Raw genomic sequence first — 72,089 nt, forward strand, 5'->3', positions numbered from 1 at the left:
GTTCTTACCATCTAGATATTTCAACAGGTTATCTGTCTTTTGTTTGTTTCAACAGATCATTATGTCTATTATTCGCATAACCTATTCAGGTGCGTTTATGAAAAGTTTACGACTTTCCTTTGTACAGGTTAAAAAAACGTACAGTTAAAGACATCGTGATGGCTGGTTATATAAATTGAAAAGAATGAACATTATCCAGATGTCGATTCCTGAACTGCTAACATCTAACTGGAGATCACTCAATATATATCGTCAAGATCGTCCAAGAAATAAGAAACAGAAACATGTTGAAATACTTTGTGCTGAGAATTCGATATTGTACCAAAAATATAATATTGAATAAAGTTAATAATGATAATAATAAGTAAATAAATGTTTATTTCTTATTCATTTCACTGTGATTATGCACCAAACATCAACTTGTTGTGCAAATTACTTTAAAATTTCCTAATATGTGTTCAATAACATAATTTGAAAATGTTCCAAATAAAGTAAAAGCAACCTAACAATCTTTGCTATACATTTAAACATGGTCTACATATAAACTTTAATGATCCATCTATTCTAAAATGGACATGAATGTATGTTTTCACTATAATCTGGAGTAAGATAAGTAACAGTAAAGATAATAAATATTGAATAAGTAATACTATATGTTGAATAAAATTAGAAATGTGGATTAATTCATGTCAAGTAAGTGAATCCGGAAGATAATGAATTCAACTATAAGTAAACCAATTAGTTTACACAATTGAGAAGTCTCAAACTAGACAAGAAAAAAACTATACAACCATCCAATACATTCTGATCTATAATATTTGTCCAAATGTAAGTAATTTGTTAATCAAACTAGAAAATAATCAATCTCTAGGATCCTTCTCTTTATATTTTTACGTTTATAATTTGGATAGAAATTACTCATACTTCAAACAAAACAAAACAAATTCCTCAATAATGAATAAGTTTGAAATATTTCTGTAATTTTAAACAAACTGTGGTGTTTGAATGAACTAATAGTTCATTTGTACTTGTTGAATGCTTGATTTCGAATTCTAAATACAGTACATTCGTTTGTGGTTATCTAGTACTTCTTGATCCGATTACGTTATTTCTGGAATTCTTAGTTCATACTATAATTCAAATACTACCGATTATCACATTGTCGTCGCGATGGACACTGTGATGGAATTGTTGGATATACATTCAGATCATGGTGCGTTTGAAGATTACTTTGAAAGGTTCGAAATTCGTGCTGTGATCAAGGAAGATGATGAGGATGTTAATATTTTAGCACATTTCCTCACATTCATCGGAAAAGAAGCATAAAGCTTACTAAAAACTCTGACTTTACCAGAAAAGCCCGTTTCGCTTTCTTATACAACTCTCAAGGATTTACTGCTAGACTCTGTTCAGTATACAAATTCCGAATGTCCCAAAGGAGGAGAAGTTCGTAAAACGATTCATGAGGATATCAAAAATTCCACTACATTACGTCACCCCAACCCAGTGCATACTCAAGTTTATGCAGATAATTTATTGAGGAGTTGCGATGCAATTCACGAAGATGGGCACAAGTTTGCTCAATGTTTGCCCTGTGGCAGGTTCCGCTCTTTTAATTCATGTAAATTTCGTAATTATGAGTGCTTTAAATATGGTGATATTTGACATATTCAGTCAGTTTGTAATACTACTGTTCATCTTGCTGCAAGTAATATTAAGTTTTGTAATTCTGATTCTATTAAGCTGAGCATTTATAGTGATCATTTATCTTTATCAACCTTTTCAAAAGACAGTATAGAGTCATACATCAGTTCAGGGTTAAATGAAACTCAGAATCTTTGCGAGACAACAGTTTCTAATCAATCAACTTATCAAATTTCTTATGTTATTGTACCAGATATGGTTTTTCCTAATGATTCACTTAATTCTGAAGAAATTCCTTGCAAATCTGAGGAACATATGTTGAATGAACCTAGTCATGATCGAAAACCTGATGTAGTTTTGATAGATGCTGATTTTTCTAATGATCCTTTACTCTGCAATGACATTCTTAATCAATTCAAGGAAACTTATTCAGAAGAGTCAAATCTTGATGGCATATCAAATATTATTTGTCTTCATAATGCATTTTTTTCTTGTGGGAAACTTGTTCATATATATATATATATATATATGTAGCGAGGAAAACAGATCATTGGTTACTTTTTAACCTCATTTTTTATCCTTGATCATTCATTTGTCAATCGACAAGTAGCTTAGACATATTAATTTATTTAAATATTTTTATATGTAAATAATAGTCTCCAATATTCTAATGTACCTATATATAAAGACATTTACCTAGTGATTCAGTCTTCAAGAGTTTGCTTTTTTTTAAAAAAAATCTAAACAAAATCATTCATTTCAATAACTTTACAAGTGAATTTAAATAATTCAAATCAAATTCTATTTTAAAACAACCAAACAAACAAAAAACGATAAAACACTTAAGCCTTATTAACATTGAAGGATTTGTAATGGTGATGATTCTAACATTCAATTATCATAGTTGTAATCTGTATTCATTAATTAGTGAACTTAATAATTATGATTGTGATGATTAGATATTTATGAATTTTTAACATAATGAAATCAAAGAGGAATTATGAATATTGAATAATGAACAATTTAATTTTTGTTTCGTTTTTGTTTTTGTTTTTTTTTTGTTAAAAAAATTGGTATATTTAACTTGTACAAAAACAATAATAATAATCAAACTCGTAAATTTTAACCAAAAAAAAAGAAGAAAGTAAGTTTCATACTTTATTTTTAAGTCATTACATCGTTTTGTTTCTTTCTTTTTATTGTTGTTCTTGTTGTTGAAGTATTTCTTTGACTGTTTATGTAACTAAAATACTATTCAGTAATTACAATAATAATTTCATGGAATGGAATGAAGTTAGACATTAATATTGTTGAATACCGTTTTAATGGTTTAGAGATTAAGTGTTCGTGCATAAGATCGAAGATTCTGAGTTTGAATCCTGTGAACAAGATTGTGCATGTGTACTTCTAAGGAGTTTCGTATTAGGATAAGACAATTGTTCAATACTTCTAGGTTTTACATAGTGATCTAGTTTTAATTGACTCATGAATTCAACTATTATATAATAATAATAATAATTATTATTATTATTATTATTATCATAAACACAGGATGCCATAAAAGTGGTTAAGTTTTACACTGAAGTAACTTTTACATTCGTAAATGTTTTATGTATTTTGTGATTTTCCAGTTTTGAAATTTAGTTCTATTGATTATGAGATTAGTTTCTATAGAATTTGTTTTATTGAAGTGTTACAAGCTGTTGTACACTATGGTTACAAACGTTTGATAAGTTCCTTATTCAATAACAAAATTATGTTATACTTTCAATGTTCATATAGTAGGCATAGACTAAATTAATCAGCAATTTAGCTGAAACTGTATGGAACAGTTCAATTGGTATTGATTATTTGAATCATTCTATTGATGTTTAGGACTGCAATTGATCAGTCTCTTATTATCATATGTGCATACTTTGCGTATTACCTTAAATCGAAAACATTATAATCAAAGATAGATAGTGGCTATCAGTGGAATTTAGCACGCGCGTTACGTCCTATTTGGGACTCGTCAACTGGAAGTAATACCCGTTTCTTTTATGTCCATTCTATTTCATTAAATCAAATTGTTAATTGAAAATATATCTTTATTTAAGATTTAGTTTTACTAAATAGTGACTAATTAGTGAATTCCTTAACATTTTGATTTAAATCTATTAGTTTTGTAGCTAATCAAGTTATCAGTAAGTCAACTATCTACTAGTAACATTCAATAAAGATAGTGGTAATGCCTTAAATTTGTGCTGATGATAACGTTCAGAAGAACGACGAAAGCTCCACAGTTAAACCATCCAGTCCAGAGAACAAAATTCCATCATATTAATACCATAGATTAATCAAAGTTGAAGAGAAATATGAATTATGATATTTAGACAAAGTGATTTGTACATAGTGTACCAAACTTCAACGTTCATGTATTCATCTTAGAGTAAATGTTTCAAGTATATTTAACAAAGAATATTCAATATTAAATAACCATCAATAATATGTGTGAACAGGTTTATTTTAAAAAAATACATTTAAACTTAATCAGACCAATTGTAATAGATTAGGAAACTATTTTAGCCGGGCCTATTTAGCTTTCTAAACTCCATTTCAATACTTAACATCAAATAATTTCATCTTTTAATGTCTAATACAAACTAACTAGGTCAATGGTTAAGAACTTCTTCTTTTCTTTTTATCAATTTTCAAACTGTTTCCGGTTTTGTCGTATAAAAGTAAAAAACATTATGAAAGACAATTACACAGTTCGTTTATTTATAAACTTAATTGTGAAGTCTTCTAAATTATCGATGAATTTACAATTAGAATATATGAATTTTAATAGTTGAGATCATGAGTCGATTGAATACAGGCCAGCATGGGGGAACCTGGAAGCACTGGAAGACTGTTTCGTTCTATTGTAGGACTCCTCAGCAGTGCGCATCCACGGATCCCACCTCGTAAGATTTGAACACAGGACCTATCAGTCTCGCGCGCGAACCCTTAACCACTAGGTCACTGAGCCGGCCGGCATCCAACGATGTTAATGTCTAAGTTCAACTAATCCATGAAATTGAGCGACCCTTTTGATAAGGATATATGAATTTGGTCAACAAATTATTGAACGATAAGAAGATGTAAACTGACTTCATTTTAAAACTAGACTGATTTTATTCAGTTTGAAAACGGTATTTCTTAGAAAGTAAAATCACATAACATAACATTAAAAATCTTAGATAAGGGCTCTTCAAGAGTACAGATGCATCATTCTACATGGTATCAAACATATGACTTTCAAACTAAAGTTAAAAATATGTATGGTTAGATTGCAGCTCAAAGGTTTCCTCTAAGTGTTTTATCATTATGAATAGTCTAAATAAATATAATCAAACTGTTTAGAGGTTAAGCGATCGAGCACGAGACTGAAAATCCCGGGTTTGATTCCTATGTGCGGGATTGTGGATGCATACAGCTGAGGATTCCCGTACCAGAACGAAACGGTCATCTAGTACTTCCATGTTTTCATGAATTCAACTGTAAAAATACTACAGTCTCCAAAAATCCTCATAGTGATGATAATGTTTACTTTAATAATATGAATGCAGACTTGAAAGTTTAAAGTTAAGTCATAATGAAAACACTTTAAATATTTATGGTTAATCTAAAATGTCAATTTCACTTAGAAAAAAATGAACCATACTTTATGAACATTCACTTGCTACGTTACAGACGTACAATTTAAATAAAGTATGCGCTTACACCATCCTTCAGATCGCATCATATACGCGTGAAACACAAGGTTTACAACAGTTATTATTATTATTATTATTATTATTATTATTATTATTATTATTATTATTAGCTTTATTCAGTATTATATTTTCGTTGCAATATAGAATTCTCAGCACAAAGTATTTCAACAAGTTTCATTTCTTATTTTTTGATCGATTCTGACGATATATATTGAGTGATCGCCAGTTAGATATTAGCAGTCTAGTCAATTCACAACTGATCTAATGTACATTCTTTTTGCTGCATACTGCCATCAATCACTATATCTCCGATAGAACCTTTTGCAACTTGTACAACGAAAGGTTGTACACTTTTCAGAAAGGCAACTGAATAGATTATGCGATTAATAGACATATTGATCTGTTGAAACAAACAAAAGACAGATAACTTGTTGAAATATCTAGATCGCAGGTACAGGTAGCCCAGATATTCAAGCAGGCCGCCAACTTTATTGACAAATTGTTTAATATATATTGAAATAATTTATAATAAGTAATCTTCCGATTGACGATGTTGTCATGTTTTAGATTTTTTACTTACTCCGTCTGGAATCACTCTTGGGGATACTGCCGGTCTCAAGCCCGGATAAAGGAGGAGGGTCGGGCATAGGGTTAGGCGCCCCATACCATGGAAAAATAACTCGCTATAAAACGCTGAACAGAAAAATAATTCAAACCTTTTAAACTCTTCCCTGGGATTTAGAAGGTCTTCATTTAGAGGAGTTGTGACTTATCATGGTGAAAGCCGAGTTACTTCGGAAGTCACGAGGCTGATGAGAGCGGGAGAGTCATTCGAGTTGCTGCAGAAATGAAGAGATACAACCTGGAGGTGCTTGGAATCTTTAACAATTGCTTTCACTTTTAGTTCAACTACAAAATTGACAAAAAAACTATTGTTTTGCTGCTCGAAATGTTCACTTAAGACATTTTTTCTCTATGTACTTCGAGCGGTCTACCATTTTATATCATAAAAAACTATGAATTAAGTTGACAGGATCTGAATAAAACTAGACAGATTGATTTCCAAACTAACGAACAGGAGTATTTCCTCATTAATTGTATAATACTACTTATTTCATAACAGTATCTTGCAGACTGATTTCTTTTTTCATTGATAAACGTTTTCTTTTCATGTTATTACTGACGTCTAGACTACTGAAAATAACTAAAACACTGATTCGAAACCCAATATAACACACACATTTTAAAATTTATTCTGTTTTTCATAAAGCCTTTATATTTACTACTAGTTTATCATTAAGTAGTCACCAATTAACTATAAAATATCTCAGTCCTGAAACAAACCAGTCGCTGCTTGATTAGCTCAGCAGTAACGTTTAAGACTGAGAATTTGGATGATGATGATGTATTGAATCCATCAAAGAGTATCAGTTCCTTTAACATAATAAATACACCTTTCTGACGAGTTTCTGACAGCATGAATGATGACATCTCTTTTTGACTGGTTTATTAGGAAGATACATAATTATTTGTATTTAGATGTTAAATGTGATGAATAAATAGTCACAATATCGTATGGATAATAATAACTAATGATTTTAATAATGAGTTACATAACTCAAATGATAACAATGCAAATTCCATATCTGATGAATGTATTTGTAATTGATTAAATTAACTACATATGATATTGTAAATAAAGTAAGCTATTCAAAAAAAGATTTCTGTTTAGTTACTTAAATATTGAAGTAACACTTGAATTAAGCTAAAGCTACCGGAAATTATTAAGAGTAGACAAATAGAATAGTATGAAACAAAAACAATTCAAAGAAGGGTAGGTTTTAGTGGGGGTACTAAAGTAAAAGATATGCAAATGATAATAGTTTTAGGACTTGGATAAACAATTAGATAAAACATACTCATTTTTCTACAAAGTTTTTGCTTCTTTAAGAAGTTAGTAATAAAAAAAAACACGAAAAGATTTAAATGAATCATAATAAATATTCTTAAACTTGGAATATAAGTCTATTTGATGAAACAATTTGGTTAAATATCCAAGAATCAAACTGTTACCCATAAACCTTTAACATTAAAAACTGTTGTGGAACGCGGTCATTTATAAATGTTTTATATAAGAACCAAAACACCTTTCACAGAAATAGGTAAATTGATAAATGCTAATAGGTATAATCAGATGGTAAAGCTGATATCAAGTTTATGAATATTTGTAGGATGCTAGAAATAGAAAAAAAACATTCTCATCACCTCAGATTAGTGATTTTTAGATAAATCCGTTGCTTTATCAACTCAAAATTAATCACTTTCAGCATTCATGTGATAGTTCTTAATTGCATAACTGTTTGATTCTTAGTTACCCATCAATGAAGCAACTAAAATGGACGTTTTGAGATTGAATTTTCGGATAAATTTGAGTCCTTCATCACTATAATCTTTACTACGGGTATAATACATTAAATATTGTTGAGTATACATAAGATTATTTTTCCTAACCATACTGTGCTTCATCATAAAACGTTTAACTAACCATTCCATATTTTTCTTCTGTAGATGGATCTTTTCAAAATTTTTACCATCTCACAAAACCAATAAACAAAACGTCTAGAAATAAAATGAATAATTTTCATTTATCAAACTATTCAATTTGTAAGATAAAAATGTGACAGAAAGCAATAATTTTATAGTTGAATTCATGAGTCAATTGAAGCTAGACCACCACCGAAAACTTTGTAACACTGGACGGCCGTTTCATTCTAGTATAGAATTCCTCAACAGTGAACATTCACGATAGCGCCCCCCCCACGAGATTCAAACCTAAGAACTATCAGTCTCGCGCGCGAACGCTTAACCACTAAATCACTGAGCCGGCCGGCATCCAACGGTTTTAATTTTTAGCTTCAACGAATCCACGAAATTGCGTCACCGTACACTATTGTCATCAGTGAGTTACTATCTCACAACAGACCTGGTTGAACTCCACTGATCAATGCTTCTCACTAGAACCCCAAAAAATACCTCTAGAATCCAATCACTAGTGAGCATATATCTCATGAATTCAACTATTAAATTACTATAATATCCACAAAACCCCCCCCTCTAATTATATAGTGTAATCAGAATGGGTTTTGTGGAGATTTTAGAAATTTCACTGGTTGAAATCATGAGTCATTCGAAGCTAGACCAACATGGAAAACCTGGAAGCACTGGATGGCCATTTCGTCCTAGTATGAGACTCCTCAGCAGTGCGCATCCACGATCCTGCCCTCCGTGAGATTCGAACACAAGACCTATCAGTCTCACACGTGAGCGCTTAACCATTAAACCACTAAGCCGGCATCCAACGGCGTTAATGTCTAACTTCAACCACTGCTGAGGAGTCCCATACTTGGATGAAACGGCTGTCCAGTGCTTCGAGGTTTTCCATGGTGGTCTAGCTTCAATTGACTCATGATTTCAATCAGTAAAATTTCTCAAATCTCCACAAAACCCCTTCTGATAATAATCATCTGCTCACTGGTGACTAACTTCAAGAGATACTCCCGGAGTTCTAGTGAGAAGTTGTTACCAGTGGAGTTCAACCAGGTCTGTTGTGAGATATCAACCCACTGAAGACAATGGTATACGGTGGCGCAACTTCATGGATTGGTTGAAGTTAGACATTAACACTGTTGGATACCGGCCGGCTCACTGGTCTAGTTGGTTAAGCACCTGGCGCCCGAGATTGATAGGTCCTGGGTTCGAATCTCGCGGGGTGCGAGATCGTGGATGCGCACTGATGAGTCCCATACTAGGACGAAACGGCAGTCCAGTGTTCCGAGGTTTCCCATGGTGGTCTAGCTTCAATTAACCCATGATTCAACCAGTGGAATTTATAAAGTGCAATTTTCATCTTTTTTTCATTATATAATCATAGGATTCATATTACCACATTATATATATACTACATCATGTTAATGTTTTCTCTAATTTATCCTTTGCTTTAATTTTAGATCATAAATTGATATTAGGAATAAACAAATTTGTGAATAAATAAATAAAAAGAAACAAAAACCATAAGAAACAAAAACAAAATAAACAAATATGCAATTTCAATTCATAGTTTATTTTTATATCGTACTTTATATGAAACAAACTTATTCCAATATTCAATGGATTCATTCAATATATAATAATAAATCATTAATTAAAAATGATTCAAATTTAACCAATCATTATTCAAGATCCTATCATCATTTATCATTAATCAATAACAATAATTCATTCAATACAATTCAATCATTAGATACAAATTTAAATTTTAATTGGGAATCTAATTTAAATCGTATTACAACAGATTGGGCTGAAAAACGTTTAATTAAAGATTTATTATATGATTATGAAAAACAATCTAGACCAGTTGTAGATGGTTTAACACCAAGAGTTTATGTAACACCAATACAAATTACACAACAAATTACTGTAGAATTTGGTTTAGAATTGTTACAAATATTAGATTTAGATGAAATGGATCAAATTTTAACAACAAGTGTTCGTTCATTATATGTAAGTAACATATTGATTTATCTTTTTTTTTTCTTTATTGATGGATAAATAGATTAATTAATACCCTCCATCTATCATGTAAATAAGGACAATACATGTTATCAAATAATCTTGTTACCAATTTAATATTTACTTACTTATACCTGTTACTCCCTATGGAACATAGGCCACCGACAAACATTCTTCAACCCACTCTTGCCTGGGCCTTCCTTCCTAGTTCTATCCAATTGTTGTTCATTTTTCTCATATCTGTCTCCATTTCTCGGTGTAATGTGTTCTTTGATAGTCCTCTCCTCTTTTGGCCTTGAGGATTCCATGTGAGGGCTTAACTTGTGATGCAGTTGTGCGCTTTCCTCAATGTGTGTCCTATCCACTTCCAGTGCTTTTTTCTGATTTCTTCCTCCTCTGGGAACTGGTTTGGCAAACGGATCCGAAGTATTTTGCGTAGACAGCTGTTAATAGACACTTGTATCTTCTGGATGATGGCTTTCGTAGTTCTCCAAGTTTCAGCCCCATACAGTATAACTGTCTTGACATTTGTGTTGAAAATTATAACCTTGATGTTGGTTGACAGTTGTTTTGAGTTCCAGATGTTCTTCATTTGTAAATACGCTGCTCTTGCTTTGCTGATCTGCGTCTTCACATCTGCATCAGATCCATCATGTTTATCGATGATGCTGCCCGGGTATGTAAATGTCTTGACATCTTCCAATGCTTCTCCGTCAAATGTGATTCTATTGGTGCAAGTTGTATTGTATCAGAGAATCTTGCTTTTTTCTGTGTGTATGTTGAGACCTACTGCTGTGGAGGCTGCTGCTACACTGGTCGTCTTCTCCTGTATTTACTGTTGCGTGTGCGATAGTAGAACCAGATCATCTGCGAAGTCTAGATCGTCCAACTGAATCCTAGCTATCCACTGTATCCCATGCTTTCCCTCAGATGTTGATGTCTTCATGACCCAGTCGATCACCAGGAGAAAGAGAAAGGGTGAGAGTAAGCAACCTTTCCTGACACCGGTCTTTACTTTGAACGTGTCTGTCAGCTATCCTCCTCCATGCACGATTTTGCAGTTTAGTCCATCATAGGAATTCCATATGATATTGATTATCTTCTCAGGTACTCTTTAATGTCGAAGAAGCCTCCACAGTTTTGTCCTGCCCACGCTGTCAAATGATTTCTCGTAGTCAATGAAGTTGATGTAGAGTGACGAATTCTATTCAATGAATTGTTCCACAATAATCCATAGCGTTGTGATTTGGTCTGTACACGATTGGTCCTTACGGAATTCAGTCTGTTGGTCGTCTACGGAAACCTTCATTCTATTTAATAATACCCTGTTGAAGAGTTTTCCTGATATTGGGAGAAGATTGATGCCTCTGTAGTTATCACACTTGCTGAGATCGCTTTTCTTTGGTGTCTTGATCAGGAATCTGGTTAGCGTTTTGTTAGCAAGTTAGTTTTCTACGGGATGGGGTCGCTAACCCCATGCCCAACCCTCCTCCTTCACCCGGGCTTGAGACCGGCAGTAGCACAAGAAGGGCTCCAGGCGGATTTAATTTAATATTTACCTAAATATAAACTGATAAGTATATGCATGGCCAAAGGAGTACCGAACACTTCTCTTCATGGTTGGAAAACGGTTTCATAAAATCAATATACAGTTCCGTTCTTTCACACCTCGACAATGGCTATTATATAGTAGATAGAACTAAAGCGTTCGAAATGGTTTATTATTGTATACTTTAAAACGTTTCTTAATAAGGGACGATCTCATCTGCTATACATAAAAGAAGCTATAGAAATTCGAGTTAATTACCCCAGTTTCTGTGTTCTTTAGAAAATTTAAATACCTGCTGTCTTTTATTTATCCGGATATGACTTACCAAACGTTTCAACCAGTTTTTCACACTCTGTTTATTCTTCTTTGTTAGTTATATTTTTTAAACTAGTCAGTCACATGTTTCTTATTGTGTAGATTTTAATGATTATTATTTTAATAAGCTTGTTCATCAAGCTATAACCTATTTCCTATGTTATTATATTAATTCATTTCGCTTATTATTCCTACATTTATTAATATCTAAGCCACTTTATTATCGAATCACGCTGTTTACTTAAGACCATTAGCCATGTAATCATTTCTCATTGTTATCATGGACTAATAAACTGTCTTGATTGCGATGAGATGGTGATTAAAGGTAGTCAACAGGAAACCCTGGACCTGGGTTTCGTGCTACTTGGCACTTGTCAGAAAGGTGTAGCTGTAATCTTGAGGGAACTGATACTCCCTGACAGATTCCATCCCGTATCACCCAGCTTCACAATTAGAGACGATACCACTGAGCTATTTATTATTATTATTGTTATTATTATTATTATATTTCTATCTGTTCAGGGTTGTTCTCATTTCTAAAACAGCTTTAACCCATACAGAAAATATAATTGTACGGAAGTGATTTGAGAGCTATACAGTTGACATAATGATAAAATTAAAATATTAGCGTGACTGTTATATCCGAGTGGAGATTAAGTTACAGGTAACTTCCGAGGACTATTCATGGACTGATATTCTTATTGTATAACTACTCAACAATTACACTTATTTGTGTACAAATATTATTTCCTATTTTATGGTACGTTGCGGTCTGTGTGATTGATATATAAACTAAGTATGCCTGAAATAAACGATCTGCTCTGATTCTGGTCTGATCTGCTCTGATTCGGAAGGTTTTGATTTTGTACTCCGACTTCTGTTTTCTTTTTATACTTAATTACTTGTTATTTTATCCTCTTTGCTTTTTTTGTTATTTTTATTGTTTTCGTTCTTGTTTGTTCTTTCTCTCTTCTTCGCCCTTTTTGGGTTTTTGTGTATTTTTTCCTTTTTTGTCGTTGGTCTGTGTGTTGATATATAACGTTGCTATATCTGCTTCTGGTTGTCTTTGTGTTTTGTTCTCTCGGCTGTGCTGGCTACCTAGCCCCCCGTACGTTGTTGGCTTTTGTCTCTGGTGACTACGACTTAACATTTTATCATTATATTCTCCAGACATTTTCCGGTCAATCAGTGATTATCTCAATGAAATCTTTATGGTTTAAATGAAGGTTAAATTAAAGTAATCAAAAAAATAGTATTCTAGAAGAAACGAATGGTTGGGAAAACAATATTGGGTGATAGCTTAAAATTAAATAAATATTTCTTTCAGGAACAAAATATGAATTCATTCACACTGTTCAATAGAAAATTTTATTTATTTATTCAACACAAAACAAATGAGATGTCTGTTTGGTTATTAGATAAGAATCCTCGGAAGTGCTCTTCCGCGATCCCACGGCGTTTGATGTTCAGATCATTTAGTCTGTCTGCGGTAAATAAATATCCCACACTCGACATGACTGAACTCCACTAGCTTCAGCTTTTTACTAGAATTCCAAGAATTATATACACAAGTTAGCCAATGATGAGTGTATGATTATTATTGGTGAGACCTGGGCTCAACTCCCTGTGGGATCAAGGATCCGAACCGCTTCAGAGTCCTACACAAGGACGAAACATATGTTCATTGGTTTCTGATATTTTAATAATTGTTAAGCTAGTAGCACTCCTTGACGTAAACTATGAAAATTCAATGGTCTCCATAACTCACTTATACTTATCAAAAAATAAGGTGAAGGTACTACAAAGCCCTACAGTTCCTTCCTTTGTATTCCATATTTTCATGAATAGATTTGCGATTCTAGTTCAATTATTGATTTTAAGGATAAGTGATTCAATGTGGTCTGTGGTTTGATATTGTTTTTGTTATCATAACAATTGCTTAATTCAACATAGTATATTTGCAGCTAAACTTCCCAGTGATTTAGTTGCGTTTGATACTAATTCTCAAAAAGATGAATATTTTTCGATTATAGCACAACCTATTTCTTCCGTTCTTATTTGAACACAAAATCTGTGTTTTGTTCTGAGAAACAGCGCTGGTTTGGTATGTCTAGAGATATTAGTCGATATTACGTACTGTAGTGAACGAAAACTCAGGAGCAGTAAATTTATTTATTGTTTAATGCAAAATCGCACCTTGCATTTGCACATCTTTCTTCAGTTGTCCTTTATGTACTTCATCATTGTTCTAATTTTGTTTTAATTCCGATTGATCTTCTTATTTTTCTTCTTGTTCTCTCTATTTCAATCTTCTGTTGGTAAGCGTTCTAATTCCTATTCCCGCTACATACTACTCATATCTGTACACAGAAAAGTATTATATTACCAAACGAACTGATTTAGTCCACGAATGTACACAATGTTCACTGAACAACCAAAGTTTTATTGCTTATTGGTTGGTGAGCCCGAGTAGCTAATCAAAAGATTCAGACAGGAAGTGGATCAATTCTTTATTGTACTCGATTTGATCACATAATAATATACTTGAAGTGCTTGACCACATAATACACCAAATAAGGAATCAGCCTTTCAACACAATTATATTGTAAAACGAAAAGGTCGGTGGAAATAGTACTTTACTTATGAGCAATAATTAGGGAACAGTAAGACGTATGACAACAGCCATTAGTTCCACTAAAACGTTACAATTAGGGTAATATAGAAATGCACTCATTTAGTTATACGCTAATTATATTTACTAATTATGTCCATCTGGCGGCCTACTAGAATAACTGTGCTACCTGTTCTTACCATCTAGATATTCCAACAAGTTACCTGTTTTTTGCTTGTTCTAAAACATCATTATGTTCATTAATCACATAATCTATTCAGGCGCCTTTATGAAAAGTTTACGAACATTCACTTTACAACTAAATATAAAGTACAACCAGAGACATCGTGGTTGCTGGTAATATGCATTGAAAAGAATGAACATTATCCAGATGTCGATTCCTGAACTGCTAACATCTAACTGGTGATCACTCAATATTCATCATCAGAATCGATTAACGAATTAGAAACGGAAACTTGTTTAAATACTTTGTGCCGAAAATTCCAAAAATATAATATTGAATAAAGCCATTTATAATAATAATAATAATCCGAAAAATACCATCAAAGGTTTCAATTTACCCTATATCCATTTTACTATATAAACTAGTAGATTTTGTGGGCAACTATTATCTCACAAAAACTATTCAACTGCATTTAATTCCTTTTTAATCTACTCTTCTTAACAAATGACATCTACCAATTGGCCAAATAGGAAAATCTATTTATCCAAGACACTAAGAATTGATTTTATTTTCATTTTGGTAATTTCTATACGATAATTTTTAAAAGAAGCTTTGGTTAAGACATTATTCAATCATCTATTGAAATTACATTCAGAGGAGTAAATTGAAGAGGAATTCATTGTATCTGAAAATGGTCTGACAGATTATTATTGAACATAAAAGTTTGTTAGTAAAATTATGAGGTACAAGAACAAAAGAAATGAAATATACTACGATCAAGAAAAAGCTGAACTTTCAACGATAAGTAGCTGGGACTAATACTTTTGAATTAAGTTCATCATCAAAACAATATGTATAGGCTATCAGTGGAATATTGAATGTTCGTTTGGTTTTACTTAGTGACTAGTTAGTTGAGTGTAATATACAACACTATATTGTGATTCATTTTGAAATTTAAGGTCAGAACTGATTTCAGATTTCGAGATTTTATTTACTAAACTACTAATTGTCTCTTGGTCAATTGTATGAATCAAATTTAATACAGTTTTAACGTTTAATTTTTATCGAGTTGTATTATTGATAATATAAAAATTAATTATTAGGCTAAATACATTGACATCATTATACATCAACTTAAAAACTACTTATATTCAGTTAGTAGAAAATAGTTAACCTCACTTTTCATACTTTATGTCATCTATTGTCTGAGTGAACTGTCATTTCTGAGAACAAAACTTATTCAAGTCATTCCATATGGTAGTAAATTCACTGTGTTCTGTCAGAAACAGTTTTAATTACATCTTAGTTACCAATACTACTATATATATATATATATATATATATATATATATATATATATATATATATATATATATATATATATATACGTAAATAATAACCGCTGAAGTCTAGGGTAAATACCACTAAGCCGGGGTACATGCAGTTCAGCACAAAGTAAGATGCATTGAAACATCCACAAGATAATCGACAACTAATTAACGATTTCCATGAACTCTTACAAACATTTCTGTAAATAATAATAATAATGACAGTACAAAATAGTAATTACATGATTATGATAAATAAATGGTGATTTATTTTACACTAGAGACTGAACTGAATCATTCATGAATAAGTGAAATAAGAATTGAATAAACCTGGAGAAATGTAAATTTGTACAAAGTTTTACAATTTTCTCATAATCTATTATCAGTTCATGATGAAATTTTAATAGTAATTATTATCATACTATTTCAGTATGAAAGTTAAAGAAGAGATATTGGTGATTAAAACACTTGGCGGGAATTTATAGTGGAATGTTTTCTTCAAATAGTAAAGAAGTCAATCAGATTTTCAATTATTATTGACTAAAACAAGTTATTTTAATGGGTGAATTTATGAATCAATCTAAGCTGGACCACCATTGAAAATAAGGGAGCACTGAAGGACTGTTTCGTCCTAGGATTCCTGACAAGTGAGCATCCGTGATCCCGCGCTTGGGACTCAAACCCAAGATCTACCATTTCGCGCGCGAACGCCTAGCCTCTAGACCACTGAGCCGGCATCCAACGGTGTTAATGTCTAATTTCAATCGATCCATGATCATAGATCATATACTAGGACGAAACGGCTGTCTAGTTCTTCCAGGTTTCCAATGGTGGTCTAACTTAGATTAACTCATGAATTCAACTATTAGAATTACTAGAATCTCTATAAATCCTCATTCTGATAAAATAAGTTAAAAAATCCAATAAAAGTTTGGCGGAATGCATGAGTAATATTTGTACAGAGAAGTGAAATAGTATGCTGAGAGAAAAAGTTATATGGAAGTAAATATTGTTGCTAAATCATGTTAAACAATTAAAATTCATTATCGTGGTTTATCAGTATTGATGTCAAGAATACTAGCTAATATTGGAGAAAATTTTAAACATTTACCACTATTATGACCATTAATGGTATAACGGTTACAAATTATTGAACATGTGATGGCGACATAAACGACGAATAATTGCATCTAAGATACAATGATATACACACTGTAGAACGTTACCAGTCATTGAATTAAAAGAAATGCTTACAACACATTATTTATTACAGCAATAAGTCTACATTGAATGGTAAATTAATATGATAATAAACTACACAGATTATGAGTCAAAAATAAGAGAGTAAACATATAGATTGTAGTTGCGGTCATCATTAACTAAATAATAGGTGAATCTTTCTTAATTTTTATTGCCAAATATATCCATATGTTGATGTATAGAGCAACCAGGTTAAACTCCATGAATGATGCTCTATATTCTTTGTGCTTCAATAACTGCTTGATTGATATTTTGTAAACTATTGTTCCTATGACATTTTTTTAGAATAGTCCATCTATTTTATAGGAACTTACAGTTAAAAAATTAGTGAATGAATAATCACTTGTAAACCCACATAAAACAACACCTATGATTACACAAAATATCACTGATCGTTAATTTATTTAGAATATAAGGATTGTGGCTAGCATTAAATTTTAGTAGGTGGACTTCATCCTATTTAGAACTCATTAGCTGGATATATCTACATGACAATTTCGGTAACCACATTAGGACTTGAATCTTGTGTCGTTCCTATTAAACACCAATGAGTTATCTACTGAGTTACTGTATTCAGAAGGCCACTAACTTCAACGGATATGATGTTATTAACATTATTAGTAAGAGTTTAAGATAATCTGTTTATATCCAAGACTGAATTCGGTGAGACTATAATTTATGGACGACCTTTGAGCAACGCTAAAGTGACCCTGAGAATGTTCACCTATAAACTAGGACTAAATGACGGTTAAAAGCAGGGTGAAAAATCAGAATTATGATTTACAGTTTATGGTTAGGGTTAGGAATTAAACTTAGAGTTTTTATCATGAACCGATATATCAACTAAAATGCCAAGACGCTATTTAACCAAATGGATGAATGAATTCCACATCAAAATCCAAGACCTGTTATAATATATTTGATTGAGATTTACCCATAAATTATAATCTCGCCTTGAATTTCGATCAATTATAATGCCTATAATAAAGCAGTCTAACTCGGATGAGCAGATATCCCAATCATGACTTAAGATTCACTTGTGAATATCAGTAACAACATAATTCATTCACTTGCCAATAATGATATCATTCACTGATATTTAGATAATTATTTCATTTGTACAATTGAGTATGTTATACCATTTAAGTGTATACACACTCTTCTTTTATTCTAGTACTAGTACGTCACTTAAAAGTAACGTATAGATTCATTTAAAAGTTGACTTTTGTACATTCAACAACTATAATGTAGATTTCATACATGTTTATCATATTTTTCTGTTATAAATAAGCTCAAAAGTATGAAACTAAATATTGACTGGTAAACTAAATTGGAATTATGTAATACCCTCTTATCAACAATCCAATCACTCTTGATGGCGAAACTCTGGGAGATGTAGAATCCTTCACATAGCTGGGAAGCATCATCGATGAACAAGGAGGTTCAGATGCAGACGTAAAGGCAAGGATTGGCAAAGCAAGGGTCGCATTCCTACAATTGAAGAACATATGGAACTCAAAACGACTTTCAACCAATATCAAAGTGACAATCTTCAATACGAACGTCAAGGCAGTTCTACTGTACGGAGCTGAAACTTGGAGAATTACAACAACCACCATCAAGAAGGTACAAGTATTTATAAATAGCCGTCTACGCAAGATACTCAACATCCATTGGCCGGATACCATCAGCAACAACCTTCTGTGGGAGAGAACAAACCAGCTTCCAGTTAAAGAGGAAATTAGGAAAAGATGATGGAAATGGATAGGGCATACATTACGCAAATCGTCAAACTGCATCACGAAGCAAGCCTTATATTGGAATCCTGAAAGGAAGCAGAATAGTGGAAGACCAAAGAACACATTACGTTGGGAAATAGAAGCGGATATGAAAAGGATGAATAACAACTGGAAGGAGCTGGAAAGGATTGCCCAGGACAGGGTTGGATGGAGAATGCTGGTGAGCGGCCTATGATCCTCCACGAGGAGTAACAGGCGTTAGTAAGTAAGTAATACCTTCTTATAAAGTAACATTTTAATTTTTTTTGAAATAATGTTAATTTAAATATTGTATTTTCTTTTTAATATTAAACATAAATTAGAAATGGATAGATCACAATTTAATATGGAATCCAAATGAATACGGTGGTATTGATTCAGTGACTATACCTGTGGAATACTTGTGGATACCCGACATTTCACTTTATAATTAGTAAGTATATCTAGGTGATTCATTAATTTAATCATTATTAATCATAAATTTCAGAAATCTGGTGTTACATTAAATGGTTTATTGTTTGTAAAAATGATCTTAAATGTAATTATTATCTATGTGACTATTCTTACAATTCGTATATAAATTAACAGGATAACTGTCCTGATGACAATTCCTGACAGTTTATTGTCTTTAAAAGCCATATCAAAGTACCTTGAATAATGACGTAACCATCAAGCACATGGTGAAAGAGAGGAATGAATAGATAAGTATTTATCAAGCAAATAAATATTTCAATATTCCGTTATGGAAACTGTCCAATTTCAATGACCTCACAATCAAATATATAAGCGGATAAGTCATTATTGGTTAAATGTGAATACAGTCAAAATAGTTATTGCTTAGGCAGATAGGTGGAACAAATTCACATGTGGATACATACATCATACAATATATAAGAATATAGGCGAACTAATAATTATTAAAACAAGACTTTATTCGCACCAAGCCTAATTTAAATGCTTGACAAATCTGAACGTGTAAAGCCTGTGAGTGCATCAAGCTATTGTATAACCTTCTAGATAAATATACTTCGATACTTATCGTTTATTGTGTTCTTTTGCTTTTAAATTGGCCTAATAAGAATAATTTTTTTAGGTCTTACTAATTGAAATCTAATAATTTATCAGGCACGTGGTACATAGTGCTATCGTAGATATTCGAGTCTTCATACATTCGATTGAACACTATAGAATGATGTTTTGTGATTGAAGTGTTAAGTCACAAAAAAGCTCTTAAAATACTGTAAAATTATTATTTCAGTATACCTAGTAAACTCATTTAATTTGGTTCTACTGAAGTTAAATATAGAAGGTTTATTGTTTGCAACAGTTCATAGAATGTAATCCACCTGTTTGAACTCTTCAACAAGGCTCGTTATCACATGCAATTTCATATGGAAACGAAAAGAATAAGTTCACCCTCTGTTGTGAGATATCAACTCACTGAAGACAATAGTGTACGGTGGCGCAACTTCGTGGATTGGTTGAAGTTAGACATTAACGCCGTTGGATGCCGGCCGGCTCAGTGGTTAAGTGATCGCGCGCGAGACCAGTAGGTCCTGGGTTCGAATCTCGCGGGGAGCGTGATCGTGGATGCGCACTGCTGAGAAGTCCCATACTAGAACGAAACGGCCGTCCAGTGCTTCGAGGTTTTCCATGGTGGTCTAGCTTCAATTGACTCATGATTTCAACTATCGGAGTTTCTAAAATCTCCGCAAAACCCATTCTGATAAATACCAATAAAACTTAATAAACTGAATATTCAATTACTTGATTTTCAAATAATCATAGTAACAGGAAAATAAGTTGATGGTTTTTTTCTGTTTCACTGAAGCCGCTGATATCCTTAGGATATAGAAAATTAATATACTAATATACGGTCAGTGAATATAGACTAATAAATATAATTGAATATTATCATTTTAAATTACAACACACCTAAAGAGTTAATTATTTTTGTATTGAATCACTGAATACACTGAAGTAATTTCAATAGTTCAGATCATGAGTTAATTGAAACTAGACCACCATGGAAAACCTAGAAGCACTGGACGGCCATTTCATCCGATTGTGGAATTCCTTAGCACTGTACATCCCCGAAGTAATGCATATACATATATTAGTGGTTAAGTCGAATGAAAACGATACTGACTCACTATTTTTTTAAAGCTATTTTTTTGAAATTCCCAGAGATATTACTATTCGATTACATAATGCACAATTTAATCTAAACTATCAATTAGATGTAATAACATATAAATATCATCATGTACTTTATTTTGCTTGACCTGATATTGATTATGAACAATTTCTATTTAATTACCTTTATTAAATCATATTTTAGGTAAGCGTAAATGTAATTAGTTAAGTCGTTCACTGTATCACTGGCAATTTTACACCATATAATGTTTCAGAGGTTTTGATATAAAATAAATAAGGAAATATTTAATAAGTAGTATAGAGTTTTATTTTGAAAATTTCTTTCAAGACGACAATGAACTGTAAATTATTTCAGTTTGAGTCTGATAAGTCTTGCAAATTGAACGCTACATTCGTTTCCTAAGCTATTCTGTGACCCTCCAAGCTAGAACTATACAGCGACCTGAACACGAGAGAGAAGACGCAAAATATGAGAGAAGTACTTTACTCCAAGGTTCATTTCAATACAGTAAATATAGGGTTTTTATAATATTTTAAATGTCCTTGGGTTGCTCGAAGATTCTGGAATGCTACTAACTATAGTAGCAGTATAGCAATCAGCCAATCAGAACCTCTACATGTGATGTTTCACTTCCTTGATATTTATGGTTAAAACTTCAAGTGAACGCTGACTGGATGAAACTCTTCTTAGTGTTTCCTGATCCTTGCTTGTCTTTTGCGAGAAATTTTCTTGATCACCCCCAACAGAGTCTTTATCGTTCATCTTAAAAATGCTTAGAAAACATCTAAGGGAAGTCTTCGACACTGAGTTAATATAGAATTCTCTTTATCAATACAGGTGTATTGAATAAAAGATAAACTGTCTTACACTAAATTCAGATCAGTCTATAAGGTGTAACAAATTTATTATTGCTTTGCGATTCATAAATGTATATTTATAGAGATAAACAACAAAAGTGATTTCTATATTATTACGTTTTTCTGGGGGGCTGATTGACTTAACTATGAGCTTTCATTGTGGTTCAAGTCAACACAATTAACGATTACTTCTATTTTGAATATACAGTGATGACATTATTCATAACAAGGACGGTAGCTCCTCAATAGATCATCCAGCTCAACTTTGGATAATGACTATAACAAATGTCGGATATTCAAGAATTCAAACCAAGTTTATTTTGTTCGTGCAAATATCCACATGGAAAGCGGTATTATCATTGGTGATGAATGTGGATTAATGATTATGACTAATATATATGCTTTAAAATATTGTCATGAACAGTCTCTTTTCCCTTGAAACTATCGAATTAAGTATAAGCAATTATAAATACCATGAATAATTAGTTATTCTAAGTCAGTTATGGTATTTTGGTTTAAGTAAATAATCACTGAGTAAATATGTACAAAATTTTACAACTGTGTCCTAACAACCATATAGTTTCATATTTCGGAAATAGATTGACTCAAGAATATTGTTACTTGACGTACATTCATTAAACAATCTTTAGACAATCGAAAACTCAAAATTGATAACACACATTAAGCATAGTAATCATTGTTACTACTGAATAATAGTCAGTCAAACACAGTCACTTAGTACTGATAAACATATTGTTGTGTTTAAGTGTGAGAGTATGGGTGAATGATATTAGTTTGATGGACAAGTTATCGTACATTTAAGAGTAGGGAATAAGTATAACATAAATTGGAAATATAATGGTTATATGTATGAAATTTAATGTATATAAGCGTAAAATGTAGTAAATTTAATATATTTTATAAAATTCAAGAGGGAAATTTTAAAATTTCAACATCCTTCTAGGGATGTGATATTCTAAGGTAAAATTAAAATCATAGAAGCTTACTTCAAAGTTGTGTTCATTACAGACTGACATCAGATCAGTCACTAAATAAAAGTAGGTTTCGCAATGGACATAAAATAGCATCCCTACTACGTCACAGATTACACATTATATGAAAATGCAGAAGAAAGCAACTGACTTATAACAAACTAGACTCTCCTATTGAATAGTACATACGGCATTTACCAATCATAAGAATTTAAATTCGATACGTCATTACTTAATTAATCGGACTAACTAAATTTTTATAATATACCAACACGCTTACCTATTCCCTCTACCAAAAGATTAATTTAAACAACTTCTACTAATGTGTACTGAAGAAATGAAGATTCAATTCGATAACGCTTTTTGTCGTCGGATTGATAGAGTGGCTGGCTATGGATAACCTACTGAGTCCAATCCTCGAAAATATGTTTAGAAAAACCTAGAACAGACTGTGATGAAATCAATAATCATTGATATAACTTTATACGTCAAGTATGTTGTTGGTAAATTTGTGACCTATAATGATTATCAACATGCTTCTCATTTACTAAAACTTCTCGGTATGGCACAAACAAATATTGGATTTACGGTGGAACATGAACACAACAATGTGTTCCATTTTCTAGACCTTGATATGAAGCGTAGTAGCTTACGATGTTGTGATATAAAGTATGTACAGTGATCTTTTAAGATTAATACTATAAAGCTTAGGTTGTAAACAGCGGATGAGAAACCTCTATATTAATTATTCTTGATTTAATCAAATGAAATTTTTAGCTGATAGAACATTTTCAGAATTTTCATTATCTTAGGAATAATTTATATAAATCAATAATGCTTTTCTTTATTGTAAACTGATTCAACTATCTATTTTTAATTATTCTCAATACCGTAAAATCAACAAGTTATAACTTTGGAGGTCTACAGGTTAGGCGTTCGCGCACGAGACAAAAGGTCCTGGGCTCGAGTCCTGCGCGTGGGATCGTGGATCTGCGTTGCTGAAGAGTCCTACGCTAGGACGAAGCAGCCATCCATTGCTTCCAGGTTTTCAATGGTGCTATAGCTTAGATCGACTCATGGATTCAACTGTTGGAACTGGAAAGTTGTTTCTTGAATAAATCTATCGTCAGATTATCTGAACATTAGCTAAAAGGAATAGTGATACAAATTATCTAATAGTAACTTTCAATTTTGATTTATTAAATCTAAGAAGACTATTCTAAGATATAATGGTATTATGAAACAAAAAAATTCAGAAATTGCACTGAATATTTGCCGAATAAATAAATAAAAGGTTAGTGAGTTTCTGGACGATCTAGAATGGGACTCCTGAGCAGTAGACATCCACGACTCTTCATGAAGGACTCAAATCCAAGACGTTCGGTCCCGCACATGAACGTTTATAGCAACACTTACGACTAATTTCGATTATGGCTAATTTTTTTCAATTCCCTTAAATAACTTGTTTAACAGACAGAGTTGTTGAAACAGTAACAACTCATTTATTTCTTTGTACTATTGTGATCACTACCTTGTCTGTATAAACGTGTGCAGTTGATTACTTGACAGCCTATGCACATATCTATCTAGCTTAAAATCTCTCGATGAATCATTCTCTCTCCCATGTATGTATGTACTAAAATCCTATAAATTGCATTTGCCTTGCCTATCTGCTCCTTGATTGGATTCGACTATAAATTCGCTTCTGTATTCGCTTACACACGTATTAGCCTCTCTGTTCCAATTCGCTCGATGTGCTTGTAACTTTGTTATTTGTGCTATTCGTTAATAAACTATAGTCGCCTCTTCTTAATGCCTTCTAAATTCAAATACTGTTGAAATTTATATAATAATTGTTATCAAAATGATTGATTAACGAAGCTAAGCCACTATACACTTAACCTCTGAACCACTGAGCAAGCATTCAATGGTGTTAATCTCTAACTTCAACCAATCAATTTAAACTGTTATAAAAGTTAAAAGGAAGCAAAAGGGTAAAGGTTTGCTTAATATTCATAACCAAATTGAAATTCACTTGCTAAGCAATATCATATTTGGGAGATTTTTTTAGAGTTAACTAAAAAAAACGTTAGTCTGTCAATAAACAGAACAATTTTTTGTAAACCATTTCGATAACTATATCAAAGAATGCTCCTTAAAGCAAAAAACAAGCTATTCAAATAAATCTTTTAAATGGAACAAACTTAATATAAGTAGAAGAAATTAAGTAGCATTGACAATAAACAGTCAAATAAAATAACTATTTGGGTAATAATTAATTACATTTTACCTACATAAAACATCAAGCTTAATTAAATGAAGTAATTCAGTTGAAATAGGTAAGTCATCATATTTATAAATAAAAAGAATCTACTTAGATAAATGTAAATATGACCTCAATTGAAAAGAAGAGAAAAAAAATGAATAAAGTACTTCATCAAACTTCTAATTACTAAATATTACTCAAGTGGTTTTTTTGTTAATGATCTTATTAAATAACATTTAAACTGTATAGATTCTAGTTACCATCTCTATATTTGATTAAACCATTTTAATGGTGAAGAATGCTGTTTTTTATTATCGTTAATTAATAATAATTCAACTGAATAGAACGATGACGGTGGGAGGCGCAAGGGGGTGGTGGTTGAAAATCTGTGAAACCATAACTAGCAGCTTACAGAAACGTCTTAGTTACCACATTTTTTGAATTTATAAAATGAATGGTACCTATTCCTTTTTATATTCTTAAAAATTGAATACTTGTTAATCGGCAATTTTGTTTCAATTCTACAGAGCCTATGATAAAAACTGATTAGTGTAATCAAATACATGGCATTGAATTTAATAAGTATTATAAGTTGCCTGTTTATTAAAATGATATGAAAACATTCTGTTGTTTGGGAACGAGAACACAAGGGGGAACAATCGAGTATATGTAAGTACAAACTTATCGAGCATCTTAGTATAATCTGAGAACCATACAGTAAATTCTTCATTTGCAAAACATCAGGTAATTGTCTGAAACTTGACTGTTCCTTCAGCGAAATATCAGCCAGCAGTCTCAGATTTCACTGTTCTTTTATTTCTAAACCAATCATTCTTTGTTCTTCTCCTCTTTTATTTGATCTCTTTAACCTTCTGCCTCCAGGCATTTCACTTTCGATTGATGATACATATTACTTATGTCTGTCAACGTCAGTAGCACACATCACAATATGAATGATCTTATAAAGCTTTTTTATCTTAAAAAAATTATTGGTGAGAATAAAATTTATGGACGACCTTTGAGCGATGCCAGATTGACTTTAAGAGTGTTCACCTAATAACTAGGACCAAATGGAGGTTATAAACCTGTGTGACGAATTAGAATTATGATTTCCAGTTGACGGTTGACGTTAAGAATTAGATTTAGGGTTTTCATCACAAACTGACATCAGCTATAAAGCCAAAACTTTATTTAGCCAAATGGATGAATGAGTTTGGCGCTAAAATTCGAGGCGTTTTATCTTATACTTGATTGGTTCGTCCATAATTTATAGTCTCGTCATATTATCTCACCAAACAATGAACAAATACAGTAAATAATTGTTTTTTTTTTAAATGTTAGGATGTAATATATTTGAAAAGAGTAATTTTGTAATTTATACGAATATTCGTCAATATTAGAACGAATAAGCAAAGATGGATATTGGCTAGCATTGGAATATAGGACGGGAGTTTCGTTCTATTTGAGACTCGTTAGTTGGATATACCTGCATCCCAGAGTTGATGTTCACTTTTGGACTCGAACTAAGTACTATTCCCTTCATATATCCTCGCATTATCCACTTAGCTATTAAGTCCTGATAGCTAATATCGAAGCCTCACACACAGTATACACATATGCCCATAAGAGACTAATCAGTTACAGTTCTAAACATCAATGGGAATATTCAAATAAACAATACTAAGTGAATTAGAACAAATAGCACCGAATAATGAATAATTTTTTAATCCTAACAACTAATATCTTAATGAAATCAAATAAAGATATTCTTTTTCTTTCTTTTTTTTTGTATTTTTTTCCATTAACAATCTCAATGTTTTATTTCAATGATAGAGTTCAGCAAAACAAAATGAATAGTTATATAATTAACCATTTAGAACAGTAAATTATAATAGAATCAAAGTAATTACAGATGTTAATGAGGAAAACTATTTTAAATATTGTTTATTTATTATTGAATAATAAAGACTTTTATTATCATCATAACTAGTTAGATACTTATATAGATGTATGTTTCTTTTTCTGGTATTCATTTCAAATCCATTTTATAATATTCAATATTAACACCATTATTAGCAATAATTATATTTAAGGTCATTATGACCTTTGAATAATCTTGTTTTATTTCAATCAGTATATTTAAATATGAATATAATCACTGTTTAATAATTTAAGACAAATGGGGTTGTTTGTGGTAATTATGACCTGGGTCAGTTATGAGGTAGTAACTCACTGATAACAATAGTGGATGTGTCGCTTAATTTCGTGGATTAGTTGAAGTCAGACATTAACGCCGTTGGACGCCGACCAGCTCAGTGGTCTAGTGGTTAAGTGCTCGTGCGCGAGACCAGTAGGTCCTGGGTTCGAATCTCGCGGAAGGCGGGTTCTTGGATGTGCAATGCTTAGGAGTCCCACAATAGAACGAAACGGCTGTCCAGTGCTTCAAGGTTTTCCATGGTGGTCTAGCTTCAATTGACTCATGATTTCAACCAGTGAATAGTTTCAACTAAATTTCGATAGAACAATGGGAAGGCGGAATCGATGCATTTGCGCTATACATTTCGAACAATCTGGTCACACACATATACTTGTCAGGACATTTTTATATGAAAATTAATAAAGGTCAATTAAATGGAAGTTCAAGTAAAAAAGTAACAAAGAGGAGAGAAACAATTTTATATCGTATAGAAAGAATAAGAAATTGTCGCGTTATCCTAGGCCATAGAATGACTTAAAGATTACCAAGGTAAATTCAAGGTTACGACAAATGGTTTTTGTACATATAAGGGGGTTATAAATTTATGAATAGCCAAAGTTTCAATAAACTTGAGAATTCGTCCTTGACAATTTCTATACAACATTTTAAAAGCTGTATTAATGTCAATTTTGTGCCTCGTTTCAATTATTTGTTTCGCTATCGATGAACCTAGTTTTCTACCTCCCACGATGATTTGATCATTTTCATATAAAATGCCTTGACAACTATATGTGTATGACCAGATTGTTCGAAATGTATAGCGCAACTACATCACATTTTTCATATCAACTCCATCTTCCCGTTATTCTATCGAAATTTATAAAAGGAATCAATTGTTTAAAATTAAATTAATAAAAAATGATAAATGTATTAAGATTTATTTCTATTGTATTCATTCCCCCCCCCTTTAAACATTATGTTTATTATTACATTAAATGTAAGTATATTAGATACAATACTGATTATAACTAATTTTACTACAAAAAATGTATTTTTTTTTCGTTTAATGTTTTCTTTATTAATTTTAGTTACTATGTAATTTATTACTTAAATAATACTGAATTGGTTACATTCATTTAAATAATTATTCCTCAATTGAATAGATAATAAAACGGAATGTTCATTTGAATTTCCGCCATTTTTATTACATAATGAGTAAATGATTAAAAAATAATTATTGAGCTTAGTAATTTGACAGTGTGTTATAATCGCGTTCTGTGTTCAATAAATAAATAGAATTAATCAAAATAATTTCCTTTTTTCGGTCCATTTAAAGAAAAATAATTAAAAAGTCATTAACTTATGAATTATGGCTTAGTTATTAAGTAATTTTAAACTGTTTATAGATCATAAATTTGCCCCCAATACCCTGGTATGACCGGGAGTGGGGAGAGTCAGCTATTCCTCTGGAAATTCTCTCAAATGGCCAAGTTCATACATCCACTCCAAAGAAAGTCCTACTCACTACATTCTCGTAGTGGGAGTGTTGTTTACGAAATTGAGAGGACGAAAAGCGAATGTCCGGTGTTTAACAGGGTTGGTGGATACGGAGGATCTACATACGGAAGTTGCAAAGCCCTTATTCCAAACCGATAGTGTACATGGTCTCCAGAATTTTAAGGAAACAATTGACGTATGAACCAATTGTTGGTCACTGTCTACCATGAGGCTGCATCCCCCTACGTTACTCCATTGCTTTGTGGATTAGACCTTTATATCAAAGATTTGGGGAGTGGCCCTCTAAGAAAACCACCTGCTTCGGTTTAGACACCTGGACAGTATCACAGCCCTCACACAAACCGAATGATTTATGTAGCGCATATCTATTTGTTCCCCTCTTTTACCAATATTTATATGTTTAAATAAATAAATAAGATAATAAATTTAATAATGATGCGAAATGAAAGGTAACTGTATAATAATTCTTCACCGTTGTATTATTCGCCTGGCAATCTGGTCTAAGCTTTTTCAAGGAAATATAATAAAACATCAAAATTATTGAATATAAATAAGTACCTGGTTCTCCGGTTGACTGTATACTGGTTGGAATCCGTGAGATGATAGCAACCGATGGTTAGAGACATTGAATGACATGGCTCGAAATCGTTTGCAATGACCCAGGTGCATCCACTCTTTGTGTTCTCCCAAATTCTAATCTTCTGAATTCTTCTTGTCCCTCTTTTTTCTCTTTCCAAATCTATTTCACTGGACTATACTCTTTAAATAACATCTTCAAACCCTAATGTTTCCGATTACTGCTTATACTCTTACTGACTCTACCATTATGGGATTTGAACCGATGACTGTATCTCTGTGCTAATGTGGTATGGCAACTCGAACTGATTTACGTACGTTTGAAGTTCTGCTTTTCTACTGACTGATTGACTGACGACTTTTTCGAATGAAGTATTCATTATAAGCTCAAAAAATTAGTAGTTGCTATAGGAAACCAAGATTTGTACAACTCAGTGAAGAGTTTGATAGATGAGGTTTTATTATACATTAAAAATAAATCATATCGATAATTGAATTCATTGATTTTTATGTTTTATTTATTCTGTTTAATGGTTAAATTTGAATGAATTAAACTGAATAGCATTTGATATCAATTAATGGACACAATATACAATGTCACTCGATTATACTACTGTAACTAACAATTGTCGTCCAGTGCTTCCAGGTTTTTCATGGTGATCTAGCTTTAATCGACTCGTGAATTCAACTATTTAATTACTATAATATACGCAAAAAACTCTTCTGATTATAATCATCATATGCTCACTAGTGACTGACTTCAAGAGGTGTTTCCTGAAGTTCTAGTGAGAAGATGTGACCAGTGGAGTTCATACGCGTCTGTTGTGAGATAGTAAATCACTGAGTGCGCACTGCTGGGGAGTCCCATGCTAGGACGAAACGGCCGTTCAGTGATTCCAGGTTTTCCATGGTGATCTAGTTTTAATCGACTCATCGATTCAACCATTAAAAATTACTACAATATCCGCAAACCCCCATTCTTATAATAAAACAAGTGATTGAATAAATGTTTTTGGATGCAAAGCTTTGGCTTTTTGATCCGAATAGTAATTGCTTCAGTCGTCTGCAGGATTCTCAGTCTGACGAATTTAGGCATACTGCTGTTAACACGCTATATGATTGTGAAAGATTGCTCCATGTTGGCTGCCTATTCTGTCTGCATTAAATGGGCTAAAATGGAGTTGATAATAGTTTTAATTACACCTTTGCTTAACTACACTGGGAGGTATTCACGAGCGCGAAAATACAAATTCCTAGAACATCTGCCAATATAACTTGCTCCACAGGAGTAGTTGAATTGATAGATACAGAAAGAAGTGGCTAGTCTAAGTAATTCATCTTTCAACTACGAAGTGATCACGGTATGTGTAGAAAACAATAATTGTAGTTTACTTCCATTAAATGTTCTTTGAATTGTTCTATGTAATTTTATTATTATTTATTTTACAGTGCAGATGAAAGACTCAATGAAAGAAGACCATGTGATGCAAGGATTTTTTCTGATGGAAGTGTACTTTGGAATCCAATGGGTATATTTAAAAGTACATGTTCTGTTGATATTAAATATTTTCCATTTGATCGACAAAAATGTGTTCTGAAATTTGGACCGTGGAGCTATGACGGGTAAGCAATCTTTTTTAAGTACATACGGTTAGATAATCATCAAAGTTTTATTTACTGAAAAAAACTAGATACGAATGTCAAAAATTCGGTGTGTTACCTTGACTATCATCATATCCTTAATGAATATAACAAATACAAATCATAATATTGCAAAATGATAAGAATTTGCCAAAATTCCCAAATTCTAATTTTCGTACAAATGAAATTTACTAATTTCCATTAAGTTGATAAGAAAACTAATGAATTAGATAAGTGAAGATATATAAGGACTACTAGTACATTTTGCTGATAAGTGTCAAATAGTGAAGACCACAGTTCATGGTCTCTCCAGTTGACTACCTTCACTTTCTTACTTTTACTTATGCATGTTGCCCCCCCCCATGGAGGAGCATGGACAGCCCACCAGCACTCTCCATCCAACCCTGTCCTGAGCAATCCTTTGTAAATGTTTCTAGTTGATATTCTTCCTTTTCATATCTGCTTCCATTTCTCGATGTACTGTGTTATCCTGCCTTCTTCTTTTCCGCTACCCTTCAGGAATTCCAAGTTGGGGCTTGCCTCATAACTACCTCGAACCACTGAACAAATATCAAGTGCATTAAAATGCTCTTATGTCTGTATATTCTTGTATTTCCCTTTTATAGATAAAAGTAATAATTGGAATATTGTTCATAATTCTGTTACAATAACTGATATCTTTTCTAGTAATGCGATTGTGCTTTTAATAAAGTTAGGCTGTGCTCTGAACCTCACTACATGGTAATAGTCCGCATAAATAAAGCACATTTTTCATCTTGTGGGAATTGACATCTGTCGTTGAGCGACTCGTTATCATTGACTATTCATGTAACAACTGGTGATCTTTAGAACTGAAATTTTTATATTATTGTATCGCCATATCTCATCATCTGATACTTTATGCTGACTGGATTCTCTCAGTCAACAAAATCTTTACAGATTCCGTCAGCACAAAACTATCACCAGTATAGGGTTGCGGAGATTATTAAGTTTTCGATTGAGGTCATGAACCAAATGATGTTAGACAACCATTGAAAACCTCGAAGCACTGGATGGTCGTTTTATCCTACTGTAGGACTCCTCAACAGTGTGTACCCATGATCCCGCTCGCGGGATTCGAATACGGGACCTATCAGTCTTGTCCGTGAGCACTTAACCTTTAGATCACTGAGCCGGTATCCAACGGTGTTAATGTCTAACCTCAACCAATTCACGAACTTGCGCGACCATCTTCCATTGCACTGAGGTCGATACCTGATTTTAATCAATAATATAGATCAAGGAAAACATTTTTATATCTCTTATGAGTGTTAATAAAATTTATTGTTAATTGTTTATTTTAGATTTCGTGTTAATATTTCATTTTATGATGGTGAAAGAAATTTTCGTCTACTTAATTATATTACTAATCCTGAATGGAATTTATTAAATTCAAGTGCTGTATTCACAGAAATCTCTTATCCTTGTTGTCCAGAAAAATATCCTGATATAACATTTCATGTATGGATTAAAAGAAAATCTGCATTTTATACATATATCTTAATAATACCAAGTATTTTATTATCATCGCTTACATCAGTAATTTTTTGGCTTCCACCACATTCACCGGCAAAAATTGTTTTAGGTAAGTGAAAACTTCTATATTGAACAGAATCATTTTATTTAAATAAACTAACTATTTGAAATTAGTTAACAGAATAATAACCTGAGTGTTTTATTTGTCAAGTTGGACAAAACACACTAGCGGGATTTTATTGCTTATTACTACTAGAATGTCATCATTTGCAAAAATAATGATATACATTACTTACTTACTTACTTACTTACTTACTTACTTACTTACTTACTTACTTACTTACTTACTCACTTACTTACTTACTTACTTACTTACTTACTTACTTACTTACTTACTTACTTACTTACTTACTTACTTACTTACTTACTTACTTACTTACTTACTTACGCCTGTTACTCCTCGTGAAGGAGCATAGGCTGCTCACCACCATTCTCCATCCAACCCTGTCCTGGGCAATCCTTTCTAGCTCCTTCCAGTTCCTATTGATCCTCTTCATATCTGCTTCTATTTCCCGACGTACTGTGTTCTTTGGCCTTCCACTTTTCCGCTTCCCTTCAGGATTCCATGTTAGGGCTTGTCTCGTGATGCAGTTTGATGATTTGCGTAATGTATTTCCTATCCATTTCCATCGTCTTTTTCTAATTTACTCTTCAGCTCGAAGCTGGTTTGTTCTCTCCCAGAGAAGGCTGTTGCTGATGGTATCCGGCCGATGGACGTTAAGTATCTTGCATAGACAACTATTTATAAATACACTAATTACTGTTACATAAATTATTAGCTTTCATTAAAATTATACCGAAAATAAGTAGGCTATTCAATTAATTGGTTGTAGTATAATTGTGCACTGTTCTTGGTTTTCTTAGGAAACATTGATTCCATACAGCTAGCTGTATAACAATATCTTAGTTTCATACTCACAACTAACTATTAGTATCGACCTCGAGAGTGTTGATTTTTACAAAGATAAATTACAAAGGGTTTTATCTATACGATTGTATTTCGTATTTACATCTAGTAATATAAAAAAATAATCATAATCATAAGCTTAGAGGTATTTCGATTAAACATTGACAGTTCTCTTTGCAGTTATTCTGTTCAAATGTTTCCAACACAATAAATTCGTATTATACTATCATAGTTAAGCTAAAATCAACACTATAAATTACTGATTGTATAAATAGTAGAAGGTGAGACAATAATTTATGGACGACCTCTGAGTGACACCAAAGTGACTTTGAGAGTATCTACCTATTTAATATGGCTAAATGAAGGGTATAAAGCAGTCTGAAAAATAAAGACAATGACTTGTAGTTGATGGTAAGGGTTAGGAATCAGATTTATGGTTTTCATCACGAACTGACATCAGCTAAAATGCCAAAACGCCATTTGAACAAATGGGTAAATGAATTTCGCGCAAAAATCCAAGACCTGTTATCCTAAATCTGAATGGTTCGTCCATAAATTATAGTCTTGCCATAGTAGAATAAAAATAATTCAAAAAATGTCTTGAAACCAAGTAACACAGTTATTTGTATGATAATTCTTTTTCTGATCTCTGTTGAAATACGATGTAAAAACTTTTGTCAGTGTTCCACTGTTAAAATTGAAAACTTATATCTAGTTATAGGTATCATTTCCATGGTTTGACTTGATAATTTCGAATACATTAAGTAATGGATAGATTGTTATAAATAACTTCATATATTTGTAATATCTCAATAAGTAGAGGAATTAGATTTTCTGACGTTTCGTCACTCAGTGTAAGTCACTTGTTCAGAGAATAAATAACCAAATCAAAATTAATCCAAGTTTAAATAGCACAAAGGGACAACGCAAGAATATTATCTACGATCAATCAGACCTGTTTTTTGCGTTGTTCCTTTGTACTATTGAGCTGTTTGGGTCATTACTGACATTCTGTAAGAACAAAATATTTAAACTGACAGATTACTGATAAGTAAAAAATGGCATAGGTATCATTACTAAGGTTTGACTTGATAATTTCGAATAAATTGAGTATTGGGTAGATTGTTTCCAAAAGTGGTTTAACATCAATTGGTCCATAATCTCTTTCAAAAACTTAATAATCTCCACAACCCCTATACTAGTAATTAACATGTGCTCACTAGTGACTAGCTTTGTGAGGGAATTCTCGGAGTTCTAGTGAAAAGCCGTGACCAGTGGAGCTAATCCATGTCGGGTAGAGACAAGTATCTACCTCAGTACAATGGAAGATGGTCGTGCAATTTCGCGGATTGGTTGACGTTAGACACTATCACCATTATATCTGATTGTTGGATTTCATTCTAATAAATCATAATAGTGTTTTATAGCCATTGAATCATTGATCTAAATCTTGTTATATTAATTATCGGACAAAAAAAACAATGTAATATCATTATTCTTTAAAAACAATTTTCCCGCATATGAACAAAAACTTTTTGATAATGAATTAGGTTTTTCGTTAACGGAAATTGAGATCAACTAGATATAACCATAATAAACATGATTTCTTAAATGTGTACAAATATCAGATATAAGTTACAAACAGAAAATTATTATCTTTATTCTATAGAACAAATTTTTCAGATACTCTAGATTTATGTTTTGAGTAATTGAATACGAGAATATGTTAGTGTTTTTTTTTGTTGATCATTGTTATTATATCAAGCTATAAACATGAAGTTGTTTCTTATGATGGTTCATTATTTTGACGTCAGCTAGATCGAGTGGTGTCGACTGGTTCACGACTTTAGTGGCTCGAGATCTGACTCCAAGTAGATGTTTCGTTAATTTCTATTGAAATATATATATCGTCAATCCTCGTATATAATCATCGACTTAAATTGCGTCAGTGAATCACGGAATTAAATAAGTTGAATAAGAGAATGAACTTTGAATACATATACTTCATACAATCGTTGATAGGAAAGCGATGCACAATGGAGAAGGCGAGTGAGCTAACTAGATTCAACCAAGTGTGAATCGATATTTATGGTCAGATTAAAATAAGTTACAGATATATGATAAGATAGGAAATGAACTCATATAAAAACAGCAAAGGTTGACAAGCGAATAATTAACAAGGTCAAAATGTAGCTTGAAGAGGATGTATAACCTGGTTTGTACAAAAGCTATGTGGGCTCGATATAGAACCAGTCACTGCAATTCAAAATAGTTGATACGAAATAAATAAATGAATTTATTATGACTGTTAATTACTATTTATCTATTGACTCAAGTGTAAACTGTTGTTAAAGGATTTGTATTTTATACCCGTATAACATATACGAGATGATTTTGTAATAAAAAGCTCTATACTAGGAAGAATATCAGTTTCTTTAACACTACAGATATATCTTGCTAACGAGTGGCAATTAACACCAAGGTATCCTGCTAACTACCTCCAACCACTCTAGATTTATAGAATTGAGATAATCAACTATGAACACATCGATAATATACATATATGTATCACACTGATGCTTCAATGTGAATACTACATACTGGTTTGTTGTAAATTTTCTGGAATAAAAATGCAACTGTAGTTATGGGATTTAACGTGAACAGATGATATGGCAGTATAGTTTTATTAACTGTTCAAGTTATACTAATTAGCTTCATATCAAGAACTATTCAACTAACTTTATCGAAAAAAAATTTAGGGATTATATGTAACAGTTTTCAAAATCTTTATTAACTAACAACAAACTTGACGAGTAATATGCCACTCTTTGTGCTGCATTCATGAGAGCAAATAATGGAATATTTTGAACGCCAATATTATAAGAGTCAAATCAACACTTAGCTCGCATTGGCTAGAAAAAGAGACCTCATTTATTTGTTATTTTCATGTTTAATGGATGAGATGGAACTCATTTTAAAACCAGTTACGATAACCTATTATTATTGTACATATTCGACACAATCAATATTCCAACACTGTAATTTTAAAAAAATTATAATCTAGAATACTTAACTTGTTTTCCGAGAAACCTTTTGAGTAATACTGCTCGAAGATTTTATATTTCTGACCTCAGGTAACGGAAGAAATCGTTGTTAAGATAAGTAATTCTCTATAAAGAATAGACTAAAAAACATCTAGGGGCTAAGATTGGCATGAATTTTCCGACATTTCAACAGGAAATTAAAACTTGAGTACTCAGTCATGTTCTTAGTGGAATACTTTTTCTCTGATGATACTGACTGTGAATATTGTCATGTCAAAAACCTATTGCATTAAGTAAACCAACCACTGGATTCCGGCTCAGTTGTCTGAAATGAATTATGCTGAAAACAAGAGCCGAAGTTTTTGGTTTAGTGCAGAATTAACTTGTGAGTGAACAATGTTGCATAGTACTAAATTAAGAAGTGAAACCTACCACGTTCAATTCTGTTATCAACGGTTTCTCAGCCAATATCAGTTTTTAGTATGAACTATCTTCAGGTTATACAATATCATAACATATCCAAAAAAGGAAGAAAGTGAAATCTTCACGGTTAACCCACCAAGTTTAGAAAACACAAAAAACTCAAAAGTTAAGTAATCCATTCAATTAATGTACTTTACAATTTGAGCATTATCCACCTTATTTCATTTTACTTTTATGAGTCAACAAACTTCATTGACATTCCCCTATATGGAGCCATCATTTGTATTGGAATATCGTGTTTTCTAAAACGTTTTACGTATTATTTTACTACACACAATATCAGTTGTACCTTTCATTTATAGCTCATTATCATTACTGTGAATCGTCATTTTCTAAAGTTTTATACTTTATAGATATTATTATCCATTCTCAGTTTAGCAAACGTTAACAAATGTTACGGGGTTGAGAGAAACCAATAGAAAACCCTAAACCTAGGTTTCATTCTAGTTGACCTTCGTCAGAAAATCGTATTCGTGATCTCGAGGGAACTGATGTTCCCTTTGAGATTCGGACGCAAATCGCCTTCCTTCATAATCTGAGATGGTATTGATCATTGAATGGCGACCAGTGTTATGCAGTGATCACTACACAGTGATCAATCAATTGTGAACATTCAAAGAATCCGAATACGTGTACAACTTGATTCCACAACCATAAATTAACATTATTTATTTATTACAACGTATGGGAGAATATAAATATTATTGGAAACGAATTCTTTTATGAAACCACTATTGCATATGTCATAGTGACATAACTTGATAATTAATTCTTCACTATAAAACAACATTCATCATTTAACATAATGCATATTGTTGTGTAACATCAGCAATAATTTTCTTCTTCAAATTATTGAACTTATTTTTGATGAAAATATCACATTACACTTTCTTCAGGTAATCCATATACATAAAAGTAGTTTAGTGTTTTCAACAGTTTAACCTAACTTCTGTTTAATTGCCTTTTTGTTATTTCAGTTACTATTATTACTACTACCGCTACTACTACTACTACTACTACTACTATTATTATTATTATTATTATTATTATTATTATTATTATTATTATTACTATATGTCACTTTCCTTCATCAAGAAACTTAATATATTTTTGTATTGTTACTAGGTGTTATCAAAATGATAGACGACACAATTGTAGATTAAATGTGAAAGTATTTCATGATGTTGCTTGTTTTCTTTTTTATTTGGAATTGATTAATTTGGTTATGAATCTGTTACTGTTATTTTGAATTAAATTATCAGTGACTACTTATAATAGAAGTTAAGATTCAAATAAGTGAATTTAACACTTAAAGGGAAAATTTTTAAAGTATTTACATTTAATAAAAGTTAATATGTTTTATTTAGTCTAAAATGAAGAAATGAAACAGAATTTCTACATTGAAGGTTTAAAATTATTATCCTCGACGTGAAGTTGGGATATTTTTTTAGTTTGATTGTATGGATAGACTATACTGAGTCACTCTAATGTATCATATGCATTTGCAAATGTGTTCCTAGAATTCTAGTGATATGCAACTAATTAAAATTCGATATTAAAACTAACTGAAAATTGAAACCTAAAAGAGAAATTTTCAAAGATTTATTTATGTTAAATAAATTCATTGGAAATACACATAAAATCGATTTTCTTAGTTGGTGGAGGAGATTTGTAGCTCAAGTGGATGATCTTGGTGGAGTTTTGTTTACTGAGCTGAGCGGTTTGGTTGTGATGCTTTCATAGTTATTCTAAACAAAATCCTACCTGAATTTTTTGCTAATGATTTCGTCCAGAATAACGATGAAAGTTCCAAGACTAAACCATCCAGCTCAGAGAACAAAACTCTACCAAGACTTTTTAAAGTTAAAGCTAAACCTACTGTACCACAGTTAAAGAAGAAAGTATTTGTCAAAGATTTTTTTCAAAGTTCAATAATTAAGTTAGTTAATCTGTTTTTTGTTAAATCAGAAGAAACTCCAGTCAGTGATTCACTTGATGTAGTTAAGACACGTTCTCATTCACATCTACTTACAAAGAACTGATAAGACTTTAAATACATATATTCAGTTTATCTCTTTTATTGTCTTATACCTAGGCAAATACTATCAAATCACAAGTCTAAAAAACATACATACTACTCAGTTCAATAAATTTTATGACGTTCCGAAAACTGCCTCTAACATAACACGTAAACCACAAATGAACAGAATTTATCAGTTACAGTATGAAGTGTATCCAGTAAACTAAGTTAAACTCTATCATACCACCCCTTTGTACACCATTTGTTACCTTTAATTAGTTAACAGTAAGTATTTTATGGCTTAAATTTCGTATTCATGGAAATTCACCAAATAGAATCATTTTCTTTTCTGAAGAAACCTGTAATCCCCTGTAAAATTGATAAACGAATAATAAATTATTCTACCTGCAATTATCAATTGTGCTGTCATTATTACACAATTAATTTTTATCGTCTTTTCACTGACTTGAATTTTAATATGAATGTTATTTTCCCTCTGTTTAACCCGTAGATTTCAATGTGTCTATTGATTATTGGGTGACGTAATTCCTAAACTCTTAAAAACTGTTTAGCTATTCGTACTATCTCTGTTCAATATTTCAACATTTTCTCAGTTGAACTTTTATTACCCACCATCCATCCATCCACCCACCCACCTCAGTTGTCTAAATACATGTTTGTAGGCCAATATATCTTATGTATTTATTCTTTCTTTTCTTTGTTGATTCTTTTACTTTGATGAGCCTCAAAAAACAAAAAGAAATACCTAGAACCAAAGACAAGTTTTTAACATATCTGTATATATATAATCAATTATCATAGTTGTTTGTTGATTAAAAAGCAATATTCTTCTTTTACATTGAATTGAAGAATGAAGAAGTTCAAATGTTAGATTAGAGAATATATATCAACATAAATTGAAAGAGAAATGAAACAAAAGAGAACTAAATAAGAAAAAAATTCCACAGTGTTAAAGAGAGAGAGAGAAAGAGAAAGAAAGAAAAGAAGGCAAGCAAAGACAATGTAATATTGAACTTGTTGAAATGCATAATTGAATGGATGTTATCATTTCTTCTATTCAATGAGATAATCTCATTTCTCTGTGTTTGATGATTTCTTATCCACTCACTCTTTATCACTCTCACTCTCTTTTTCTTTCACTCTTTAATTTGCTGAGCTTTTCATTTCGATAATCTTCAATCAAATTTATAATGTGCTTTGCATTCTTGCTGATTTTTCATATTCCTGATTTATAACAGAATGAAATTATATATATATATATATATATATCCAAATGATAAATATTTATGACCCGAAATGACCGTTGTTTCCGACATTTTGAAAACGACAAAAAAATATCCATCATTATTTTATGTAGACATCATTATTTTTTCTTTGCTAAGCATCAATTAACTATATGTTTTCGATTATTTTAAGATTATGATATTTCATTGTTCTTAATCTAATGAAATAAATAATGAACTATTAATTATTATGGATACATTTTCGTATTTTTAATTGTAGAATATTTAAAAAAAAATTCGCAGAAAATATCATTCATTTTTTATTAGTTCGGCTAGTCTATTGAAATAATCACCAAATGCCCTTGTATGCCAGGGAGTGGAGAGAGTTCGCTCTCCCTCTCGAAATGCTCTCATATGGCCACGTGCATATAACCACTGCATTCTCGTGGCGGGATCGTTGTTTACGAAATTGAGAAAACAAAAGGCGAATGCCTGGCACTTTAATCGGGTTGGTGGACACGGAGCGTCCATCTAGAGGAGTTGGAAAACCCTGATTCCAAACCAATAATGTGCATGGTCTCCAGAATTCTAAGGAAACAATTGACGTATGAACCAATTGTTGATCACTGTCTACCATGAGACTGCATCTCCCTACGTTACTTCATTGCTTTATGGATTAGACCTTTATGTCAAATTATGTTTTCCGGCTTCATTTATATGAACATTAATATTATAAGCAGAGATGGATAGTGACTAGCAGTGGAATCCAGGACGCGCGTTTCGCCCTGTTTGGGACTCGTCGGCTGGATGTACCTGCATCTCAGAGTTGATGTTCACTCTGGGACTCGAACCCAGTACCATTCGCTCCAAACGCCATTGCGTTATCCACTCAGCTACTGAGTCCTGATAGCCACTTGCTTGTGTGATGGCATGAAGTTTAATTCACTTGGTATTGTTTTACTTGAATCTTCCCATTGATGTTTTAGGACTGAAATTGATCAGTCTCTTATTGGCATATGTGCATACTGTGTGTATGCCTCGATATTGCCTTAATTTACGAGCATTATAAGCAAAGATGAATAGTGGCTAGCAGTGGAATCCAGGACGCGCGTTTCGCCCTGTTTGGGACTCGTCAGCTGGATGTAACTGCATCTCAGAGTTGATGATCAATTTCAGTCCTAAAACATCAATGGGAAGATTCAAGTAAAACAATATCAAGTGAATTAATATTATAGTTATGAATATCTTCAATAATTAAATAAACTCTCTTTATATTAGATATATTATTTAATTAAAGTACATTTATTCATTGTTCAATTTCGACAGATGTAGGTGTTTCGTTTTCTTTCATTTTCAAAACTTTTAATTTATTACAGCAATGAATGTATTTGTTGCGTTTCTTCTACTTCATCTCTTATTGGAAGATACAACTCCAGCAGCTGCAAGTAACTTCCCACTACTTGGTAAGTGAATAAAAACAGACTATATATATATATATATCTTTATGTCATTCTTTAAAAATCCATTGTCCGTCATATTACATACTCATATTACTTATACTTGAAAATGACAAATCATAACAATTTCCATGACTAGGAAAACTGGTGTAAGTTAAGACCTATTGACTACGAAATGCACCTGACGATTCTTGTTGAAAATACAATCATTTATTTATCATTTGTACATCCATTTTGATTATCATTTAGAAAAATGTTTAAAATCATAACAGATCATATGCTGAATGTCATGCTGAACATAGTCTACGTTCATTTAATACAGGAATATCGTATCTTGAAAAAAAACATTACACTAAAATAAATACCACTTACCTGCACTTGTTACCGCTCATTGATTATAGACAGTTGACCAGCAATCTCCAACTTACTCTGTCCTGGGCTCTACTTTCCAGTTGTTGCCAGGTTCTACTAATTACTTTAACTTCTACCTCAAATTCCTGGTACAGTGTGGTTTTTTTGACTGTCCCTATTTCTGTTGCCCTAAGGATTCGAAATTGCAGTACACCTTTTGATCCAATTTGATTATTTACACAGTGTTTGTCCTCTACCTCACATTGCAAATAAAACAAATATTATACTAAGTAATCTTCATATTGAATTAAAAACGAAAACAACGTTGACCAAAAGTCCCAATGAATAAAATATTTAGTTTTGCCTCTTTTATCCTGTCATATCAGTTATCATTATAATATTGACAACAAGCAACTCATCCAGTTAAACTACATAATTTGTTGAGAAAATTCTATCTTAACAATTTAACGGAATAACCGAGGACACACTTAAACGTTTTATATTTATTGTCTGTCATATTCTGAATTTAAATGGTAGTAGTTTAACAAGTAGTATATGTAGGTTACCTCAAAGCCAACTGCCCAAACAACCATTTTAAGTAGGATGAGAATAGATATTTACCTTTGAGAAACTAAAAATTCTAATAAGTAGATAAGGATAAGGTCCGAAAATTTTACGATCATTATAATAATAACAGTTATACGCTATTCGAAAAAGTATATTCTTGATGTTAGTATTTTTTTACTTGCAAACTAATAATTCAGTTGCTTTACTGTGTTATTGTAATGAGCGAAGACTGGGATGTGGTAAACAAGTTTATTGTGCCAAACCAAATCATATACTGCATTTGTTGAATATGAAGACAATACATTGAATAAAACCATTTGCACATCTTCTTTGAGTTGTCTCTTACAGATTCAATCGTTCCTCCTTTCCTGTTGCTATTTGGGCAGCTTTTATTTTTATTTATCTTCTAATGTTTTTCTTCTGTTAGTAATAATCCTACTTCTAATTCCCGATACATACTACTTATGCCTATCCGTATAACTAGCATACAACACACTATCTGTATTTAAACGCCACTCAACAATGTTTCTTTCGAAACTGATGGCAATGATATTTGATAGTGAGCGGAGTGCATCTTTAAAATATGCTATAAGATAGAAAAGATTTCCATAATATAACTTACCAACTTGTTTATTGAATCTATCCTTTTTGTCAGCTGATCAGTTGACTCGATTAATGTGAAAATCCAAATATTCCTTTAGAGCTAGCATTTATTTACAGTTTTTCAGTCTTCCCCTTGTCAAAAGTATTCTTCTTCTTGATAAAGGAGTTTTATCAGATTCCATCCTATAACCCTCTATCTTTAATCAGTTTTCTTTCATAATCACAATGCAATAATATATTATTTTCCTTTGGAACTAAAATTATCTTATATATACTCTTTACAAAACTAGATAAGACAGGAACAACAAGAATTCCATAATGACTTGAATCAGTTTATTTCTCCTGGTTCCTTATCAGATATTGACATTTTTTTAATTACATTGAGTAATACGATTAATGATAAGAGTTTAAAATACCTTAGTAAAGTCGGGTTGATTATTTGGAATAGAACCGAAAGTCATAATAAGATGTATAAAATACAGAATTTGTGATTAGAGAACAAAGCTTACGGAGTATAACTCTACATTACTATTATTTTCAACGCTCCAATCTCATATATGTTTAATCATATTATTTTGTATTCTAATCCAATTATTATGATTCTGTTTCGTTTCGAATTTTTCATCTTAGCATCATTAACCGTATTGCTATCAAACCTTAGTTGATTCATAAATAAAGTAAAAATATCAATAATCAGTTAACAACAGAATGACTTACTTACTTGTTTACTTACGCCTGTTACCCTCAATGGAGCATAGGCCGCCGACCAGCATTCTCCAACCCACTCTCGTCTGGGCCTTCCTTTCTATCCAACTTTTGTTCATTTTTCTCATGTCTATCTCCATTTCCCGGCGTAATGTGTTCTTTGGTCTTCCTCTTTTCCTTTGGCTTTGAGGATTCCATTTGAGGGCTTGTCATGTGGCGCAGTTGGGTGATTTCCTCAATGTGTGTCTTATCCACATCCAACGCTTCTTCCTGATTTCTTCCTCCGCTGGGATCTGGTTTGTTCTCTCTCATAGTAGGTTGTTTCCTGTAGTGTCTGGCTAACGGATCCGAAGTATTTTGCGTAGATAGCTGTTAATAAGCACCTGTATCTTCTGGGTGATGGTTGTAGTAGTTCTCTTAGTTTCTGCCCCATACAGTAGAACTGTTTTGACATTTGTCTTGAAAATTCTGACTTTGATGTTGGTTGATAATAATAGAATGAGTTAACTCATTCAAAAGTTAACCACTGGACAATAATTGATATCAAACATTATTTCTAACTAATCTGTGTATCAAAGGATGAAGTAAGATAATATAAACTGTAGTAAAACAACTTTTTAAGATACTGTAAATCTAAATTTCCAGCTCATTACCACTCATTAATAGGGAATATCTACCTTCTTTAAAATACTGATATTATAGTACTAAAAATCAAACCCATGCATAGTATCTACATATATAACATAATTAATTATTCTGGCATTTTATTTATACGATTAATTGTTATCTCAGGCAAACGTATAATTCCAGACACGTCACTGATAAAATAAAGGTTATTTAGTCATCTGAAATACTCACTTATCTAATAAAAATTCAATAGATTTTCATGGATTTAGTAAATATAGAAGAATATTCATTCAATTGGCTCTTATAAAATCTGAATCAATTATTTATCACACACTTTAGAAGACGAACTTGAAAACTCTGTAATCGATATTGTTTATGGGTACTAACATTAAGATTTTGATTGAAATCATAAACCGATTGATGTTAGACAACCATTGAAAACCTCGAAGCACTGGACGGCCGTTTCGTTCTATTGTGGGACTCCTCAGCAGTGTGCATCCATGATCCCGCTCGTGGGACTCGAATACAGGACCTATCAGTCTTGTCCGCGAGCTTTAAACCTTTAGATCACTGAGCCGGTATCCAACGGTGTTAATGTCTAACCTCAACCAATTCACGAAATTGTGCGACCATCTTCCATTGTACTGAGGTAGATACTTGTCTCTACTTGACATAGATTAGTTCCACTGGTCACAGCATCTCACCAGAACTCCGAGAATTCCCTCACGAAGCTAGTCACTAGTAAGCACATGTTAATTATCAGTATGGGATTTGGGAGATTATTAAGTTTTTGATAGAGATCATGAATCGACTGATGTTAGACCACCATTGAAAACCTGGAAGCATATTGGTTGTAATCAAAACTAAAGTTAAATCTTTTATTTTGCAGGAACTGGTAAATAATTTAAATAAAATATAACGGAGAGTATTTTATAACACAAGTAATTAGAGAGATACTTGATGTAACCAGTTTTACCAGTCGCTCATTTTGCAAACAGTGATTACCACAGTTTATCTTCTTATTTTCATATAAAATTTGGAAAGTTTCTGAGAAGACAGATTGGTAAGTTTTACCAGAAAAGTTATTTTTCAACATCAACTCCACCCTAGCGTTTGTAGACCAGTCGGTTTCTACAATTAACATAATTTGTTCAATAGTTCATAAGCGGATTTAGAAGATATTTTTTTAATGTTTTCTTCAGAGAAGCAGTTATGAGTAGAAATTTAAGTCACGTTGCTAGTTTTTTGTGAATAAAGATTCGTACAAGAAAGTACACTGTTATAGCTTACAGTTCAGTTCTTTTTATTTATTTATGATTTTCTAACACCCCTGCAGCGAGAAGGCAATGAGTAGGACTTTCGTAACAGTGGCTGGATACGCGCAGCTATGTGAAAGCATTTCGAGAAGGAGAGCTGATTCTCTACACCTTTGGCCGTACCAAAGCATTTGGAGACCCACTCATTAGTTGATATTTAACCATGAATACAAACATATTTCGTTTACTAATAGTAACATAATTTATATTTCGTGAGAAACTAAAATATTTGCAAAGTTCATTAGTACTTATTTCTCGTAGACTGCAGTTTTAACTGTATTTATATTGTTTGAAAAAAGAACTGATAAAAAGTCTTTTTATTAAGGTCATTGTACTATGATTTAGTGGATAAAAACTTATAAAGTGACCACAGTACAAATTACCAGTGATTAGCCATCTTAAGACTATCTAACTATTTACTATGTAAGTATTGTAATGATATTACCTAATCTAATTTATTCCAACAAACTAGTTATTGTGTATTTATGTCACTAGTCATTCATACGTTTTCGAAAATCTGTCAACTTGTCATTGTGATAATTACTGTAAAATGCCAGTAGAGAGATTCTGTTTTGTAATCTGTGTCTCTTTATCTATTCTTTTGCTTCAAATCACGCAATCACCTTAAAATTAATGCGTGAAAAGCTCAGTGTAAATAATTTATAAGTATTTCACTTAGCTTCCCATTTTGATGCAACGAACATTGTAGAATCGTGATAAATCAAAAGCTCATACAGTTCAAGATAGATATTGCTTCGGTAATGTTAAGAAGATGGAATTTAACTGCCTTTCACAAATTTCTACTTACCTTGTAAGTGACTTTGAAAGCAGAGTCTGTTATGATTGAGTGACCTGTGTTCGCGTGGTGTTCGATTACTGAACTTCTTATTGAGCCAAGCGGTGTTGCATCGATCGGGAAACGAATCCGGATTGTCCGAGTGGCAAACGAGCATTCTACCATTGCCAAAGCAATAGCCATGTATCTGAGGAAACCATAATTGTGTGTCTAAAAGATATTAGATAATCACTGTTGTAGTTTACAATGTTGAAATACACATTAAAGTGAAATTTATTGCAATATTTCATTCTATGTTAGAGATTCCTTACTTTAACAAAACATACATAACATCGGATAAATTAAAAATGATGATAACTACCGAAAATAATAATTGTGAAGTCTTATTGGATGCATTAAGCCATTGCAACTTATTGCCATAATAAATTAATCAGTGTGTACTTTTTCTTCATGTTTTAGGCGCATATTATTGTTTCAATATGGGTGTTATTACAGTTTCAATGTTTTTATGCTGTATAACAGTTAATATACATTTTCGAACAGCTGAAACTGAACAACCGTCTAAATGGTTAAGAAAAGTAAGATCATTTTTAACTAAACTAAATGTATAGCTGTTTTAATTCTTTATTGTTAAAAATTCAATACATTTTGATTATTACAAAGCAGTAAATAAATGTTCATTCTACAAGATAATGGTTTAATTAATATAGATTAGATTAAATTTGGTTACCTATGAAATCCAGGATGCACGTTTTATCCTATTTCAGACTAATCAATTGAATGTAGATGGATCCCAGAGTCGAAGTTCATCCTAGAACTTGAACCCAGTACCATTTCTTCCATCCAAACTATTACAAATTGAATTGAAGGTTGAATTAACGTTTTACTTCCAAAAATCACTACCATAATTGATTATTAATTATAACTTTGAAGTGTCCCCATACAATAAGAAAACAATTTCATCCATAGATGTTATCCATAGTTATATTTTTCTCAATAATTAACGTTTTGATTTTACTACTTATCAAATCTAGAAAGAGTCTAAACGTCATATATTTATTTTAGTCACCTATTTAATGAATTTCCTGAACAAACTTCATTAGAGAAAAGATAGGCGTATTTCGTCTTTCAAATAATTAAAGCAATTAGATAGTAAATTAGCATGGAGTATATAACTTTGTAGATATTCAGTAATTTTTAAACATTCTATTGTTATTAAGACAAACCTCGAATCAGACTACACAGTAAAACACTGGAGTTATTTGGTTTAAATCGTCAGGTCTTCTAATGCAAAAGTAGTGTTCTATTTAAGTCTATAAAATGTCTAATAATTTGGATTGAGCATAGTCAATTCAATATTCCCGCTCATAGGATGTAAATTTTGGTTTGGAATACTTTATAGTTTTTATTCTAAACTGATCTCATGATCAATCCACAAAACAACATATCTTTTAAATAGAGCAAGAACAAAGATTGGTGCAGAGTAATATGAATGTATTTTATTTTGCTGCTTACAACCTAAAATATTTGAAAATCAGAGTTATTAGTGACGTAATAAATAAAAATAATAATAATAAATGGGGAGGTAATGTTACCAGGTAAAAGAAAGATTTATCGTATTATTAAACCCACTTTTTTATATTTATTACGTTATTCATTATTCCAACTCTTTCTGAAGTTTGAAATTACATTCTTCATAACCGACTAATTCCAATTCATATCTTAATTACACAATCATCTAATTTTTTTTTTTAATTCCATGAATTCTCATCGCTAATTCAACGTTCTGGAACTTTCCCTCTCAAACTTTATTTATGTGAAACAAAATTTTTATGACCTTATTAACTCTATCGGAATCTTCTCTACATCATGATACATATATTCATCCTTAATCACCCCCTTATGTCATTATCTGTAATAACTCTGATTTTCAAATAATTTAGGTTGTAAGCAGCTGATGAGAACCTAGCAAAATAAAATAAATTCATATTATTCTGCACCAATCTTTGTTCTTGCTCTATTTAAGATAATAAAGGGAACTATGTGTATGAAATTTCTCAAAACATATCTTTTATATACTTTAACAACTAGAAGTTCTTTTTCTTAACTACCATGTTATTTATTAAAACGTTACAATCGTATTCATGGTTATTTCACGTAATAATCTACAATAGGGAATGGAAAATTTTTGAGTTATTTACAATGCTTTCATCAGTTGGTCAAAAAACTTAAATACTGAGCGAGGTTACATAATAGTCAAAAGGTAGATAAAATGGAAACAACACATACAAAAAGGTGTAAAAGATAACTCTTCACTTAAAGATGATAAACAATAGATGTACACATCTAAATCAATTTAAAATTTATAATCCGAAGAAGGATGAAGAGAATTTTAAAATAAGTGTTCGAATATATTGATTATCGACACAGCCTAAAATGGTAAACCCCGAAAGCTTTAGTTATGTGCAACTCCCTTGTCAGTCATCTATCTCTACTAGTATCTTCATTCAGAATCATTCAAAAACCCTTAAGAACTGGTTCTAGAAGAAGATTGGAAAGATACATGTGCATAATAAACGGCTTTGGATCATTATCAATTTCATTTATAAAGAATTTCAAGTTTTTAACTTCAAGTGATTCATGAGTATAGAAGAGGTTCCAGTTTTGTGACCACGCTTTCTGTATCATAATTATGACAGTTGGTGACACTGAATTAATAGTTATATAACGATTACATTTATTTTCGTTTAAATTTCCATGTTAAGCAGAATAAAATATTACTGAAAAGAATGAAGTATACACTTATAATTTTAACCACGAGTTGATATCAACTGAACAAGTACTGAAAATGAAGAACCACTAGTCTACTTGTTCGAATCTTGCTAGTAATCTAAATAGATGAATACATAGGTAGTAGGACTCACCTAATCACTCTACATGTTGCAGCTATCTCATTGGTATTTGTCGGAATTTTCAACTTCAGATGGTTTGTGATATGGTACAATACAAATTCACTACCCTAGGTAGTTGACTGAGTCCTTTCTAACTGGAGCGATTTTACTAGTTACAGTATTTCTTAGGATGATCGATAAACCAACCTTGAAGCTAGTTGGTGTTCACTGATATTTTGAGTGTGAGTCATCAAGTTCTTATTCAGTGGTTAATTGATTACAACCTTTCCATATAACCTAACCATCTTGGGGTCACTCTAGTATGGAGTGAATAATGAAGAGGAGCTTAGAATGAAGACAAAACACATCAAAATCTACATGTTTTGCAGTGCTTCTTCAGTTAATGTAAGCTATTGAATAAAGGTGGACTTAAACTACATTAATTCTTCACGAAACCATCAGTATAAACATATTAAATCACACTGATACCAGAAATAATTTAATCAAAAGAAACTGTTGGAAAAATGTACTAAGTATGAGTAAATATTTGTCAACAGAATCTAGAACGAATCATATAAACAACATTTAAGTATGTTAAAATACGCTAAAGAAATACGAATTAGACGTGATTGTAAATAAATTACAAAACCAAACATGATTAATCCGTGACAACTTAGATAATAAAGAAAGGGTTATGATATTACTTACAGTTATACTACATGGGCGATAAACTATTTCGTGTAACACGTAAACTCGTCAGTTAGACTCAAACGCAGTACCGTTCTCTTCAAACGCCATAGCGTTATCCACTTAACTGGTACATCTGGATAACGAGTCCCAAATAGGACGAAACGTACATCCTGAATTCCACTGCTAACCATCATCCATCTTTGCTGAAAATGCTCGTGACTTGATGACAATATCGGAGTAATCCACATGCGATACATATATACTAACAGAGATTGATCAATGGTAGTCCTAAACATCTATGTGAAGATTCATATAACTGGTGTATATGAACTGAAAAGCAAACTATTTAGTTGTAAAATTAATGGGAATTACTGAACAATTATGATCATAGAGATGTACGGCGAGCTGAAATTCAGAAATGAGTTCTTTGATGTTGGATCTAGACTAAGGCCTGTTACCAAACGGTGAACAGAAATACCTTGAGTGAAATTTTTATTCCCTTGTGCTTGATAGAAGGATGATAATCTCCTTTTTGTTTGTATTTCAAAACATATGAAGCGATAATGTCTTCGCGAGTTATTTAAGCCAAACACCTCAATCTCCAAATACTAGATCTCACTATACCGCAAGCTCAAGAATTTAAATAGTATAGATTAGTCAAAGGTTTTCTGAAAATATTTTTTGGATCGATTCATTCTGCATCCCCACTAATAAAACATTGATGAACCGCTTCGAATTACTCACCTCTTCATCACAAATAACTAAAAACTCCTACTAGTAAAGACTTTATTTTTTCTAAACATAATGAGTATTCATAACCAACATGTAATCAACATAAAGACACGAGCTGTCAAATCTGAACAATCGATGGCTTAAGGTTTTCAAATAAACATCGATAATTGACATTTTAAATCTTCCGGAATTTAATAAGATTAGCTTCTGTAAACTGAATAATTCAATGATACCTTTTTCATTACTGTGCTAAGTCACATCGTTAGATATATGCATCAAAAATCTTCGTTACGCCACTCAAGTACTGGGCGTCATTTTCATGAAGCTTGTTACATATATTTCATAAAACTAATATTTGGCTTAACTTTGTATTGTTCATTTGATTCTTCCCATTGATGTTTAAGACTGCAATTGATCAGTCTCTTATTGACATATGTGCATCCTGTGCGGATCGCCTTTAGTCACAAATATTATGAGCAAAGATGGATGGTGGCTAAAAATGGAATTCAGGATACGCGTTTCACACTCTTTGGGACTCTTCAGCTAGATGTATCTACATATCAGAGTCGATGTTCACTCCTGGACACTTTGAGATACAGGTTGATTCAGCTGACGAGTCTCAAATAGGACGAAACGCGGGTCCCGGTTTCCAATTCTAGCTACCATCTATCTTTGCTGATAATATTTGGCTTTTTTGATTGTATACTTTTTAATGAAGCATTCAGAACTACCAAACTTCTTACATGCTTTTCTCAATAAAAATATTATCATCGACAGTTTATTGTTTATAGAATTGCCAAGAGAGGATTAAACATAATCAATTTTATAAATAAATTAATATATTTGTAATATCCCAATGAGTAGGAAAATTCGATTTTCTGACGTTTCGTGACTTAGTGTAAGCCACTTCTTCAGAGAACATATAACCAAATAATCAATTTTAACGTATAATCAATGTATTAAAATGTCATTTATATAGGTTATTGAATAACAACTAAATTAATACTCAATTCATCTTTTAAAACAAAATATATACTACTTATATAGTTTTTATAATTCTATTGTGAAATTATAATAGTTTTGAATAGACTATTTTTTCAAGAGAATACTAAATAATAATAAGATATTCTTTATAAACAATTAACAATAATTTGTTATAACAAACATCAATGTATGTAAACAAATAGTTAGTTGTGATAGTAGTCATGAATATATCTAACAAAATTATATTCTTTGGCATAAAGATTCATTTGAAATTGTATATATTTATACTACTAATAATAATAATAATCTAAGCAGGAAGTGGGTGTAACTATTGTTGTTTCATCCTTAAATTATTCACAAACATACGTAGATAATAATAACTATGTAGTGAAAGACAATGGGGGAAATATATATACAACCTTATCAAGGAAACAATGATTTCAAAAAACAAAAAGAGCTATACTTTGTTATTTTTTACATTGTCTCCATTGAATGACTTTTATTTGGGGGGATATTACATGGACTATTATTTATGACAGTCATATATTATTACTATTTGAAGTAGTGTTTAGGCAAGATAAGTAACTTGAGAAGAAACTCTATTCTGGATGAATTGACCTCCCTATTATTATAATAACCATGTATATTCACATTCAAATCAGTTTTTGTCTTTTCTAAAAAAACAATCATAAAAAATTGAGGTATTATGACAGGAAACTTAGTTCACTGACAGATATTTTCAGAACGTTGAAAATCGTTTACAGAATCATTTCACAGTTAATACACATTTATATTTTAATGTATAAATGAAGTAAATTTGTTAGCTTGATAATAACAACAGACTTTAAGATTATCCAAAAGCCCCACGGACTACATTTTAATTGTTCTTTGAATAAGGAAGAAAAAGCGACTTTTTTTATTGTTGAAAACATCTTTGTTTTAAGAAATTTCCATAAGTTGTTAACCAAACATCAAAACCTATAAAATTCAAACTTTTGTCTATTATAAAGTTATGGGCAAACTTCATTCAAAAGATACAAGTAGACATTTAGGATTGGTTGGAGTTAGACATTAACACCGTTTGATGCCGGCTCATTGGTCTAGTGGTTAAGCGCTCGCGCGCGAGACTATTAGGTCCGGGGTTCGAATCCCGCTGGGTGCGGGATCGTGGATGCGCACTGCTGAGTAGTCCCATACTAGGACGAAACGGCCGTCCAGTGTTTCCAGGTTTTCCATGGTGGTCTAGCTTCAATTGCCTAGTATTTATCACAATTGTCAGTTTTCAATCTATATGGTGGTTAAAATGGAATTTGATGAATTCTAACTAAATCTTCTATCTATGGAAAAATATAAATCAACTTGGTAATATAATATGCATTTGTTATATACAGTTTAAAATTAACTTCTCTTTTCACGAACAAACTATAATTTCTGAATTATATAATTCCTTCATAGCCAGAATAGTTTTAACTTAATATACCTTTGTTTCGTTATGATGAACTGTAGTTAACTGAAAATATCAATCTCATTCCATAATTATGTAGGACTGTTATAATTAATTTTTCAAAAATCTCAAACCTTGTTCAGTTAATAGTTGGTAATCCCTTTAAAAGTTATAAGTATTTAGTGAACCGAGATCTGAAACCAGTTTGATCGTTTCTGATTGCTATTGAGATATACATATTGTCATTCCTCGTATATAATTGTCGACTTAAATAGCGTTGGTGAATAACGGAATTAAATAAGCCAAGTACGAGAATGGATTTTGAATATATATATATATATATATATATATATATATATATATATATATATATATATATATATATATAGTACAATCATTGGTCCGAACAGACAATCAGAAGGACAAAGCGAATAGGAAAGAGCGAAACGAAATGACGCGCAGTGAAGATGGCGTGTGCGCCAACTCCATTTATTCAAGCGCTAATCGATATTTATAGTCACACAAAAATAAGCTACAAACATGAGATGAATGGGATAAGAAGGGCACACACATAAGCTTACAAAAAAATAGTCAAGGTTGATAAGTAAATAATTAACAAGGTCAAAATGTGACTCAAGTAGAATGAATAGACTGGCCTGTCTGAAAGCTAGAATAAGGTATATGGGCTTAACATAGCAACCGACACTACGATTATTTTGAGATTATGTATAAATAAATGCAACAATGTAAAAGATGAAAGTGCTTTGGAAGGCTATTTGTTAGTTTTATCAATTTTTTATGCCATACAAACATCATTTTCCATATGGTTCTGTTAGAAAGTTACTTCATGAACTCTCCAACTTTTACCCTAATTCTACATAAACTGAATTGAATGATCATGGGAGACATTTATGATTTTTTCATACTGGTAAATTAAGCTAATTTTATACATGTTTCTCATAAAACATCTGTAAAAAATTCACATCTTATTCATGGAATCAGTACTTATTCGGAATATTCAAAGTACATCGAAGTACACGGGTTTATTTCATTCCGAAATGTTTGTTGCTCATAATTTAATAAATAATCATTTATGTCACAATGTTATAAAGCTGTATTCCATTATGAATGTTACTTGAATCACCATAAACAAACAAATGGCTTATAGTAATTTCACAGATTGAAATCATGAGCCAATTGAAGCTAGACCACCATGGAAAACCTGGAACCACTGGACGGCCGTTTTGTCCTAGTATGGGACTCCTCGGCAGTGCGCACTGCCGAGGAGTCCCATACTAGGACAAAACGGCCGTCCAGTGGTTCCAGGTTTTCCATGGTGGTCTAGCTTCAATTGGCTCATGATTTCAACTTGTGAAATTTCTAAAATCTCCACAAAACCCATTCTGATAAAATGGCTTATAGCTTGAAAATTATTTTTATCATGAATCGATAATGGCTAGAAATAAGCTTAGATGAAGGATTATCAAACAATCTATCTACTTTTTTTCTTAGATTATTTACACTACTTAAAATGAAGTCAAATTTGGTATTGTGAAACTTTTAACGTCTCAAACAAATTAGAAGTTAAAAACTAGTGAAATATTTTATTTTAATCATTGAATTCATGAGTCGATTTGAGCTCTAAGATCCTGAATAATAAATGTGCACTACTGAGGAGTCCTATACTAGAACGAAATGGCATCCAGTGCTTTTCAATGATGGTCTAGCTTAAATAGAATCATGAATTCAACTATTAAAATTACTACAATCTCCATAACCCCCCATTTTTACAATATTTCATTTTACACACAATTTTATAGTAGTCAGAAATAACACAAAATATTATTGTTATTAATAACAACTTTGAAGAGAAAATCTATCAGTTTTACGGTACTATTAGTGGAATTATGTAGGAATATAAGATACTAAAAGAGTGAGGATACCAAAATTTTCAGGACGAAAAAGATTAAATTTGTGTTGAAACTTTCTAACCACTGAAAATTGTTTAGTTTATGTCCAAGATTGATGCGATCATTGCAATTCAAGTTTTGGTGAGGCTATAATATATAGACAACCTTTGAGCAACACTAAAGTAATCTTGAGAATGTTGACTCACTTACTAGGTTTATAAACCTGTAGTAAGAATGAAGATTATGATTTATAGTTAGTGGTTAGGGTTAGGAATTAGATTCTAGAGTTTTCATCACGAACTGACATCAGCTAAAGTGCCGAAAGGCTATTTAGCCAAATGGATGAATGAATTACGCGTCAAAATCCAAGACCTGTTGTCTTAAATCTGACTAGTTCGTCCATAAATTTTAGTCTCGCCGATAAGTTTAATTACATAGTATGATCGAACGTAATAACAATAGCAAAAAATTTACAGTATGGTAAAATACAGAAGTAAATCATTAAAACAAGTTGAAAAAAAAGAGGACATCATGAACTGAAAAAAAGTAGATCAAGAAATTATTTAAAGAGTAGATTGTGTTTAGGAGATTCCAAACCTCTCTGATTCAAACATTAAGATTAGTTTTTATTTTAAGTATGACTTAGAGCTCAAGTTTGAGTCATTTGGTAGCGAACAGACCAGTAGTATTATTTTTGTGGGTTTTCTAAATTAGATTTCAGAATCATATTGTGTAACATACACCAGATAATTCAGTTTTCTTGTCAAATATTTGTTTTAAAAAACTTATCATCTTTACGCTGGATTCTCGAACCAAGTGACTGATTATCTCCATGTCCAGTAGCTTTATCGGTCTTAATGGTTGAGTGATTGCTAATAGATGACATTCTGTTATGATTTAACTAATTGGTGAATAGACTTATCTGAAAATGTGACACTTATTTTTATCAAGTGGATAATCTCGTTTATCTCACTTTTATATGTTACTTTCATTCTTATCACCGTTTGACCATTACATGACTTAAAATTTGAACCAACTGTAATTCATCTGTTAATAACGTAATAATTACCTATTTTATTTACGACTGTAATGTGTAAATACGATTTTGTAGCTCCATCCAGTAGATAACATCATGGAAAATAAAATTTCCTTCTCTGAATTATATTTATTTTGCTTAAATGTGAAACATGGGGTTCAACCTTATCGGTCAGATACCATGGTTTTCGTTCAACATAACTCAATGCTCATACTTATGTCCTATTACCGTTTATAGTTTTCTGTTTTAAATTGATATGCATTTTGTTTTGTTTCTTCTAACAGTTCACTTCATTGATGGGACGAATACTTTTTATTAACATTGATGCACTTGAATTAGTTGAAACAAAAGACAATTTAGAAATGAATTTATGTTTACATCGATCAGCACAAAAATCTGTTAAAATATCATCTCATGTAAGTAATTCTAGTAAACAATTCAATAATTCCAATATTTATCCACATCGTAGTTTAAATGACTTAACTGAAATCGTTTCACCATCTGTATCAAAATCTTCTAGTTCAACATCATCAGCATCATCATCATCATCAACTTATGATTATCTACACAATGATACACTTCAAAATGATTTTAGAAATTCTAGTAAACAATGTCCACATTGTACAGTTGAATTAAACACTACAAAATTATATCCACTTCATTATGAATCAGTGAATAGTAAAACTAATAACAATAATATAAACAAATCTCAAGATTCATTTAAACTTCCAGTTTGTTCATGTCATTATTTTAAACAAATATCTTCTCCATTATGTTATTTAAGTACTAATGATATATCAAATGATCAAAATAATATGCATAATAATATATTATCGAATACAGAATTATCTATTTCAAATTATTCATTACCAATAAATACATATTCAAATGATCAAATGATTCGATTCGATTATTTAAATGAGTATCCTATTGAAAATATAAATGATTTAAACAAATGGAATAATGAACATTATTATCCTCATTTAAATCAAACACCATTTATATTTAAGCATAATAATAATAATAATAATACAAAAATACAAAAATGTTCAAAATCACTTTATTGGAATAAATTTTTAAAAAAAAATAAACAAAATCAAATTTTATTTAAATCGAATTCAAAATTAAAAAATTATTATCCAATTAATTTTAATTTAATTTCAATAAATAATAAACAAAAAAATTATCAATCATTAAAATATATTAAAAATGATATTGATTATATAACAAAAGCTGCTAGACAATTATTAATTGAATTAAAACAACGTGAATTTAAACAAAAAATTATTGAACAATGGAAAATAGTTGGCATTGTATTAGATAGAATATTTTTTATTTTATATTTTATTACAATTTTATTATCAGCTTTATTATTTCATCCAACATTAATTGATGATTATAATGATGATTAGGTATAGATTTTATTGATTATTTATCAATTAATTGAAATTATTGATTTTTATAAAATATTGTAAACATTTAAAATGTTGTCTCAATGTTGTCGTTGTTTTTTTTTATTCTTCTTTATTCTGTTCTATATTTTCATAATTAATATTATAATGAATCAATCTTAACTAGATCATTATTTAAAAATCTGAAGTCACTGAATGGTCATTTCTTTTAAGTAATGAGATTTCTTAACAGTTCACACCCATGAACTTGTACATAGGAATCGAACCGAGCACCACTAAACTTGTGCGTTCATGGTTGTTCAGTGCTTCTAGGTTTTTAATGTTGATTTTGATTGTGTAAATATAGGTCAATATATATTTGACTATTTAAATCAGTTATTTTAAACAACCAACAAAACTTATTATATACTATTCTGTTTTGTTCTACCAAATATACGACATTATTTGGGTAAACCTACATCTGTTCTTTGAGTTAACCAAGGGAGTAGAGCAATTTAGCCACCAGGTAGGTTGAATCAGGCCAGGCAATTGTCGCATGATATGACTCAATATTACATAAGTTAAGTATTTGTTATCATTTTATTTCAGAGCTGTTAGGATGGCTCCGAAAAGCATGACGAAGACTCCAGAGTTTCTAAAGGAGCTGAAGAGATTCCGTCCAATCAGAAGTTGATAATTGCATGACTTTACTCCTTGCGGATTGACTGAATAATAGTGGTGTTATAGCCGATCCTAAAAACTATAAACACCACTATTTTTTTTGTAAATTTGTGGCTCTTATACAGTAGTCTCTCCTCTCGATTCTTCCGCCCTTTGATTTACGACTCTTGAGGTTCTACACGTTCGATTACCGTCCGCTGTGTACCCTATTCTGCTGTAATTAAGTAGAGGACGTAACAAAATCGAGTAAAATTGGCTTATTGAAGGGACAGGCAATGAAATATAGTCCGACATCTAGAGGTATTGTTAATGTTGTTATTGTTTAGTTATTACCAAGCGCACTATAAACCATTTAGCTGACGTGTTAAAACATCACTTATTTTTACCAAGTAACAACTATAATGAAATCCAGACTACTTCTTGAGGATATTCTTACTTTCATTAATATCAATTAGTGCATATATTTTCATCCACAATATCTCAAAGCAATGTAATGAACGAAGACTTGGGTGGCGCAAACCAATTTTTTCTATCAAACAATACCATACACTGAACTTGTAAAATATGAAGACAATACATTGAGTACTTAATTAGCACGACCTCCTTGAACTGTCTCTTACAAACTCCATGATTCTTCCATTCATTCTGTTATTTGGACATCTTATGTTTTCTTTCTCTTCTAATGTTTTTCTTTTATCAGTAATAATCCCATTTCTAAATTCTTATCAATACTGGTCATATATGTCCATATGAATAGCATACACCACAGCAGTACAACATAATCCCAGCCTTATATTATTCATATTTTCCTAGGAATTATTTTACACATTTGATATCTATTGAACTGCTCTCAAATCCGTCTGGAGCAAGCTGAAGTTTACTACTGGTCATAAAACCAGGTAAAGAAGATAGTTTTGTGTTGGAATAACGACCTTACTTACTAACTTAGACCTGTTACCCCTCGTGGAGGAACATGGGCTGCCCACCAGCACTCTCCATTCAACTTCGTCCTGGACAATCCTTTCCAGTTGTTTGCAGTTGCTATTGATCCTTTTCATGTTTGCTTCCGATTCTCAATGGAAGGTGTTCCTTGGTCTCCCTCTTGCCCTCTTCCTCTCAGAATTTCAAGTTAGCGTTTGCCTCATAATGCAGCTTGGGGATTTCCGCAATTTATGTCCTATCTACTTCCTGTATCTTTTCACGAATTCCACTTCGGTTCAAAGCTCGTTTGTTTTCTTCCACAGTAGACTGTTGGTGATGGTACCCGGCCAACAGGAGTTGAGTAACTTGCGTAAACAATTGTTGACAAATACTTGTACATGTTTGATGATGGTTGTGGTAGTTCACCACGTTTCAGCTCCGTACAGTGTAGCTATCTTGACGTTCTTATCGAAGATTCTGACTTTGATGTTGGCTGAGAGTTGTTTTGAGTTCCATATATTGTTCAACTGTAGGAATAATGCTTTTGCTTTGCCAATCCTTGCCTTAACGTCTGCATACGATCTTCCTCGTTCATCAGTGATGCTTCCCAAGTACGTGAAAGATTCCACACCTTCCAGAGTTTCTCCATCAAGGTGTGACTGGGTTGGTGTTCTCCTTGTCACATTTGAGGATCTTGCTTTCTTACACTTGCTCAGATATCCTTTCTTTTGTATCGCGAGGAAATACCCTTGTTTTCAGTTTATCGGTACTTCTTCTTCCTCCAAAATCTTCCTGAACAGAACGTGGAGCACGTTTGCATTTGCTTCTGTGTCCGACTACAGTGCTTTGGCTGGTATATGATCATGTCCTGCTACTTTTCCACACTTGGATTGTCTGACATCCATTCTGGTTCCTTTGATCGTTGGTTGAGTGACATCTATAGGAAGGCCTGTAAGTGCTGCTTTGATATCTGATGGTTTCAGTAAAGATGGTCTATTGAAGAGTTCCTCAAAGTATTCTACTCCATTTTTCCTTTGTCCTTGAATTTCAATGATTGGCTTTCCTTCTTCGTCCTTGACCGGTCTCTATGGTTCACTATGTTCCTCTGTTAGTTTCTTTGTCGTGTCATATAGTCGTTTCATATTTCCTTCGCTTGCAGCTTTTCCACTGTCGTTGCTAGGTCTTCCACGTATTTCTGCTTGTCAGCTCTTCACTTGTTCGCTTCTGTGTATTCAGCCTGTGCCAAGACTTTCTCTGTTCTTGTTCGGATGTCGTTAGTTGCTGTCCTGTTCTTGCTTTCTTGAATCATGTCCAGGGTTTCATATAGAGATGCATTCCTTATGATGATGTTTCTTGCAGCTCAGAACATCCTGACACTTTTAAGTTAGTGCTTCTTTGATCCCTTTGCACTTGTCCACCGCCGTAGTTACTTTTTCTTTCGGTCGATCTTTTAAGGCTTGGAACCTATTGTTGAGGGATACCTTGAATTGGTTTGAATTTGTCAGTAGGTCGAAGGAAGGCCGTATTAAAACTTCGTAATACTGTTTCTTCAGTTTCATCTTGGCAACCACCAGGTGGTGATCTGAAGCTACGTCAGCTCCTCTCTTGGTTCTCACTTCTTCTATTGTTCTTCTGAATTTTTAGTGACATAAATATGATCTATCTGGTTCTCCGTGGGGTGATCCGGTGAGACCAATGTAGCTTTGCGTATGCGTTTGTGTAGGAATATTGTGCCGCCTATAACCATTTTGTTGAATGCACATAGGCTTGCAAATCTGTCACCGTTTCCGTTTCTCTCTCCCAATCAGTCCATTTCGTTCCATAATATCTTCATATCTGGTGTTGTCCGTCCCGACTTTGGCGTTTAGACCTCTCATCCGGATTGTTTGGTCCTTTCCTGGATATTTCGCCATGATCGTTTGCAGCCTCTCGTGAAAATGATCTTTATCTTCGTTGTTGCTATCATTAGTGGCACGTAGCATTGGATAACATTAATTGTGATTCCCTCCTTCTTTGTTTTGAAGAATGCTTTGGTGACCCTGAATCCATGATATTTTCATCCTATAAACGCTTTACATGCTTCTTTGAACAGCATCAGAGCAACTCCGTGAGTGTGTGAAGCATTTTCTTCTTTGTGACCAGAGTACAACAGCGTCTCTCCTAAATCTAACTTTTTCAGTCCAGCTTGGGTATAATGGGTTTCACGTATTCCAAGAATCGCCACGTTTTATCTCCTCATTTCTGTAGCTGTTTGATTGATTCTCCCAGTTACCCACATTTTCCAAACATTCCATGTATCTATAAAAATTGTTGCTCCGGCTGTCAGAAGGGGCATCGGCCTTGTAGCTTCCGAAGAATCTCGGATTTACTATCAGGCGTCATAATTCTTCTAAATGAAGACCCCTCAACCCGGAGAGTAGACTTTACATGATTTGGTCTGTTTTTGTGATTAGTTTTTTTAGCAAGGTTGTTTTCTATGAGATGGGGTTAATGACCCCATGCACAACCCTCCTTTATTCAGGATTGAGACTAGCAGTAACTCTGGAAGTGCTTCAGGCAGGGTTTGGCAAACTTAATCCCATGGGAAATCTCGCTGGAAAACACAAACCCAAACAAACTAAATGATTCTTTTTTACACTGCTCTAGCATCTGAATGGTCTTCATGAAGGACATTTATGATACCTCGTGATGAAACCCACGATTCCTTGGAATTCAAATTCATAGCAGCAAATAACGAAGGTGTATAGAGATCCTGGATAATATAGGAGGCCAGAAAGACGACTTGGATAGCGGTAGAAGCACGAAGGCACAACCTGACAGTGGTATACATGAGACCCATGGACGCAAGCTAAACAGAAAAGACTAGCTTTAGGAGATTTACTGCCGCATTCTGATCACGAAGGGAAAAATGCTCCATCTAAATACGATAATTTTTACAAGTGTTGTCTGAAGAAGCACGAAGAGAGCTTATATTGTTGCCATAATTTATGAGTAAACAGATTCCTGTATCATTTTTCGTCCATTATTTCTGGTTTGGCATTTACGAATAGTCAGTAACACTGTGTTTCATTCTTGTTTTGGACGTGAATACTTTACCCGCGGCATTGCATATAAAAGAATTGTGTGATGATTTGAACAGAATAAAAAAGATGAAGGAGGGAAACCGGGAGATTTGTATGCTTTAAACAACATTTTCATAGGTGGCACCGTTTTCTTCCACAAGCACAAATGCCATATGGGTGTCACCGAACCAATTCTGCATCAATAAAAACCTCAGAAGATTTGTAGTGTAGCGTCGAGTCGAGGTTGACTATGATCACCACTAAAACATGAGCGCGTACCAGAAAATCAGAAGGCGAAAGGAGATTGTAACCAGATTTATTCGTTGGCGATCTCGTGGTATCGAAAGTATACCAAGATCGTGCTAAAGGAAATACAAGTGGAATCAATGGGCGAACGTGCGAGCGTACAAGGTCACAGTCAACGGAAGAATAATGGAGGAGTAATGGATGTCTTTAGTACAGTTTTACAAACAAGCACAGTAAAACAATCACTGGTACAATTGGTTATAATAATGACTGTTTCCATTAAACCAATCGCGTTCTCTTGATAAAAGTAGATCACTACAGGAGCCCCCCGCTAGAAAAGATTTACTCTTTCGATATGTAGCGGTTCGATTCGTGGGACGGTCCGACAAACGTGCGATTGTAGGACGGAAGGATTGGCGAAACAAGAAGCGATCGTTGATCCTCGAGTTGCCAACGAAGGTCTTCTACAAAGAACGGTGCCAGGAGAAGTGTGCTGTATTTGTTGCTCGAGTTGGCATACCACACCAGAGTGGTTTGTACCCAGGATCTGAAGATTGCGTTCGTAGGGGTCTGGACCAGAAAATGCTGCAGAGATAGGACGAAACCCCGTTGAGCCAAGGGATCAGAGCGACCATAACAACCACATGCGAAACCAAATGCCTCCCAGGCAGATTCGAAACCAGAACATCGACTGAGTGCGTTGAGAAGGGAGTGGGTGGCCGGACCAGCTTTCGCCAAGGTTGACTGAAGTCGACGGTACTAAACGGATGATAGTCGGAGGCGTGGGCTCAGGATACAAAGAAAGTCAAAAGAAAAGAGAAAAAGTGTAGCATGCATGTAGTATAGGAATAGTCCTACACCGTATCCGTTGTTGATTGTACAGTTAGTCGCGAAAGCGTACGCGTAAGCGTACTCGGCGACCGGAACGTGAGACGGTAGTCTCGTTCGCACTTCGTGAGCCTGAAATCTTATCCGAGGTCAAGGGCGACGTGGTCTGCTGATCTGGACGTAGGACTGAAGTCTCGTCCGTAGATGATGCAGATGACACGTGCTGTTGACCGGGATGTGAGAATGAGATCTCTGGTGTATCTAGCGTGGGACCTGAATTAGATGTAAGGATCCCGCTAGTAGGTTTGATAGGTCTAGCATTGGGTCTCAAGTTATCGAGTAGGGCACTTTCATCGACTTGTGCTGGTTTGAGACGATCAATGCCGTCGATCTCGACGCGGCCATGTCGATCAATTTTGAAGGTCTTTTCATGACGAGAAATCATGTGAAAAGATCCTTCGTAAGGCTGTTGCAGTGATTTGCGTATTGAATCTATTCGTATGAAACCATGTGGACAGGTAGATAACTCTCGAGGGAGAGCGACCTGACGATGTTGCATACGAGTTGACACCGGAGGCCGTGTTCGTATAAATTCAGACAATCGATGAACGTAGTCTGATTTATCGAAATCGTTACTGCTCCGTGGTGTGAAAAATTCCCCCAGGCAGACGCAATGTCGTGCCGTATACACGTTCAGCGGCGGAACACTAAATATCTGCTTTTAAACTCGTTCTGATACCTAAGAGGATGAGCGGTTAGGTTTCGTACCAATTATCGTTTTCGTGTGCTCGTAGAGCACTTTTAAGTTGGCAGTGAAACCGTTCAACTAAACCATTTGATGCTGGGTGATAGGCGGTAGTGCGCATGCGTTCCGCACCAAGCAGTTGGGTCAGTGAGGAGAATAATGCGAACTGGAATTGCTGTTCTTGGTCAGTCGTGACAGTCAAGGGACAACCATACAGAGCTATCCATCGTTCTACGAAGCGGTGAGCAGCTGTCTCTACCGTGGTGGACGCGATGGGAATAGCTTCGGGCCATCTTGTAAAACGGTCGATGCACGTGAGTATGTGATCATACCCATGCGATGGTGGCAGTGGTCTCACAACGTCTATATAAACGTGATCGAAGCGAGCATCAGGCGTAGCGAACGTGCCGATAGGGACAGCTACGTGCCTGTGCACTTTTGATCGTTGACATTGTAAGCATTGCTTTACCCGCATACGGACATCTTTATTTATGGACGGCTAGACGTATCGTGCAGCGATGAGACGTAATGCAGCTGCGATAGCGAGATGAGACAGTCCACGTAGGGCATCGAAGACAAGACGACGGTAAGCACAGGGTACTATGGGTCGGGGAGGACCGGTATCACATAGGATGGTACCTGAGTTAGTAACTAGGGGTACTTCCTGGCACTGAAGGGATGTAGATTGTGGTGCTTCTGCACAAAGGGATCGTTTGCTTGAGCAGCAGCCACAGCAGGAAGATCGAGCACCGGTGAAGTAACTGCATTCACTTGGATACGTGACAGAGCATCGGCAACATAGTCCGACTCGCCTTTAGTGTGATGAAGGTCCGTCGTGAACTGAGAGATATAGTCCAAATGTCTGCATTCTCGAGGTGAGTAACGGTCAGACTTGGTATGCAGAGCATACGTTAAAGGCTTGTGGTCGGTGAATAAGATGAAATGGCGTCCGTCTACTGCGTGCCGGAAATGTTTGATGACACAGTAGGCCGCTAGCAGCTCTCGACCAAAGGCGCTATATCTCGTCTCCGTGTGAGTAAGGCGTCGTGAGAAAAATTCGAGAGGTTGTCAACTACCGGAAATATTCTGTTGCATAACGGCCCCTATAGCAAAATCCGATGCATCAACCGCTATACTAAGCGTAGCTGATTGGTCAGGGTGAGCGAAGAGTGTGACCTGAGCCAGAGCCGTTCTGGTCTCTGAAAATGCAGTACGTGTGGCATCGTTCAATTCTAATTTACGTGGATTACCGCGAAGTGAATCGGTTGACGGACGTAACCGTTCTGCCGCGTGTGGGATGAAACGTCGGTAGAAGTTAACCAAACTGAGAAATGCCTTCAGTTCCTGAAGTGAGGACGGCATGTTATACTCCCTTATTGCACGTACTTTGTCCTCGCAAGGTAAAATACCCTCTTGCTTGATGATGTGACCAAAGAACATTATTTCTGATTTGCCCAGTTCGCACTTGTCCGGGTTGACTACTATTCCATTATCCGAAAGACGTTGGAATAATAGTGTAAGATGTTGATAATGTTCATCTACGTTTGATGATGCGGTTAGCAGATCATCAATATAGACGTGAATAAAGTCTAAGTCTCTTACTATGCTATCGATAAACCTTCGGAAAGTTTGAGCAGCATTCCGTAATCCAAATGGCATTCGTGGGAACTCAAACAGACCAAAAGGAGTCGTGATAGCGGTTTTCTCAATATCTTCAAGAGCGACTGGGATCTGATGATATGCTCGTACCAGATCGATCTTAGAAAAGATAGTCGTGCCCTTGAGCGATGCCGTAATGTCATGTATGTGGGGGATGGGATAGCTATCGAAGCGTGTAACTACGTTTAATGCTCGATAGTCGCCGCATGATCTCCAGCTGACTCCACCCTTTTTGCACACCATATGAAGAGGTGAGGCCCAGGGGCTGTGAGAAGGACGAATAGTACCAGTAGCTAGTAAATTGTCAAACTCACGTTTAGCGAAAGGTGACTTGTCCGGTGCCAGTCGGCGTGGTCTTGCCGTGACTGGGGGTCCTCGGGTGACTATGTGGTGTACCACGCGATTGGTCACCGATGAAATCTGCTCTGGTGGTTTAGTTAATTTGGAGAATTTCTCGAATGAAGCGTGGAATTCATCGTCACGCGAATAAAAAGTGCCTGGGATTCGGCACGCGTTTGTGTGAGCTTTGCAGCCCATGAATTTGCTGTTTGACGAAGTATCGATTAGCTGCAGCCTACGTGAATCGACTAGCAATTCATAGTGCTGTAGGAAATCAATACCTACTATGGCTGTGCGGGCATCAGCAATGATAAACGTCCACAGATACCGTCTTCGGTTGCCCAGGGTGACCGCGAGTTGTCCTGTACCGTAGGTAGGAATGGCTGAACCATTCGCAGAGCGTAGTCGAAGCGTTGTAGCTTGTGACTTGATGTTACCAAGGTGTACGACGGAAACTTGGGCCCCAGTGTCCACCAGGTCCACCTAGCGTTTGTGCGATAATCGTGCACATGGAATAAACGGCCAACCTGGGGTGAAGGGCCGGCGTGTACGGCCGCCTTTACTCGCCGGCCTTGGAGTTTCCCGCCTTGTACGAGCACGGGGCTCGACAACTGCGGGCACCAGACCCAAATGATCGGTGGAACCAGCACCAACCTCCACCCGCTTCCGAAGCCACCTTTCTGCGTGACTTGTAAGATGCCCTCGTTGGGCGAGTAGTGATGGCTTTTCGGGAGCGTGAAAGGGCTCGAGGGACGTAGGATTCGGGTACGTTACAACGATCTCGAAAACCAAGACGTGTGTGAATACAAGCGCCCCAATCACCTTGAGCCGAGGAGTGACTAGCGTCCATGTCTGCGTTCGTACGTGCCGTTGAGGCTACAACGTAGTGGTCTTTGTTGCTAGCCCTCGTTAGTATTTTGTCTGCTATGAGGGCCACCTGATGGAGTGGTGAGTCCTCGAGCAGGGCCGTAACTGTAGGTTGGACATGTGCTGGTAATGATTCGAGTCACAGTTCTTTAACAATTTTGGAGTCGGCTGCCGTAGGTCCTGCAAGAGATTGCAGGCGCCTGAGGTGGTGGCTCGGCTTAGCATCACCCAGAGGGTGACGTGCTAATGATGTCCTCAATCGTTCCTCCCTATATAGGAGGAAATGTCTGAGGGTCGCCTCTTTGAGACGATCATAAACGTTAGGTACATTGGGGTTAAGGACAACCTCACGGACAGCCACTAAATGATCCCCAGGTAATGATTCGAGGGCGTAGGCATATTTTTGCTTTTGGCTCGTACTGTGGCGGGTCTCGAATTGAGACTCTGGTGCTGCAAACCAAACTTCTGGGTCGTGGGGAACGAAAGATACAGGTTGAAAGTGTATAACCTGTACTATTCTTATCGCTATCCGTCATGTTGAGTTATTGCCAGAATATTATATATTAAAAAATATCAATATGAAAATATGCGACAGACGTGGATAGATAAGTGATAGGCTCACGGTAATTGACTTCTTTGGAAGGTTTGGTTGCGATTCCCAAATGTTCGTAATTGTAGGTTCACCAGTTGTAGTGTAGCGTCGAGTCGAGGTTGACTATGATCACCACTAAAACATGGGCGCGTACCAGAAAATCAGAAGGCGAAAGGAGATTGTAACCAGATTTATTCGTTGGCGATCTCGTGGTATCGAAAGTATACCAAGATCGTGCTAAAGGAAATACAAGTGGAATCAATGGGCGAACGTGCGAGCGTACAAGGTCACAGTCAACGGAAGAATAATGGAGGAGTAATGGATGTCTTTAGTACAGTTTTACAAACAAGCACAGTAAAACAATCACTGGTACAATTGGTTATAATAATGACTGTTTCCATTAAACCAATCGCGTTCTCTTGATAAAAGTAGGTCACTACAGATTCATGGAAAATGTAAGAACAAAGCGTGAAGCTAATGTAGCTTCAGTTCACCACATGGTGATCGACAAGTTAAACTTAATCTGAGCAAGCATCGAACAGTGTAAGAAACAGCACCATAAAATTGTATTAACTTGTCGCTATATGACAACTTTTTTGACTACAAAAGAGCATTCAAAAGCGTAGATAGAAACGCTCAATAAAATCTTCCTTGACCCTATAGTATATATTGGACAACCGTCACTATCACTAGCTATTACGACAGACTGAGTTAGATATTTGTCTATGAAGGAAAACTCACGAATTTATTCCAATTGAAATTAAAAGGCAGACAAAGTTATCTGATTTCTTTTTTCTCTTTCTGATCAACTTTGACTAGATTATATAAATTTTCTCTTCTCAGGACAAGCTCACAATACAGTACACAATTGAAAAAGTGGCTAAAACTAAGTCACAAAACGTCCGAAATTTTAATTTTAACTGACTGGGACATTACACGTAGTTCATTATTTTATTACTTTGTTTGTAAGGATTGATATCTGGTGGTTCGCAATAATTCTAGTGTCAGAATTTTTCTGTACGACATTTCTTGTCATAAACTAATTGCCATAAGATGGCTATAGTTAATTTGGGTTTAAATGAAGAAAAATTGGTTAAGATTTCACTTTATTTATTTATTTTAGCCTTATCAATAAAATTCAACAGATTAGTGAGTCTATATTCATGTGTTATTATTTGGAAGTTATTATTAAAATCCAAATTGCTTACTATAGATTCTGATGTACGATGAACAGCATGTTCCTTATCTGTCTTAATCGATAATGATTGATAGAGGATAACCTCTCTCTTGAACAAACTAATTCTCACTCTCGTTATCCTTTACGATAATTACAAGATTTTTTTGAATAATAATTGTGAATGAACTGAATATATATATACTTCAAATGAATAGTATCACCTCTACACTCTTAACTAATTAGACAAAGCAGATAAACATTATTATATGATTTAAGTCATGAGTCGATGGAAGTTAGACAATCATTGAAAACCTTCAAACACTGAGTGGACGTTTCATCCTAGTATGGGACTCCTCAGCTGTTTATACACGACCCCGGACACGGAATTAGAACCCAAGACCTTAGGTCAAGCATGCAAACACCTAACCTCTGTACCACTGAGTCAGGATTCAATGGTGTACTAATCTAATTTCAGTCAGTTCATGATTTCAATGAAAATCCACAATCTCTACAACCCTATTCTGACAATATATGAAAGAGACAATAACGAAATGTTCATCGTTGTCTGCATCTGTCGAAAGTGACAAACGTATCATCAATTAAACAAAATTAGGAGTTTGATAATCTGACGGAAAACATTTTATTGTTGTGAAAAGAGCTTATTAATATCATAACATCATCAGATCATGTAGCAATTGACAGAAATATTAACGTTAACTAGAAAGCCAATATAAGAATTTCTGAGTGTTATTATCTAGGAGAATAACTGGTGTTTCCACCAAGTAAATATCAGTCCATAAAGAAAAAATCTTAGATAAAAGGAATACATCATTCTAGCTTTCATTACACTTTATCGGAAAAATATTCATAGATCAGCCTGATGAATCAAGATTATATATAGGTGATATTCGCCACAGATTGATCTTATTCAAAGTACTATTAAAAATCAAGAGCAACAAATAGTTGTTTCGTAGCAGTATGAAAGAAGACACCATGTTCACTTGTTAGTTATATATATCGCGACGACGGACCACGGGTGAACTCGAGGAAGCTGTAGGAGGCTCAGAAGGAGCCGAAGATATTCCATCCAATCACCTTTCAGAAGAATATTCTAGAATTCCTACGTGTAGCTTCCCGATTGGACAATGCTAATAACCCCTTGTATGCGGATTGGTGGACTGTAATGATGACTTTGTTCTTACTAAAAACTATAAATACCTGACGATTTTGTACTATGATTGACACTGTCTGAAAATAATATTCCTTTCATTAGTCTTCTGTCTTCTCATTGCGACTTGGAAGGGTTCTGGCGTTCTAGTACTCACGTTATACGCGGTGTATCAAGAACAACCTTCTAGATATAACACCAAGGTATTCTTAATCAACATAAATATATTCTCTGTATTGAGGACGTTTACTTGTTATCACCCTTCGCCAATCTTCTCACAAGCCACTATACATTTAGATTATGTTTAAAAGTTAGGTAAAACTGTCATTATTTTCTAGTTTTCAAGTGCTTTTTATTAGTTATCATCTTACGATTGGGTTAGTTGAGCGATCTCCAGGAATCCAGAACGATATCTGAAGACTGTGACAACATTTTAACGACACTAAATTGTCACATACAATCATCTGTGATCCTGAATATGAACTAACTTCATAAATTTACCGTAAACGGTGGAAAATAGTGAAGGTCAGTAAAGGTCAATGAGAGAACATTATCATAATGACTGCATACTTACTACGTAGATGTGGTCACCCTTTGTGTTTAATACATCATCCTATTCTTCGGTGGTTCTTACAAACAAAATACCACTGAGTGCCACGATGGGACGAGTCATTACAAAGAATTGTGCTACCCCGACCCAAAGTCTTATTGACTTAACAATCATTTTATCACAAGTCTACAGTATCAGATTGGGCCTTTTGTTCAATTTAGCACGGGAAAATGAAATTACACTGCCCCAGATCTAACTCCTACAAGAACATAATGGTTGTCGGAACGGAACAAATAATTGAGCTGGATATTGTACGACTAGTTGACAACCAACAATTGACATCCAACTCTATGTAGATACCGCATGAAAAGATAGAGAAACAGTGTTACCGAAAAATGTAAATTTCTTTCATATTTATTCTGAAGCTGCTAACAACCTACTATTGCTTAATCAGAGTGAAATTACTGAAATTCAACGAACGGAATTTAGTAGTATAAAACAAGGTTCACATTTATTGACTGACCAACTCTACCATTATCTCACAGTCCCTATCACTGCTAAATTATACAGAGTTGTCCGTCAGTGGGAAAGAAGCTAGGTTTCCGCAGGAAAGCCAAATTTCTGTCATTAGGGCCGAGGGATGCTCGTGATCCCTCTACGATTTATTGATTCATTTTCCCGTTCAGTATGAATCAGCAACTAAAAATTAGTAGCGTTGTATGAAGTGAGTAATGGCAGAACCTACTGGTATATAATATATAAAGCTACGGTCTGTTGCACTGTTCTGCCTTTCAGTCTTCAAATGAATGTGTGTATCAATATTTTCTGTAGTTGTCAGAGTTACTTGTGAATGAATTATGTTTTAGGTAACGCTAGCTGCTCAATTACAACCCATACTATTGTAGATTTATGGTCTACTATGATATTAGTACTGTTCTAATAATAGACCTAATCCTATAATTGTAGACTTGTCATGATATAACTGCCCAATCTATAAGATCTTACGTGGAAGCCACATCATTGTCTACACCAACTCACTACATTGTAACAATTACCAATACATAATAGAGAACAAACTTGGGCTAGAAATAGAACAGTATATTTAATGTGAATAAAAGATATAAGGTAGCATTCAGCAGGAACCACGCCTGCACAGCCGAGCCATGCCATCCGACCAACTCCAATTTATTCAGCTGATTGTTCCCGCCTTTTTCATCGTTAGGTATTTCTCCGCGTTAAATATTGAATATCTATTTTCCGAGTAGTCTCGTATTCAGCTTTGAGGATTGTGTGGTTATGGT

The 72,089-nt window shown here is 33.5% G+C and overlaps 1 protein-coding gene across 2 annotated transcripts; it reads left to right on the plus strand.

The window, feature by feature from the left end:
• Nucleotides 1–9,421: 9,421 nt before the first annotated feature.
• CHRNA1 (Acetylcholine receptor subunit alpha) lies at nt 9,422–48,845 on the plus strand (the record flags this gene model as incomplete). Of its 2 annotated transcripts, XM_012939444.3 has the most annotated exons (7): nt 9,522–9,941; nt 19,299–19,408; nt 30,989–31,162; nt 32,524–32,804; nt 41,830–41,916; nt 47,335–47,453; nt 48,819–48,845. In XM_012939444.3, 7 exons carry the CDS (start codon nt 9,522–9,524, stop codon nt 48,831–48,833), a joined length of 1,206 nt encoding a protein of 401 aa, XP_012794898.3. In that variant the 3' UTR covers nt 48,834–48,845. The 2 variants fall into 2 exon arrangements, with proteins under 2 accessions (XP_051068223.1, XP_012794898.3); XM_051215042.1 differs by lacking the exons at nt 30,989–31,162; nt 32,524–32,804; nt 41,830–41,916; nt 47,335–47,453; nt 48,819–48,845 and adding an exon at nt 22,199–22,439 and having other exon boundaries at nt 9,422–9,941.
• Nucleotides 48,846–72,089: the final 23,244 nt, after the last annotated feature.

This window comes from Schistosoma haematobium, chromosome 2, assembly GCF_000699445.3.
Source record: "Schistosoma haematobium chromosome 2, whole genome shotgun sequence".
Classification (NCBI taxonomy): Eukaryota; Metazoa; Platyhelminthes; class Trematoda; order Strigeidida; family Schistosomatidae; genus Schistosoma; species Schistosoma haematobium.